At 45.8% G+C, this 72,089-nt stretch overlaps 1 protein-coding gene and 1 non-coding gene across 2 annotated transcripts; one reads left to right on the forward strand and one right to left on the reverse strand.

The window, feature by feature from the left end:
* Positions 1 to 21,225: 21,225 nt before the first annotated feature.
* On the reverse strand, positions 21,226 to 21,298 carry trnai-uau (transfer RNA isoleucine (anticodon UAU)). Its single transcript has one exon. It is a non-coding gene; the product is annotated as a tRNA-Ile (tRNA).
* An 8,801-nt stretch (positions 21,299 to 30,099) lies between these two features.
* LOC139251757 (beta-1,4 N-acetylgalactosaminyltransferase 2-like) lies at positions 30,100 to 49,205 on the forward strand. Its single transcript, XM_070873296.1, has 5 exons — positions 30,100 to 30,174; positions 30,268 to 30,455; positions 32,561 to 32,701; positions 36,710 to 36,935; positions 48,994 to 49,205. The coding sequence occupies exons 1-5, from the start codon at positions 30,147 to 30,149 to the stop codon at positions 49,203 to 49,205; spliced, it is 795 nt and encodes a 264-aa protein (XP_070729397.1). The 5' UTR covers positions 30,100 to 30,146.
* Positions 49,206 to 72,089: the final 22,884 nt, after the last annotated feature.

Consider the following 72,089-nt stretch of genomic DNA (forward strand, 5'->3'; position numbering starts at 1 on the left):
TACAGTGCCGAAAGGTCAGCTTAGGATTATTTAGTAGGTAGATCTCATACCTACTTTGCCTGGCCATGGTAAGGTGTTGAGTCTGCAGCTGACCCAGGAGGGCAGCTACGGAGTGAGAGGTGTATACAACAATATCCTGCTGGAGGGTAAGGTTGGCGGCGGATTGAATGCTACTGTAGATGGCGGTTAATATTTGAGTACATTCAGGGTGCCCCAAGACAACGGGGTCTATTTTGGAAGAGTAGTAGGCAACAGGCCTATGCTTATCCCCGTGTTTCTGAGTTAAGACAGCTGTAGCACAGTCTTTCAGGATCGTACAATACAGTTGAAAGGGCCGGTCATAGAGGGGCCGGCCCAAAGCTGGAGCTTGCAGCAGGGCTGTCTTTAGTTCCTTAAAGGCTTGGGCGTCTGCGGTATTTATTTTAAAGCTGCCTTCCTTGTTTGTGTACGGTGTGAGGTGCTTAGTCATCAGGGCAACATTAGGGATCCAGGATCTACAGTAATTGATCATCCCCAACCACTGTCGCATTTGTTTAGCCGTGCTAGGGACTGGAAACTGGCAAATCGGTTCGACTCGGCTAGCCTCCAAGGCTTGGTGGGTGCCTGATAAAATGATCCCAAGGAACTTGACTTGAGACTGGCCAATTTTGACCTTTGATGGGGAAACTATGTATCCCAGAGAGGACAAGTAATTCAGTAACTGATTAGCATCCTCCTGATTACTTGGTTCATCTGCGCTGGCTACCAGTAAATCGTCCACATACTGAATCAAAGTGGATCCCTTAGTCAGCGTGAGGGACTGTAACTGTCTCTGCAGGCACCTTGAGAATAAGGTCGGGGAGTGGATGAACCCTTGGGGAAGTCTAGTCCATGTATATTGCTGTCCCTGGTAAGTGAACGCGAATAGGTACTGACTCGCCTGGGCTAGCAGCAAAGCGAAGAAGGCGTGTTGGAGGTCTATTATTGCGAAGATCTTGGCGTTTGCTGGGATTAATGACAGTATCTGCGCTGGGTTGGGAACCAGAGCGTGCAGGGGCTGGACGATAGCATTGATAGTTCGAAGGTCTTGGACTAAACGGTATTCGTTTGGCTTGCCTGGCTTAGGGACTGCCAATATAGGGGTATTACACGGGGACTGGCATTGGACCAAAATCCCCTGTTCCACTCGTCCCTTGATCAATCGGCGGATACTTGGTATTGCCTGTAGTTTCAGTGGGTACTGTCGGATAGAGGGCCAATCCATGTTGCCCTGCACCGGGATCTCAATCGGATCAATGGGAGTATAACCCACTTGGGAGGGGTCCTCTGCCCATACATGAGGATCCACATAGTTGGGTATGTTCGAGCCAGTATGATGCTGCAGAGTCGTTAGGACCTTCTCGGGGTCCCTGTGGAATTGGACTGTTTGGCCATGTTTTACAATCTGCAAATCTGGGCTGGTAGGGTCAGCCTCGTCTATAGCTTGGCGCACCATAATTCCTAAATCTTTAGTGTGGTGGGGAGGTAATACTTCACGAGTAACATGTGGTGCCACCGTCGGGGGCTGTCTCCACAGATTCTTATCCATTTCCAGAAAATCTGCCTTCCCTTCCGGTCCAGTCACTCTAGCCCTTAAGAGAATTTCCTTCTCTTCCCCTTCGTGATCCTGATAAAGGTTCTGGAGATCTTGATACTTGCCGCTGGGATCGTATGCTAGGGTCACGTGATAAGGTGCCTGTGGCAGGTCCAGAGGCCACCATTGAGGGGTCCTAATGGTATAATACTGTCGCTTCAGGGTTCCCTGTTTTACATAAATCCCATCATCTCCGCAATCCAAATGCAAATGGAATTTGCAGAGGAGGTCACTAGCCATCAAGTTACAGTCCAGATTGGTTGTGATAACAAATCGATGTTCCACCGATTCTTCCTGGTAACCTACTTTAACTGGTTCTGACACCGGGAATGCAGAGACTTGTCCCAGGAACCCCGACAGTCCCTGTGTCTCAGTGGAGGCGGGGAGTTTAAGCTTCGACTGTACAGAAGACATAGAGGCTCCCGTATCGATCAAGAAGGGTTGCCACTCATTCCGAATTTTTAACGATATCATCGGTTCGTCATCCGGGGAGGTTCCCTGTACAATCAAGCTACGTGGTCAATATGAATAATCGTGGGACGGTTGGCCAAAGGGGTTGTTCTGGGAGAAGTTAGTATAAGATCCCCGTCCTCTCCCCCCTTGCCCCCCTCCTCTTCCTCCTCTTCCTCCTCTTCCTCCTCTTCCTCTTTCGTGCCGATCGAAGGGGCACTCTCCCTTCCAATGTCCTTCTTGCCCACAATTGAAGCATTGCCCTCTCCTTCCCCAGCCCCGACCGCTTCCTCTTCCTGATCGGGGAAGACCATGTGATGGTCCATACTTTGCAGGGCTGGGGCCGTTGGGGTGTTGGGTATACCCATATCCCCAGTTATCTACCCAACCCCTTACACAGTACTGTGGTTCCATTTGATATTCTCTCGGGTCGGGTGTCGGTCTTTCCCCTTGAGGAGGCTCTCCCTTTCTAGTCACGTATTCAGTCTTGACCCAGGTTGGGGGCGCACCTCCCCCCTCTTCTTTCTTTTCCTGCCAATAATATTTCACCGCCCTTTCCATCTGGGCTTTACTGTTATCTGCCCAATTCATATTATTGGTCCGGATAACGTGAGCAATCGAATGGGGCAGGCACTGAAGTAGGATAGCGCAGAATTGAGGTGAATCCTCTCCCGCCCTGAAGGCATTATCTCCTGATTGACCTCCGTATATTTCAATGAATCTTTCCATGAATTCGTCGGCAGTTTCGTCTCGTTTGGGTTTAGTTTCTAATACTGCGGCCATACTGATGGGCTCTTGAAGGGTCATGCCGAGAGCTGTAAAAACAGCATTTAGGTGGCCCTGGGCATTTTTAGGGTGTGCAGCCACCAACGCGTCATGGGTTGCCCGTCTTAGGTGAGTTAGAAATCGGGCATGCTCAGTTGGGCTCAGGGTCTGCTGTACCAGGGCCCACAGGTCCCTTGACTCTGCATTATAAACTGCGACGGTAGTTCGAAGATGATCTATAAACTTGACAGGTTCTCTCTTTCGATCTGGCATGGTGGCCGGAATGGCCATAATTTCGTTTGGTTTCCAAGGCACATAGACATCTATGGTGGGGTGGTCTGCAGCTTGTTGTGCATCAGGGTTTGGCATTGGTCGGACTGGGAATTGTTGCCGGGGCTTTGGGATGGGGTCGTCAACCTCGGAAGACGTTTCTGGGTCGGAGGGTGGCTCGGAGCCGTCTGACTGCGCAGCACCTCCACATCCCGATCAGCGGGAGGGTTTGTTTTGCCTTTCACGACTGGTATTCTGACTAGCGGATTCACAGGACTGCCTGTGCTTTCGAGATGTAGATCTGCCCTTCCGGGTGTGAGATCTGGTCCTCTCAGCTACATGGCTCGTGAACTGGGGATCTGAGTCGCTATCAGAGGATGAAGGGTCTGTCTGGGCTTGTCGGTTCGTTGGTGTGGGGTTATCTTTATCTTTACCTCCTACCGCCGGAGTGTAAGGTGGAGGTGGACGGGAAGGGGCCAGGGGCTGCGGGAGGCGCCGTTGGGCGCCGAGTCAGTGACCATTCATCAATTTCCTCGTCAGCCTCGGTCAATGCAAGGCCAACCATTTGACTACGTAGTCGGTCAATACCTTTCTCAGAGGTCCCAGTGGAACTCCTAGTACGTTTCTCATGCGTGCACTTTTTCTTTAAGACGTCTACGGGTTTAATATGTCCTCCTTCTGTCAATGAAATTCCTAATTTAGTGGCGTTTTCCTGCCAACTCGACAGAATTGATGCATCTTTTAGCTTTTGACAGTAATGCCTCCATGCGGCTATTAGATCCCTATCCCCTTTCCCCCGTCCCCTCTTCCAAATTAATCCCTGCGCCCATTTTGCTACCTCCAAGCTTTTGGTGCCCCCTAGTGGCCATTGATCATCTCCTAGTGATTTGTTCAAAGTTGCAGATAACAGTATAATTGTCCAGTTTTTTCAGGGAATTCCTCACATAACTTTTGTAGTGGACTACCGGTATTCGTGGTTCTATCTAAATGATTACCCATCCTTGCATTGCCCCGCGTAGGATGTCCTAATTAATCCCGATCCCTCGCGTCGCCCCGCGTTGGATTCGGGTCCTAATTAATCCCGATTGTCCCCGCGTCACCCCGCGGTGGTTTAAGTTATCTTACCCAGAGCCTTGGCAGACCAAGTGATATACAAGATCGACGCCGTACCTGGAATAAGTACAATTTTAAATTTACACAGTGTCGCGTCGCCCGCGGCTTAATTTACCTAACTCCCTAACCTCTGCGTCTCCGCGCAGTTCGCGCGATTATCTATCCCTCCACGTCGCCGCGCGATTTTCCTGTTTGCTTCGCCATGCGATTGTCTATCCCTCCGCGTCGCCACGCGGTAAGCCTTACTTAATTTGTTCTAGGTTCCAGATTTACCTATTCTAAGCCCTACTTATCCTTCTGTGTCGCCATGCAAATTCCCTCTCCTTCCCTATTCTAAGTTTAAAAGGTATTCACCAGATTGTCCTGGATCTCGTTCAGACGCTACCTGAGAACCAGCGAGTGGCCAAACTTTCCTCAGACTTTTGAAACCGAAGGAAACTGGAGCGGTATTTAAATTATCCTCACTCCAGTGGCCACTTTCCTCCCGTCTCGTCCAAGGCTAGTCTGGCTCTTAATTCACAAGTTTTCGGTAGTCGTCTGTTGAGATCCCACTTCTGACACCAAATGTAAACAAGTGTGCGCTGCATTTCGTCAGGAAGATAAAGACTCACTGTGCCGAGCCCGTCACAGAGTACTGGACCAGCAACCTAGAACTGGTGATGATAAAGTAATGACCTTGCTGAAGAAGTTAAGATGGCGGCGAGCCTCGTGGCAGCAGAGTTGTGCAGAGAGAGAGGCAGGACCAGCACAGCACCGAAAATGGCGGCCCCCCCTGCGGAAACATCGTGGAAAAACAAGATGGCGTCTTAAAAGGGAAATGTACCCGGGAGCCTTAAAAGGGCCTTATACCGTTGGCGGTCCCCACCAAGAGACTTTTGTAAGAGTAAGAGTGAGTCAAAATGATTAATGTGATTTGTATGATGACGTGATTTATGACAAGAGTTAATATTTTGATGCTGAAATGACTACTGTGTTTAAAATGATTGATATGATCGACAAAAAGAGTTAGTATCACAATGCTCAAGTAAAAGGGTTAATGGATCTGTGACTAACATGACTAATGGATTAATGCGATTTCCGATTTCATGTGATTCATGTAATGGTTCAGCGGCTGCAGATGAGCCGCAAAGGCGACTACTTTCTGAGAACAGAGGCAACGCACTAGTTGCGATACCCTGTCTCAGCTCAGCCCACTACCTCGGGCAAAAAGGGGCAGTATGCCGCCACCATACGTCACCCAGTGGAACGGGGATTAAATAACTGTTCAGTGCACCTGCAACCTTTTGATGTAACTCTTCAAAGCATCCATAGGTACTGCACAAATGTACTGTCTAGGTATACCTGCTTTCTGCTGGGGATTATGCTTGTGTACTTCATCACCCATGTAAGGTCTGCAAATACCACATACTTGCACCGGTTCGCAAGCATCATCTCTACATGGGGGGAAAAGAGGGAAATGGATGGTCATGGACTGACAGACACAAATCAACCAGGATGAACAAGGCCAAGTTTACATGCAATGTGCTTGTGGAACTGCTGGGGTGGGGAGTGAGATGTTATGTATTGTCCTGGTACATTTTATGTATAGTTACAATGATGTGCCACAGAGGGTGCTGTGGTGGGAGACCCGAAAGTACCTGCAAGACAGAGTATAAAAGGCTGCCCACCACACCTGAGAGGCACTCTGGAGTTACACAATAAACGACTAAGGTCACAGCAGTTACTACAACACCAGACTGTGTAGAGTCAGTGATTTGAGTGCTGCATACACCACAGTAACCTTGTTACATGCTTCTCTAATTTCCTCTTTGATGCCGTCCCCTACATTACCATTACTGTTTGGATTCCAATAGACAACTCCCACCAATGTTTTAGAAAGATAGAAACATAGAAATTTACAGCGCAGAAGGAGGCCATTTCGGCCCATCGTGTCCACGCCGGCCGACAAAGAGCTGCATAGCCCTTGGTCAGCAGCCCTAAAGGTTGCATATAAACCTATGAATGATGACGGAAAGGCAAAGAGCACCCAGCCCAACCAGTCCACCGCACACAACTGCGACACCCCTTACACTGAAACATTCTACACTTCATCCCAACCGGAGCCATGTGATCTCCTGGGATAGGCAAAAACCAGATAAAAACCCAGGCCAATTTATGCAGAATAAATCTGGGAAAATTCCTCTCTGACCGATCCAGGCGATCGCCCTGGCCGTATTCTATTCCACGCAGTACTTACCATTATATCTGTGCCGTCCAACAAAAGGTCATCCCGTCTAATCCCAATTACCAGCTCTAGGTCCGTAACCCTGCAGGTTACGGCACTTTAAGTGCCCATCCAACCATCTCTTAAAAGTGGTGAGGGTTTTTGCATCCACCACTCTTCCAGGCAGCAAGTTCCAGATCCACACAACCCTCTGCAGAAAGAAGCCCCCCGCCCACCTCAAATCCCCTCTTAACCTTCCACCAACCAACTTAAAACTATGCCCCCTCGTAATAGACCCCTCCACCAATGGAAATAGGCCCTTACTATCCACTGTGTCCAGGCCCCTCAATATTTTGTACACCTCAATGAGGTCTCCTCTCAACCTTCTCTGTTCCAATGAGAAGAAACACAGCCTATCCAATCTGTCCTCATAATTAAGATTCTCCATTCCACGCAGCATCCTTGTAAATCTCCTGCATGCAGTACTCCAGCTGTGGCCGAAACAAAGTATTATAGAATTGAAGCATAAGCTCCCTGCTCTTATATTCTCTGACTCGGCCAGTAAAGGCAAACATTTTGTATCAATCTTTACGGCAGATGACACGCACAATATTCCAACAGTGGAAAGTCAAGGAGCTAGAGCGGGGAGGAACTTAACACAATCACAATCACTAAGGAGGTGGTACTCAGTAAGATAATGGGACTAAAGGCAGACAAATCCCCTGGACCTGTTAAAAACATAGTCTTGTGTCTTCATCTGAGTCAAATATTGCTCACTTTTGCCTCAGAAGTTGCAGTGGTGTCTGCCTCAAGTACTTCCTGGAGACAAGCATTCCCCTTCCCCAAAAATTCCTCCTGTACAAACATCATTTATTATCTCCTCTTACTCTCTTAATGTTTGTATAAACAGTGGAATAGTGTTTCCAGATTATAGAACATAAGAAAATAAGAAATAGGAGCAGGAGTAAGCCATACGGCCCTCGAGCCTGCTCCGCCATTTAATAAGATCATGGCTGATCCGATCATGGAATCAGCTCCACTTCCCCGCCCGCTCCCCATAAGCCCTTATCCCATTATCGTTTAAGAAACGATTTCTGTCTTAAATTTATTCAACGCCCCAGCTTCCACAGCTCTCTGAGGCAGTGAATTCCACAGATTTACAAACCTCTGAGAGAAGAAATTTTTCCTCATCTGCGTTTTAAATGGTGGCCCCTTATTCTAAGATCATGCCCTCTAGTTCTAGTCTCCCCCATCAGTGGAAACATCCTCTCTGCATCCATCTTGTCAAGTCCCCTCAAAATCTTATACGTTTCAATAAGATCACCTCTCATTCTTCTCAACTCCAATGAGTAAAGGCCCAACCTACTCAACCTTTCCTCATAAGTCAACATAGAAACATAGAAACATAGAAAATAGATGCAGGTGTAGGTCATTCGGCCCTTCGAGCTTGCACCACTATTCAATATGATCATGGCTGATCATTCACCTCTGTACCCCTTTCCTGCTTTCTCTCCATACCCCTTGATCCCTTTAGCCATGAGGGCCATATCTAACTCCCACTTGAATATATCGAATGAACTGGCGTCAACAACTATCTGCAGTAGGGAATTCCACAGGTTCACAACTCTCTGAGTGAGGACATTTTTCTTCATCTCTGTCCTAAATGGCTTACCCCTTATCCTTAGACTATGTCCCCTGGTTCTGGACTTTCCCAACATTGGGAACATTCTTCTTGCATTTAACCTGTCTCGTCCTGTCAACCCGCTCCTCTCCGGAATCAACCTAGTGAACCTTCTCCGAATTGCCTCCAAAGCAAGTATACCCTTTCGTAAATATGGAAACCAAAACTGCACGCAGTATTCCAGGTGTGGCCTCACCAATACCCTATATAATTGTTGCAAGGCTTTCCTGCTTTTATACTCCATCCCCTTTGTAATAATGGCCAAGATTGCATTGGTCTTCCTGATCACTTGCTGTATCTGCATACTATTCTTTTGTGTTTCATGCACAAGTACCCCCAGGTACCGCTGCATTGCAACATTTTGCAACCTTTCTCCATTTAAATAATAGCTTGCTCTTTGATTTTTCAGCCAAAGTGCATGACCTCACACTTTCCGACATTATACTCCATCTGCCAAATGTTTGCCCACTCACTTAGCCTGGGGCAACTGCGGGACCAGACTGCTTCCAGGCATCCACAATGAAGCACGCTTTATTTTGGAAACGTAAAGCTGAGAGTGGACAAGTTCCAACCTGTCAGAGCAATCTGAAGCTTTAAGTCATTGACACCCTGGTTAAAGATGTCTTGTAACATGTGCTTGCATCAGTCTCTGTGGCACAATGGGTTAGTGTGTTCGGCTGTTAACTGTTAGAGCCCACCCTGGGAAAAAGCCTTTAACTGTTAATTTTCCCTCTGAGGATTCAGTGCCCCACAGTTCCAGGTTGTCAATGTGCATTTTGGCTGCGCGAATATATTCCGCAAACATTGCCAGCTACACTGTTATCCAGTGAGTTCCCACTCCAATACATTTGGGAGCATTCAGTTTGAGTAAAACGATTAAAAAAATAGACTGATCATGTTCCTGCAGCAAACACATTGGAAATAAATGTCGTCATTGGGTTTGAAGATACTGTTGGAAATTGATTCTATGGATACATATATAGAACTGGAACATGCCATCGCACCATGTGACACGATATTTAATTTCTGGCTATTGTACAGATGGTATTAGGGGAAACAATTCAGAATACGCTGGATAATTTTAATGGTATTTTACCTGCATCTAATAATGAATATTTGTTGAAGAGAAATGCACCATCACTGTTTTGTCATTTGATCTCTCCTGCCTTCCACCCTGCCCTCCCCCATTTCCCTGCCTCTGCACTTGCTTAAAACTTGTTGCAACTCGAACATTTCCCAGTTCTGGAAGGGAACTTGGGACTTCCAGCGGGAGTTTAAAGACTGTTAAAAGTCTATGTCTATGCGAAATGAGTCTCATTTCAGTCTCAAACGTAAAACAAAGAAACCTGCCCTGCAAACTCCCCAGGAGCCATGTATGAAAAACGCAGTCATCCCTGGAAATAACAAAACCGCCTAAGTGTCGCGGTCAAGCTTTGTTTACACACCTTGAGTGTTTAGCAATGGCTCTCCTGGCTGTGTAGTAGCCTGAGGAACTGCGTTCTTTTTCTTTTTCTCCTGAGCTTACAGCTTGTAACTAGCAGAAATGCTACAATCAGGAGTTGGCCGATTACTAAGGCATGCGATCCCACCCGGATCCATGCAGGTATGTCTGCCCGTATTTCCAAATCCCACCATGCTGGGGGTTTAATCTGGGCAATCTCCCCTGCTAGAATTTCAGTTTTCTGCTCCATGGTGTATATTGGGGGGGGTCAAAGAGGTAGGGTCTAATATGGGTTGCTCAGGATAGTCCAAGTGTTTGGTCCAAGTGTTTCTAAGTGAATGAGTCCATTTGAAAGTTTGACCCGAAATAACCTGCTCCACTCTTTGGCCACAACAGTGCCGGGAAACCACTTGGGACCTTGTCCATAATTTAATACAAATACGGCATCATTGATTTCAATCTCACGTGACACATTTGCACTCTCATGGTATGCACTTTGTTGAAGCCGCCAGCTCTCTATCTGTTCATGTAGATCAGGGTGAACTAATGAGAGCCTTGTCTTTAGTGCCTTTCAATGAGCAATTCAGCAGGTGGGATCCCAGTGAGCGAGTGGGGTCTCGTGCAGTAGCTAAGCAGGACTCGGGATAGGCGAGTCTGTAGGGAGCCTTCAGTTACCCTTTTCAAGCTCTGCTTGATTGTTTGCATTGCTCTCTCTGCCTGACCATTGGATGTTGGTTTGAACGGGACAAATGTGACATGTTTGATCCCATTGCGGGTCATGAACTCTTTGAACTCAGCACTGGTGAAACACAGCCCGTTGTCACTCACAAGGACATCGGGTAGACCGTACGTGGCAAACATGACCCGCCGGATTTCAGTGGTGGCAGCGGACGTGCTAGCTGACATTATCTCACATTCAACCATTTGGAGTACGTATCTACAACCACTGGGAATATTTTACCCAAGAACGTGCCTGCATAGTCGACATGGACCCGAGACCACAGTTTCGAGGGCCAAGACCATAAACTTAGTGGTGCCTCCCCGGGTGCATTGCTTAACTGTGAACATATGTACATCTGTGCATGCAGAATTCTAAGTCCGCATCGATACCGGGCCACCATCCATGGGATCTGACAATCGCTTTCATCATTACAATGTCTGTGTGACTACTGTGGAGATCACTAATGAAAGTGCCCTGCCCTGTTTTGGTACCACTATCCGATTACCCCACAGAAGGTAGTCTGCCTGTATGGACATTTCATCTTTGCAGCGCTGGTACGGCTTTATTTCTTCCGAATGGGACACTGGACTAGCTCCCGTGAAGCACACAATTTTTTACTAATGACAGTAAGGGGTCCTGGCACGTCCAGATTCTAATCTGTCGGGCGGTAACAGGTGATTGCTTACTCTCGAGTGCTTCGATTACCATGACCAAATCTGCGGGCGGTGCCATTTCTATCCCCATGGTGGGCAATGGCAGCCTACTGAGAGCACCGACACAGTTTTCTGTGCCTGGCCTGTGGCGGATGGAGTAGATGTATGCGGACAACGTGAGCGCCCATCTCTGGATGTGGGCCGATGCATTCGTATTTATCCCCTTACTTTCAGAAAAAAGGGATATCAGTGGCTTGTGGTCAGTTTCCAATTCAAATTTGAGCCCAAACAGATATTGATGCATTTTCTTCACCCAATAAACACATGCTAACACTTCTTTTTCAATCATGCTGTAGGCCCTCTCAGCCTTAGACAGATTTCTGGATGCATAAGCAACCGGTTGCATTTTCCCAGATTCATTAGCTTGTTGCAATACACACCCGACGATGCATCACATGCTAGCACCAAACGCTTACATGGATCATAGATCACAAGCAATTTATAATGTTTTTAGATCATGCCCCGGCCGATCATTCTTCGGTGCAAAGTGGATGAACTGACCCTTCCCCACATTGAACCCCAGTAATCACAGTTGAGGGGAAATTTAATAGAGGTTTTCAGAATTATGGGGAAACTGTTTCCACGGGCAGGAGTGTCGGTAACCAGAGGACACAGACATAAGATAATTGGTAAAAGGAAAAATCCGGGGCGGGGGATGTGGGGAGAGGAGATATATTTTTACTCAGCGAGATGTTACGATCTGGAATGCACTGTTTGAAACGTTTTGTCCTCAGGTAAGAAGGCAGTGTTCAGGAATAAGGTGAAATGGTGAATCTTCTGCACTGACTCTCTTTAACAAACATTTCACCATTCCAAACGGCAGAAGTCAGACGGAGAAAAATATCCACTACAGAGTCTTTAAACTCCCGCTGGAAGACCCAAGTTCCCTTCCAGAACTGGGAAATGTTCGAGTTGCAACAAGTTTTAAGCAAGTGCAGAGGCAGGGAAATGGGGGAGGGCAGGGTGGAAGGCAGGAGAGATCAAATGACAAAACGGAGATGGTGCATTTCTCTTCAACAAATATTCATTATTAGATGCAGGTAAAATATCATTAAAATTATCCAGCGTATTCTGTTCCAAATTGATGGTCAGAAAAATCGTTTACTTTTGGTACGATAGGCCCTCAGTTATACTCTGAGAGGCTGCTTAATCTTCGCTCCAAATCTAAAGTTTCTTTTGTTTGAGTTTTGCTGCCCATTGATTTTAAGTGGTTTTCTTTGTATAAGTTTTGGTGGACTAGCTAACAGAGACTTGATTAAATGTTTTAATCTGGCGTTGATGGACTTTGGGATGGCGATACTCCTTCTTTATGAACTGATGAACTCTTGTCCATTGTTTTAGCTTCGGGGAGTCTGGGCTGAGCCAGATATTTCTACACATGTTGAAAAGATGTTGGAATATGTATGTGATATTTGGGTCCTGTGGGTGGGGTGGATAATGTTTCTTCCATGGTCGATTGTTTAAATGCTAATGTTTTCTGGGAGCCTGACTACGGTTAAACAGCTCCCCCAGACAAACTGATTAGCTAAAATATCCAAACTCTAAATCCCACCCCTCTGTCACTGCAGCTTTTCCCCACAGGCCCAAACATGCCTTTTAAAATCCCAAACTTGGTTAAGACTCGTAGATTTCTTCCTTATGCTTTTTAGAATCCCAAACTTTATGTTTACTCGTCCCAAATCGAATTTCCTTTTCAGTGAGTCCAAACACTGGGGGGTTTCCACGAATTTTGGAATCTACATTGGCAGTCCCTCGGAATCGAGGAAGACTTGCTTCCACTCCTAAAGTGAGTTCTTTGGTGGCTGAACAGTCCAATACGAGAGCCACAGACCCTGCCACAGGTGGGACACTTAATAGTTGAGCGAAGGGATGAGTGGGACTAGTTTGCCGCACGCTCTTTCCACTGCCTGCGCTTGATTTCTGCATGCTCTCGGCGACGAGACTTGAAGTGCTCAGGCCCTCTCGGATGTATTTCCTCCACTTAGGGTGGTCTTGGGCCAGGGACTCCCAGGTGTCAGTGGGGATGTCGCACTTTATCAGGGAGGCTTTGAGTGTGTCCTTGTAGCGTTTCCGTTGCCCACCTTTGGCTCGTTTGCCATGAAGGTGCTCCGAGTAGAGCACTTGCTTTGGGAATCTCGTGTCTGGCATGCGGACTATGTGGCCTGCCCAGCACAGCTGATCGAGTGTGGTCAGTGCTTCAATGCTGGGGACGTTAGCCTGAATGAGGACACTGATGTTGGTGCGCCAGTCCTCCCAGGGAATTTGTAGGATCTGGCGGAGACATCGTTGGTGATATTTCTCCAGCAACTTGAGATGTCTACTGTAAATGGTCCATGTCTCTGAGCCATACAGGAGGGCAGGTATTACTGCAGCCCTGTAGACCATGAGTTTGGTGGCAGTTTTGAGGGCCTGGTCTTCAAACACTCTTTTCCTCAGACGGCAGCAGGCTGCACTGGTGCACTGGAGGCCCTGTTGTATCTCGTCGTCGATGCCTGCTCATGCTGATAGGAGGCTCCCGAGATATGGGAAGTGGTCCACGGTGTCCAGGGCCATGCCGTGGATCTTGATGTATGGGGGGCGGTGCTGTGCGATAAGGACAGGCTGGTGGAGGACCTTTGTCTTACGGATGTTTAGCGTAAGGCCCATGCTTTCATACGCCTCAGTAAATTCGTCGCATATGTCCTGGAGTGCAGCCTCTGTATATGTGCAGACGCAGGCCTTGGTGAGGCCTCACCTGGAATATTGTGTACAGTTTTGGTCTCCTAATCTGAGGAAGGACATTCTTGCTATTGAGGGAGTGCAGTGAAGGTTCACCAGACTGATTCCCGGGATGGCAGGACTGACATATAAAGAAAGACTGGATCAACTAGGCTCATATTCACTGGAATTTAGAAGAATGGGAGGGAATCGCATAGAAACATATACAGGTCTGACGGGATTGGACAGGTTAGAGGCAGGAACAAATTTCCTGATATTGAGGAAGTCCAGAACTAGGGGTCACAGTCTAAGGATAAGGGGTAGGCAATTTAGGACCGAGATGAGGATAAACTTCTTCACTCAGAGAATTCTGAACCTGTGGAATTGTCTACCACAGAAACTTGTTGAGGCCAGTTCGTTAGATATATTCAAAAGGGAGTTAGATGTGGCCCTTACGGCTAAAAGGGATCAAGGGGTGTGGAGAGAAAGCAGGAATGGGGTACTGAAGTTGCATGATCAGCCATGATCATATTGAATGGTGGTGCAGCTCGAAGGGCCGAATGGCCTACTCCTGCACCTATTTTCTATGTTTCTATGTTTCGATGCAAAGCACAGAAAAAAATGGTTGAAGTATCGACTGTCCCTCAGTTAGTATTTTTTTCATTGTGCAAAAGAAGGTGATGGGTTAATTAATGATGCTTTCCCGTGAAAGCAATACAAATGTTTCACAAAAAAACATACGGTGACTGCAGGTGAGTGTTGCTTCTGATACCTGGTGGGAGTGGGCGGGGATTTTAAAGCCCCTTGTATTGAGGAACCTTCATATAGACAAACATTTCAAATGGTCTGTAAAGATCGTGTGGCACAACAGTAGCCGGTTTGACCCCAAATCAGAAGTTTGAGTGTTCAAATCACATCAAGGTCCCTGTTCCTCAGGATAATTTGGGAATTAATATTTGCTTTGCTGTGTCACAATAACCAGACCCTTGCTCTCAGGTCTGTCTCACTGTTTCCCCGGTGTCAGGCAGAGATTCGCCTGCTGCCCTTATTTATTTCATGTGACAGGACACAAAAGTTCAAAATCAATCGAAAGGTGACCACAAGGAGCCCTGAATACTCAGGATGGCCGAGCGGTCGAACGTGCTGTGTTCAGGTCGCAGTTTGCTCTGGAGGTGTGGGTTCTCGTCCCAATTCTGACATTTCCTTTTTTTAATCATTGAGCAAAACTTATTTGCTTGAAACCACGACGAGCTCCAAAAAACAGGGATTCAGCAGTTCACCTGCTCGCTTAACATTTCCGTCTGACCTGGTGCTGAAAGTGGAGATGTTTCCGCAGTGTAGCGGTTAACACGTTCGCCTCACACGTGAAAGCTCACCGGGTGGGAATATTTTCTGGAGATTTCTCCTCATGCATGCTCAGGGGCGAGATTGTTCTCCTGTGAAATGTCATAAGATCATAAACATGTAAGGATTAGGAGCAGGAGTAGGCCATTCGGCCCCTCGAGCCTGGTCTACCATTCAAGAAGATCCTGGCAGTTCCTCGACAGCAAGTTTAAACATCTGGGGCGGAGCCAACAGGCGACTGGCTGCAATCAGTGACAAAAAGGTGCATTTTGCAGAAACCCAGCTAAATCAGTCAGTAGATCATGAGATTCTTAATCTCAGGGTCAGAGGTGCGAGCCCCACGTTGGGTGATTATTTTTCATAGAATTATATAATCAGAAGTTTACAGCATGGAAGGAGGCCATTTCGGCCCATCATGACTGTGACAGCCAATTACAGGCTCTCCAGCCTAATCCCACTTTCCAGCTCTCGGTCCATAACCCTGCAGGTTACAGCACTTCAGGTGCACATCCAAGCATTTTTTAAATGTGGTGAGGGTTTCTGCCTCTGCCACCCTTTCAGGCAGTGAGTTCCAGACCCCCACCACCCTCTGCGTGAAGGATTTTCCCCTCAAATCCCCCCTACACCTACCAATGACTGTAAATTTATGCCCCATGGTTGTTGACCCCTCTGCTGAGGGAAATGGGCCCTTTCTATCCACGATATCAAGGCCCCTCATAATTGTATACACCTCAATGATGTCTCCCCTCAGCCCACTTTGTTCCAAGACAAACAAACCCAGCCTATCCAATCTGTCCTCATAGCTAAGATTCTCCCGATAACATCCTTGAAATTTCCTCTGTAAGTCTCCAGTACAATCACAGTATTCTTCCCGTAAAGCGGTGATGAGAACTGCACGCAGTACTCCAGCTGTGGCCTAACCAGTGTTTTATTTTCAAGCATAACCCACCTGCTCTCGTATTCTATGCCTCGGCTAATAAAGGCCAGCATTCTGTATACCTTCTTAACCAGCTAATCCACCTTGCCTGCGACCTTAAGGGTTCTGTGGACATGCACTCCCAGGTCGCTTTGTTCCTCTACAATTCTCAATGTCCTACCATTTAATGTTTAATCTCTTTCTATTGTGTCTGTAAGCACTCAACTAATGACTCCATGAGGCAAGGTATTGTACTTGAACTGTGGTGACCTTAGTCCATTTATTGCAGTTCCTGAGTGAGGGTACAGTATGGTGAGCTCCGTTTTATACCTGGTTACCTGTCGTGTTCCGGTGATCCCAAGATCTCCACCAGTTGCACCCTCTGGTGGTACAGGCATAGTGTATACAGTGTGAAGATACATCCAGTAGTCTTATGTAACTGTATATTGAGTGCACAGGGAGTATACTTATATTATACAGACACAACATCACTCTCCCCTCAGTCTTGTGCCACTGGCCTTTGCATTGTGTGCTCTGGCCCGAGACTTGAGTGCCCAAAGCCCTTGCACCTTGTCAATGCTTTGGCTTGGCTCTCTCCCTGTAGACCCCCAAGTCCTTATTGCCACGATATTGGGAAATGGTCAGCATTGGATGGTTGGAGGTTGCAGTGGGGGTTGAGTGGGTTCTGGGTGTGATCCTTGTGTGTCCATGGCTACATACATCCATTCCCCCCCCTCCATACATAGACCATGTGTGTGGCTCAACACCTGCATGTGCAGACCTGTACAGACAGAAAGAACAAAAAAACATCGGATTAGTTACATCACTGTTTGGGTTCTGCAGTAGTGGAACAAGTACATTTTACAGGTAAGGTACATACCTGGTGTCACAGTCTTGCCCCTGGGTTGTGTAGGTGCAGGTGGGTGAGGACACTAGTTCCAGAGTAACCAGACTATGTCCAGGTTGTCTGATGGTGGCGCTGTGTCCCCTGCCAGCTGGGTGGGCTCAGATCGCTCACCTGGCTGAGTCTCAGAGCCTTTGCCATTGCCTAGTGATGGGCAGAGCCACAGGAGTGTGTGGCCTCCCTGTCCTCCTTTGAGGGCTGCGGTGTCTCCCTGCTGCTCTTCGGTGATAGTGGGAGCCTGGTCATCCCAGGTCCCGTTGGGAGGGCAGGTGGGTGCTATCCGCTCGCTCCCAGTACTGGCCCTGGTGGCCAGAGAGGGGGAGCCGATCGGGGGCAGGGTACCGGTAGTGGTGCCTTTGCCGTCCGCTGATCACTGGCCCTGCAGCTGGTATGCTCCCTCTGTGTGTGGCCACACTCCCTGGGGTATCACATTGGTCCCGGAGGGGCAGGCTACATGGTCGCGGGACCTGGGTGCTGACGGGAGGTTGCCCTTGGTTTTGTCGGCATGCTTGTAAATCCCAGCATCGCACGTCATCACTTCGTTTACTCTCACAATACATTGGTTCTGACCGCAATCTCCCGACTTATCATGATTAGTTACATTTACAAACTTGAAATTGTCAGTTACATCATTTACATATGTATCACCATCATCGCTGGAAAAGAGTAGAACTGTCCCTTTAATTGTGATGGGTTGCCGGTCTCCTTTTAGAGGGTCTTTCAATCTTTACCCCAATCCGGTTCGCCGCTCGGCATCACGTGTTGCTCCCTTGTGGTCTGGCTGCCGCCATCTTGACTTCAGGCACTTCACCTCGTGGTTCGGACGCCATCTTCTTTCTCTCCATGAGGTAGGCTGCGGTGATCCTTTTCTCCCCAGGTTCTGCCACGGAAGCCGGGAAGTTACCTTCTGCGTGAATTTTCTTCCTCTGGAGTCCTGCCACTGGAGCCTGGAAGGTGAGGTCTGGTTGTTTGGGCTGGATCATCTCGCCGTTGGGTTGAGCGGTCTGTGTCGTCGCCTCACAGTCGAGTTGGACGGTTGGTTTTTCAGGTGTTGTGCTTCGGGGTCATGGAGGACGTCGATCGCTGGATGTTGGAGCTTTTCCCAGCTCCAAGTGATCTTTTTCATCCACCTTCTTCCTAATAGCTTTGGACTATCCCCAGCAACGATCCACAAAGGTAACCTGTGCATCTCGCCGCCATGGGACACCTGGACATCCACGCTGCCAACGACTGGGATGTATCGTTTGTGTAGGTCAGCAGTTTCACTTCGATTGGGATCATTTTAGGTCGTTCGATTGGATTGTCCCAGAGTTTCTCAAAGGCCGCCTGATTCATCCCTGTGTCCACCTCCATCGTGACTGGAACATAGTTGATTTCAACTTCCATTTTCAACGGGGATCTCTCATTGGTGCAGGTAAACACTCCGTACATCTCATCGTCGCTGGACTCCGGATGATCGGCCAACTCTTCATCGACTCGGTGAGTATGATTTCTCTTGCATATTCGCTGGAGGTGGCCCTTCATGTTACAGCCTTTGCAAGTATAGTCTTTATAGCGGCACTGGTGGGCCCTGTGGTTTCCTCCACAGCGCCAGTATGGGGTTGGCCGGTTGGCCCCATGTGGCGGACTCAGGATTGTGGGACTCGGGGTTCTGTTCTCTCTTCCCTGAGAGAGACTGCTAGCAGCAGCCCTGCCTCTAAGTTCCCACATGGAAGACTGGTCATGAAAGTAAAATCCCATGGGATCCAGGGCAAAGTGGCAAGTTGGATCCAAAATTGGCTCAGAGGCAGGAAGCAAAGGGTAATGTTTGATGGGAGTGTTTGGGACTGGAAGGATGTTTCCAGTTGGGTTCCACAGGGCTCAGTGCGAGGTCCCTTGCTTTTAGTGGTAACATCAATGATCTAAACTTAAATATAGGAGGTATGATTAAAACGTTTTCAGGTGATACTAAAATAGACTGTGTGGTGATAATGAAGAAGAAAGCTGCGGACTGCAGGAAGATATCAATCAACTGGTTAGGTGGGCAGAACAGTGGCAAATGGAACTTAATCCAGAGAAGTGTGAAGTAATGCATTTGGGGAGGGCTAAGAAGGAAAGAAACACACATTAAATGGTCGGACATTGAGAAGTGTGGAAGAACAAAGGGATCTTGGAGTGCATGTCCACAGATCCCTGAAGGTAGCAGGCCAGTTGGATAAGGTGGTTAAGAAGGCACACGGAATGCTTGCCTTTATTGGCTGAGGCATGGGATAGAAGAGCAGGTTGGTTATGCTTGAAATGTATAAAACACTGGTTAGGCCACAGCTGGAGGACTGCGTGTAGTTCTGGTCACCGTATAACAGGAATTACGTGATTGTACTAGAGGGTACAGAGGAGATTTACGAGGATGTTGCCAGGAGTGGAGAATCTTAGCTATGAGGACAGATTGGATAGGCTGGGTTTGTTTTCATTGGAACAGAGGAGGCTGAGGGGAGACAACATTGAGATGTATAAAATTATGAGGGGCCTAGATATAGTGGATAGCAGAGGGGTCAACAATCAGGGGGCATATATTTAAAGTAATTCGGAGAAGGTTTAAAGAGGATTTGAAGGTAAAATTCTTCATGCAGAGGTTTGTGGGGGTCAAGAACTCGCTGCCTGAAAGAATGGCGGAGGCAGATACCACATGTAAAAAGTATTTGGATGTGCACCTGAAGTGCCGTAACCTGCAGGGTTATGGACCCAGAGCTGGAAAGTGGGATGAAGCTGGATGGTGGACCAGTCTCAAGGGGCCGAATGGCTGACTCCAGCCCGTAATTCTTACATGTTTATCATCTTATGACTTTTCACAGGAGAACAATCTCGCCCCTGAGCATGCATGAGGAGAAAGCTACAGAAAATATTCCCGCCCGGTGAGCTTTTGCGTGTGAGGTGAACGCGTTAACCGCTGCACTGCAGAAACATCTCCACTTTCAGCACCCGGTCAGACGGAAATGTTGAACGAGCAGGTGAACTGCAGAATCCTACTTTTAATGAGTTGGTCGTGGTGTCAAACAATGAGTTTCGCTTTATGATTAAAAACAAGAAATGTCAGAAGTGGGACAAGAAACTACGATCTAACCACAGCACCTTAGACCGCTCGGCCATTCTGACTATTCAGTTCTCGCTGTGGCCACCTGCAAGTTGATTTTGAACTGTTGTGTCCTGTCACATGAATTAAATGAGGGCAGCAGGCGTATCTCTGCCTGACACCGGGGAAACAGTGAGACAAACCTTGGAACAAGGGTCTGGTTATTGCCAAACAGCAAAGAAAATATTAATTCTGGAAGAGCAATATCCAAAAGAACAGTGACCCCGACATGATTTGAACACGCGACCTTCTGATCTGTAGTCAGACGCACCACCGTTGCGCCACGAGGTCTACACAGGGAGCGTGAGATGTTCCTCTATATGAAGGTTTCACAATACAAGGGGCTTTAAAATCCCTGCCCATTCCCACCAGGTGTCAGAAGCAACGCTCACCTGCCGGTCACCGTGTGGTTTTTTTCTTAAACTTTTGTGTTGCTTTCATGGAAAAGCATCATTAATTAACCCCTCACCTTCTTTTGCACAATGAAAGAAATGCTAACTGAGGGACAGTCGGATACTTCAATCATTTGTCCTGTGCTTTGGGGAGCGGGCAGGGAAGTGGACCTGAGTCCATGATCGCATCGACCATGATCGTATTAAATGGCAGAGCAAGCTCGAGGGGCGTATGGCCGACTCCTGCTCCTATTTCTTATGTTCTTATGTTCTTAGGCATGTTAACCCATTTTACACACTGTATTGCTGATGTCACCAGGAATCTGGGGCAACTTTTGTCAAATTTAACAGCACCAGTTATTCCTACCATGCACAGAAAATAGAATCAGTCGTGAAGATAAAATCCCATGGTGCTCATTTTCAGATTCAACGCAGTCGGATTTCAAATAAAGTGAAAGAATTTTACAGTGAAATGATTTGGAAGTGTAACTTGGATTTGTGTCTTTAATTAAAGTTTGTGGCTTCTGACTCCCGTTCATGCCACTGCTGAATAAGAAAGGAGGGTTTGACGTTGACCAGACTGCACTGCCCCTGATATTTGTGAGCTCATCCTTTATATTCAGTGGTTTCTCACCCTTTGATGGGCTCCAGTGTAGCGGATATCACGTTGGCCTCACACGCGAAAGGTCCCCGGCGGATCTGTTTTCTCTCACTCAAAGTTATCTATTTATTGAAGTGGAATAAAGAGCAATTAAGGAATAAGGGAGCCCTTTTGCCGGGAGAATAAATAGCAAATAAAAACAGCAATTGCTGGAAATCTCAGCAGGTCAGGCAGCATTTGCCAGGAGACTAAACTCACCTCGGATTGTTCCACTATAGCAACTTTAAACATAATGTTCCCACCCAGGATTGAACCAGGGACCTTTCACGTATAAAGCGAACATGATAACCACTACACTACAGAAACCTCTGGCACAGCTGACACAACAGAGGGGAGCTGACCAGTGAGCTCCTTCTATGCTGATCAGGAATGTGTTGGCTTACCTGAAACAACTTCTGTCCCACACTGAAAGTTCTCAATCCTTCTCCTCCGCTGCCCTTTATAGAAATGTCACGGATCACCCAGCCACCGTGTTCACTTCCACATCCTCACAGTGGGGCCACAGAGGATCCTACCGTCTCCCCGCTCTCAGTGAACTCAAAATTAAACCCGGAACGCGTGTCCAGCAATGGGCAGAGAAACAAGAGAATCTGTAAGTTCGGTCCATAACAGAAAGTAATGGGGTTATTCATGGTGATTACAGCAATTACTAATCGTCTCACAGAACTCAATTATTTTTATTTGACAAATTGATCGAGTATCGTTACCAGGTTAGTGCGCTGGATCTTAACCCCTCGACCACCAGGGAACAGTTACGATACATGTAGATATATTTATATATATTTATATGTGAACCTGAATATCAACGGCGAGCTGCCTAGGCCTCATGGTGCAACGGTGGTGCATCTAACTTTGAGCGAGAGAAATTCTTTTCTACAATGAAACCCATTTCATCTTTTGTTCCTTTTTAAACACGAGAAACTGAGACGAGGAATAAACAAAGAAATAAAAGCACAGGGATATCGACAAGAGGAAGAGAGAAGGGGAAATACTGCCCCCACCCAGAACTAATGCAGAAACCCCTCTGCTGCGCTCGGGGTGGCCACCCACAGCCTGGATACACTAACGTCCCAACAGCTCATTGACTGTCGGAGTGGGACCGTGCGGCGCTTCAGAAGACAGGTCAAAAATGCAAAGTCACTAATTCGGTCTCGTGTGCTCCTGCTACAAAGAATAGATACAGACAACAACATGCTTTTATAATGGTTACACTTTATCGCCATTCTTGTCAAGCAGTTGTTTCGTTGGTCCAGGGATATGATTCTCACTTCAGGGTTGTTAATGGCAATTTGCAAGAGATTCCACGTTTAAATACCGAATGAGCCCTTTCAATTTGCATAGAACTTATGCAAAGAAGTGTTATGTATGTAAACCTGTAAATACCTTGTTTAACCACCAGAGGGCTCATCCCCTGGAGTCCCAAGGGATCCCACAATCCCTTGGGAGCACTTGTACTTAAGGAGGCCTCACAGGCTGGAGAAGCACTCTGGAGACCTGCAATAAAATACTAAGGTCACAAATTACTTTGAGCTCACAGTATCTGGTCAGACTCTTTATTCATGCACTACAACTGGCGATGAGATACAGATGACGAACCCCACCGCAACGATGCAGAGACCAATGGGCATCCTGGAGAAATTTTTGGAGGGAGATGATTGGGAAACCTTAGTGGAGCGACTCGACCAATACTTCGTGGCCAGCGAGCTGGAAGGAGAAGCGAATGCTGCCAAAGGAAGGGCGATTCACCTCACTGTTGGCGGGGCACCATCTTATGGCCTCATACAAAAGCTGCTTGCTCCAGCGAAACGCACAGAGAAATCGTATGTTGATTTGTGCACACTGGTCCGGGAGCATCTTAACCTGAAGGAAAGCGTTCTGATGGCGAGGTTCCGGTTCGACATGTGCAAAAGGTCTGAAGGCCAGGAAGTGGCGAGCTATGTCGTCGAGCAAAGACACCTTGCAGGCATTTGGAATTTGAAGGACATTTGGAGCACATGCTCAGGGACTTCTTTGTACTTGGCATTGGCCATGAAATAATACTTCGTCAACTACTTTTGACAGTCGAGACCCCAACCTTGAGTAAAGCCATAGCGATAGCCCAAGCGTTCATCGCCACCAGTGACAATACCAAACAAATCTCTCAGCACACGAGTGCTGTACAAGTACTGTGAACAAAGTAATGTTGTTTTCAAATCGTTACGTACAGGGCAGGCCTCACATGCCTGCAGCTGTACATCTGCAGATGTCTCAGAGTCCACTATCAAGGGTGATGAATGCTACGCCATTAACATCTTGTTGGCGCTGCAGGGGTGATCATCTTTTCCATTCATGCCGCTTCAAAGGATACGTTTGCAAGGGCTGTGGAACAATGGGACACCTGCAACGAATGTGCAGGCAAGCTGCAAACCCTGCTAATCCTGCAAACCACCATGTTGCAGAGGAGGGCAGATCCACGGCAGATCACAACGAACCAGAGCATCAGACCGAGGAGGTAGAGGTATATGGGGTGCATACATTGACCACAAAGTGCCCCCGATAATGCTGAAGGTTGAATGAAATGGACTCCCAGTGTCAATGGAGCAAGACATGGGCGCGAGCCAGTCCATTATGAGCAGAAAGACTTTCGATAAATTGTGGTGCAGCAAGACCTCAAGGCCAGTCCTGACTCCCATTCGCACTAAACTGAGAACTTACACAAATGAACTGATTCCCGTAATCGGCAGTGCTACTGTAAAGGTCTCCTACGATGGAGCGATACACAAGTTACCACTCTGGGTGGTACCGGGCGATGGCCCCACGCTGCTCGGCAGGAGCTGGCTGGGGAATATACGCTGGAACTGGAACGACATCCGGGTGCTCTCGCCCGTCGACAACATTTCGTCTGCCCAGGTCTTAAACAAATTCCCCTCGTTGTTCGAACCAGGCATCGTGAAGTTCCAAGCAGCAAAAGTGCAGATCCACCTAATTCCCGGGGCGCGACCTATCCATCACAAAGCGAGAGCAGTACGGTACATGATGAGAGAGAGGGTGGAGATCGAGCTGGACAGGCTGCAACGAGAGGGCATCATTTTGCCGATCGAATTCAACGAGCGGACCAGTCCGATTGTTCCAGTCCTCAAGGGAGAGGGCACCGTCAGATTCTGTGGCGATTACAAAGTAACTATCAAATGTTTCTCCCTTCAGGATCAATACCCACTACCAAAGGCAGACAACCTTTTTGCGATGCTGGTGGAGGAAAGACGTTCACGAAGCTGGACTTGACCTCGGCCTACATGACGCAGCAGCTGGAGGAATCATCGAAGGGCCTCACCTGCATCAACACGCACAAAGGTCTCTTCATTCACAACAGATGCCCATTTGGGATTCGATCAGCCAGCGAATTCCAGAGAAACATGGAAAGCTTACTAAATTCAGTCCCGCGCACCGTGGTCTTCCAGGACAACATCTTGGTTACAGGTCGGAACACAGATGAGCATCTGCAGAACCTGGAGGAGGTTCTTAGTCGGCTTAATAGTGTGGGGCAAAGGTTAAAATGCTCGAAGTGCATTGTCCTGGCGCCTGAAGTGTAGTTCCTGGGGAGAAGAATTGCGGCGGACAGCATCAGGCCCACCGATTCGTAGATGGAGGCAATCGACAACGCACCGAGGCCACAGAACGTGACGGAGCTGCGGTCATTTCCAGGACTCCTGAACTACTTTCGCAACTTCTTACCGGGTCTCAGAACACTGTTAGAAACACTGCACGCTTTACTGCATAAAGAAAACGAATGGGTATGGGGTAAAAGCCAAGAAAATGCCGTTGTAAAAGCTAGAAAACTGTTATACTCAACCAAATTGCTTGTGCTGTATGATGCATGTAAGCCTTTCGTGCTAACATGTGATGCGTCGTCATACGATGTTGAGTGTGTATTGCATCAAGCTCATGAATCTGGGAAATTGCAACTGGTTATTTATACATCCAGGAGTCTGTCTAAGGCTGAGAGGGCCTACAGCATGATCGAAAAAGAAGTGTTAGCATGTGTTTATGGAGTAAAAATAATGCATCAATATCTGTTTGGGCTCAAATTTGAATTGGAAACTGGCCATAAGCTACTTATTTCCCTCTTTTCTGAAAGTAAGGGGATAAATACAGATGCATCGGCCCGCATCCAGAGATGGGCGCCCACATTGTCCGCATACAACTACGCCATCCGCCACAGACCAGGCACAGAAAACTGTGCCGATGCTCTCAGTAGGCTGCCATTGCCCACCACAGGGGTGGAGATGGCACAGCCCCCAGATTTAGTTATGGTAATGGAAGCATTCGAGAGTGAGCAATCACCTGTTACCGCCCGACAGATTAGAACCTAGATGAGCCCGGATCCCTCATTGTCCTTAGTAAAAAACGGTGTGCTCCATGGGAGTTGGTCTAGTGTTCCGTTAGAGATGCAGGAAGAAATAAAGCCGTATCAGCGGCGCAGAGATAAAATGTCCATACAGGCAGACTGTATCAAGTAGTGGTGCCAAAAAAGGGCAGGGACACTTTCATTAGTGATCTCCACAGTACCCACCCAGGCATTGTAATGACGAAAGTGATAGCCAGATCACACATGTGGTGGCCCAGTATCGATGCGGACTTAGAGTCCTGCGTTCACAGATGTAATACATGTTCGCAGTTAAGCAATGTACCCAGGGAGGCGCTGCTAACTTTTTCGTCTTGGCCCACCAAACCGTGGTCTAGGGCACACGTCGACTATGCAGGCCCGTTTTTGGGTAAAATGTTCCTTGTGGTTGTAGATGCGTACTCCAAGTGGATTGAATGTGAGATGATGTCCGCTGCCACCATTGAAAGCTTGAGGATCATGTTTGCCATGCACGGCCTGCCTAACATTCTTGTCAGTGACAATGGGCTGTGCTTCACCAGTGCTGAGTTCAAAGAGTTCATGACACGCAATGGGATCAAACATGTCACATCTGCCCCGTTTAAACCAACATCCAATGGTCAGACAGAGAGAGCAGTGCAGCAATCAAGCAGAGCTTGAAGAGGGTAACTGAGGGCTCACTGCAGAGTCACCTATCCCGAGTCCTGCTTAGTTACCGCACAAGACCCCACTCGCTCACTGGGGTTCCCTCCGCGGAACTGCTCAAAAAAAGGGCACTTAAGACAAGGCTCTCGTTAGTTCACCCTGATCGATACAAACAGGTAGAGAGCAGGCGGCTTCAAGAGAATACATGTCATGATCAAGTAAATGTGTCACACGAAATCGAGATTAATGATCCTGTATTTATGTTGAACTATGGACAAGGTCCCAAGTGGCTTCCCGGCACTGTCGTGGCCAAAGAGGGGAGTAGGGTGTTCCTGGTCAAACTTTCATATGGACTCACCTGCAAGAAACACTTGGACCAAACCAAACTCAGATTCACGGACTATCCAGAACAACCCACAATAGACTCTACCTTTTTCGCTCCTCCAACACACACACAAGTGGCAATCAACCCAGCGGTTGACCACGAAACAGAACCCATCACCCGCAGCAGCCCAGCAGGACTCACCACGCCCAGCAGGCCAGCGAGGGCCCAACAAATGACTCACCAAAACCAGCATTTGCACCGAGACGATCAGACAGGGAAAGGAAGGCCACAGATTGACTCAAATTGTAAATAGTTACACTACTGACTTTGGGGAGGCTGGGGGGGGTGCGGGGTGCGGGGGGAGTGTTGTTACATATGTAAACCTGTAAATACCTTGTTTAACCATCAGAGGGCTCATCCACTGGAGTCCCAAGGGATCCCACAATCCATCAGGAGGCCTCACAGGTTGGAGAGGCACACTGGAGACTTGTAATAAAGGACGACGGTCACACCTTACTTTCAGTTTGCAGTATCTGGTCAGATTCTTTATTCAAGACATAACACTCTGTATTTAGGAGCTGGTTTAAAATGTTTATTGCTCATGTGACAAGGAATCTGGGGCGACTTTTGTTCAATTTATTTCACGGCAAAAATAGTCTCAAAAATCACGTTCCGCCCGGGATCCTTTCACGTGTGAAGCGAACGTGATAACAACGATGCTACGGAAACACTGCGGTTCAAATGATGTTAGGAACATAACCAGATGTTTAAACTTGCTGTCGAGGAACTGCCAGGATCTTCTTGAATAGTGGACCAGGCTCGAGGGGCGTATGACCGACTCCTGCACCTATTTCTTATGTTCTTATGTTCTTATGCATATTAACCCATTTTACACACTGTATTTTAGGAGTCTGGTTCAAAACCTTCATTGCCGATAACACCAGGAATCTGGGGCAACTTTTGTCAAATTTAACAGCACCGGTTAATCCTACCGTGCACAGAAAATAGAATCAGTAGTGAGGATAAAATCCCACGGTGCTCATTTTCAGATTCAATGCAGTAGGATTTCAAATAAAGTGAAAGAATTTTACAGTGAAAAGATTTGGAAGTGTTACTTGCACTTATGTCTTTAATTAAAGTTTGTGGCGTCTGACTCCCGTTCATGCCACTGCTGAATAAGAAAGTAGGGTCTGACGTTGACCAGACTGCACCGCCCGTGATATTTGTGGGTTCATCCTTTATATTCAGTGGTTTCTTGCCCTTTGATGGGCTGCAGTGTCGCGGGTATCACGTTGGCCTCACACGCGAAAGATCCCCGGTGGATCCGTTTTCTCTCACTGAAAGTTATCTATTTATTGAAGTGAAATAAAGAGCAATGAAGGAATAAGGGAGCCCTTTTGCCAGGAGAATAAATAGAAAATAAAAACAGCAAATGCTGGAAATCTCAGCTGTTCAGGCAGCATTTGCCAGGAGAATAAACTCGCCTCTGATTGTTCCTCTATAGCAAGTTTAAACATAAAGTTCGTGGCCAGGATTGAACCAGGGACCTGTCACATGTAAAGAAAACGTGATAACCGCTGTACTACAGAAACCTCTGGCACAGCAGACCCAACAAAGGGGAGCTGACCAGTGAGTTCCCTCTGTGCTGATCGGGAATGTGTTAGCTCACCTTAAACAACTTCTGTCCCACACTGAAAGTTCTCAATCCTTCTCCTCCGCTGCCCTTTACAGAAATGTCACGGATCACCCAGCCACCGTGTTCATTTCCACATTCTCACAGTGGGGCCACCTTATTCTGAATACTCCTTGCATTGAGGCACAGAGCCTTCAGGCTCGTCGTTCTCACACACTTTGACCCTTTAGAATTTTGCTGTAATGTGGCCCTTTTTGCTTTTTGCCTTAGGTTTCTCTGCCCTCCACTTTTACTTTTCTTCTTTCTATCTTTTGCTTCTGCCCCCATTCTACTTCCCTCTGTCTCCCTGCATAGGTTCCCATCCCCCTGCCATATTAGTTTAACTCCTCCCCAACAGCACTAGCAAACACTCCCCCTAGGAGATTGGTTCCGGTCCTGCCCAGGTGCAAACCGTCCGGTTTGTACAGGTCCCACCTCACCCAGAACCGGTTCCAATGTCCCAGGAATTTGAATCCCTCCCATTTGCACCACTCCTGAAGCCACGTATTCATCTGAGCTATCCTGCGATTCCTATTCCAACTAGTATGTGTCACTGGTAGCAATCCTGAGATTGCTACATTTGAGGTCCTACTTTTTAATTTAGCTCCTAGCTCCATAAATTCATCTTGTAGGACCTCATCACATTTTTTACCTACATCGTTGGTACCTATATGCACAACGACAACTGGCTGTTCACCCTCCCTTTTCAGAATGCCCTGCACCCGCTCCGAGACATATCAATGACTTGGACTTGATTGTAGGGGGTATGATTAAGAGGTTTGCAGATGATACTAAAATCGGTTGTGATGTTGATAATGAAGCAGAAAGCTGTAGACTTCAGGAAGATATCAATGAACTGGTCAGGTGGGCAGTACAGTGGCAAATTGATTTCAATCTGAAGAAGTGTGAGATAATGCATTTGGGGTGGGCTAACAAGGCAAGGGAATACACATTAATGGTAGGACACTGAGAAGTGTAGAGGAACAAATGGACCTTGGAGTGCATGTCCATGGATCCCTGAAGGTAGCAGGCCAGGTAGATAAAATGGTTAAGAAGGCAAGAGCAGGCAGATTATGCTTGAACTGTATAAAACACTAGTGAGGCCACAGCTAAAGGACTTCGTGCAGTTCTGGTCACCACATTACAGGAAAGATGTGATTGTAAATCCCCTCTGTAGCTTCTCTAGTGCAAAGATGTTGCCTGGACTGGAAAATTTTAGCTATGAGGAAAGAGTGGATTGGCTGGGGTTGTTTTCTTTGGAACAGAGAAAGCTGAGGGGAGACCTTATTCAACTGTATAAAATTATGAGGGGCCTAGATAGAGTGATTAGGATGGACCTATTTCCCTTAGCAGAGGGGTCAACAACCAGGGGACATAGATTTAAAGTAATTGGTAGAAGGTTTTGAAGGGATTTGAGGGGGAGTTTCTTCACCCAGAGGGTGGTGAGGGTCTGGAACTCACTGTCTGAAAGGATGGTAGAGGCAGAAACACTCAACACATTTAAAAATTACTTGGATGTGCACTTGAAGTGCTGTAACCTACAGGACTACGGACCAAGAGCTGGAAAGTGGGATTAGGCTGAATAGCTCTTTGTGGGCCGGCGCGGACACAAAGAGCCCAAATGGCCTCCTTCCATGTTGTAAATTTCTATGATTCTGACCTACATTGGTTCCTGGTCTGTCAATGCCTCAATTTAAAAATTCTCATCATTGTTTTTAAATCCCTCCACGGCCTTGCCCCCTCCCTATCTCTGTAATGTCCTCCAGCCCTACAACTCTCCGAGATCTCTGCGCTCCTCCAACTCTGGCCTCGTGCAAAACCAGCAAAGTTGTTCTCATTACAGCCTCTTCTGTGAGCTCCTCTACCAATGATATAATGGACAATTCACCAGGACCAGCAAGACTGTTGTAATATTGAGCTTAACAGTAAGATTCTTCCATGATTTTAAGATCCAGAATTAAATATTGCATCTATTGTATAAATGGCTTCTGCTATTTTTGTTACAATCAATCAAGGAAATGTTATACATTTTCTACACAAAAAATATGATATTTGGTGCATATTTTACATAAATTTTTCTTTTTATAAAAAAGTGTCTTTTCAGTTTGAAGAGCATACCGCTTTATTTCCGATCATTGTCAGGCAGCCCCCAATGCTACGTTTACATGATCCTGGACCAGGTAAATTTGAGTTACAAATCAAAGATTTGATCAGTACATTTCACAAAAATGTGTTTCTTCAACTAACTTAGATTTTTATTTTCATTATTCCAGATAGTAACATCAATTCCTTGGTTACCATAACAACAAAGACATTCTTAAGATATCATAAGCTACGAATCTTGATAGATAGCATTCGGAGATTTTACCCAAACATGACAATAATCATTGCAGACAACAGTGACATTACCGAAAAAGTTGAAGGACCCCACATCGAGCAATACATAATGCCATTCGCAAAAGTACAGTAAAGAATTCAGTATTCAATTTATGTACTATACAGACTCTAAACCAGAATTATATTTCAAAGCACAATTAGTTGAATTGGATTCATATGGTACCATTAGTTTTGGCTCAGTGGGTAGCACACTTGTCTCCAAGTCAGAAGGTTGCAGGTTCAAGTTCCATTCCAGGGTCTTGAGCACAATAAAATCTAGGCTGACAATCCAGTACAGTGCTGAGGGAGTGCTGCACTGTTGGAGGTGCTGTCTTTCAGATGAGATGTTAAACCAAGATGCTGTCTGCTTTCTCAGGTAGACATAAAAGATTCCATGGCACTATTTCAAAGAAGAGCATGGGAGTTATCTCTGGTGTCCTGACCAATATTTATCCCTCAATCAATATAAAAAAAAAGTTCACCTGGTCATTATTATATTGCTGTTTGTAGGAGCTTGCTTGGGCACAAATTGGCTGCTGCGTTTCCCACATTACAACAGTGACTACACTCCAAAAGTACTTCATTAGCTGTAAAGTGCTTTGAAACATCCGGTGGTTGTGAAAGGCATTATATAAATCCAAATCTTTCTTTTTTTTCTTTCTCGCTCTCTTTCTATTACAGCTCTCTAGCCTTTGTAACCCACTTACTCAATTTCAATGTTGACCATTCCAATGTAGACTGAGAATATTGCATAAACACCGAGTTAAGTCTATTCTCAAAAGCATACAGACTTATAAAATATCATAGAATTCTGCAGTACAGAAGGAAGCTATTTGGTCAACAACCCTGTGCCAGCTCTTGGGTGTCAGCCTTCTCTCAGTGGGTAGCACACTCGCCTCCAAGTCAGAAGGATTGTGGGGTTGAAGCCCACTCCAGAGACTTGAACACAAAACAAATCTAGGCTAAGACTTCAGTACAGTACTGAGGTCGTATTGCACTGTTGGCGGTGCTGTGTTTTGGATGAGATGTTAAATCAAGACCCCATCTGTCCTCTCAGATGAGCAGAAAATATTTCACAGCAATATTTGAAGAAGAGCAGCAGAGTTCTCCCAGCGTCTGTATATTATGATATCTGAAGCAGATCATTTGGTCATTTATCTCATTGCAGCCTGTGGGACTTGGCTGGGTGCAAATTGGCTGCAGTGTTTCACTATATTGCAATAGTGACTATACTTCAAAATTACTTCAATGGCTGAGATCGTAACAGTACTGTCAAAAATGTTCTGTTATAATTACTGCCAAACAAACTCTCTGGCACTGAAAATTTAATTTTACAAGTGTGGAATCTAATTCTTTCAGAAGTGAATTGGTGTTGGAGATTTAAAATAATAAAAATTAAAGTAATTTATTAAATTTTTTCTGTCTGTCTCTTGGATATATTTCCCTTAATCCCATCTGTCTTTTCCTATCTTTAGTTCGCATTCTGTACATGATTTAAACTTAATTTATACTTCCTGGTTCATAATTCCTGGTTTAGACTCTGCGTAGCTCAGTGCAGATTCTTCAATCTGATTGGTCGAAGAGCATCACTGCTTCTTGTCTTCTGACAGATGCCACAAATCCCCTGTAGAGGGCACCATGCCTCATCAGGTGGCAGATTTGAGCAAGTCTTCACTCAAAATCCCACAAAAACTTTGTGAGATGTACGGCGAGCGCCATTACTTTACTGCTGACCGCAAAATCCAGGTTTATGTAATTTTAGAAAAATATGTCTGCCTGGTTTCGATAGAGTCCATATTCTTGCTGGCATTAAGGTTAAATGTGCCTTTTCTCTATTATTTATTGTCTCCTTACTGTAGAAGCACCTTTAGGTGAGTTGCAGTCTTGCTACTATTCTTGTTCTCTGTTAACTCATAAGTCAAGTTTCCCTTCCAGTCCACATTTTGGACAGCATCCTTTAGAAGTAAAGATTGAGAGATGTACAAGCCTTTTAGTTGAATCAAAGCAACGGGAGGGAACGAGGGAGGAGGAAAACCCTAGAAAACAGAGTAATCTTTCTGCTATTGCTCTCATGTGACTTTAAATAAACATGATCATTGGTGTAGCATTATTGAGACCAAACCCATTTCAAAGAAACCAAATTGTCCACACTTACTGATCTTGAACAACTTGGAATTTTTTTCTTCTCAGGGATGGTTTGCTGGAAGAAACTTGGCAGCTTCTCAGGTCACAACTAAATACATGCTTTGGGTGGATGAAGATTTTTTATTCACAAAAGAAACAAAATTGGAAAAGTTGGTAGATGTATTGGAAAACACAAACTTGGATGTGGTAAGTATGGAACTGGAAGGAATTGGAGATGTTTGTTTCCGATATTTCAATCTGATAAATATTTCCGTTTGATACATTCCCAAAATGAATCTTCATTTGTATACAAGATATAGCTATTGATTTTGTGTTCATTTTTTGGAGCAGCAAAAAATGATTTGCACCTATTAACTTATTCCTAGAATAAATGCGTGAAAATGTTTTTATAGTGTAGGTCTGTATTGCTTGATGCTCAATCAATCCAAAATTGGATTATGATTAATTCAATGGTACTGACATATAGTAGAATATGGTATTTGCTGAAGCTTTCACTCACCTTGACCTGTGTGAGACACTCGATCCAAGTCCACAGTCATCATCATAGGCAGTCCCTCGAATTGAGAATGACTTGCTTCCATGCCAAAAAGGGATGAGTTCACAGGTGTTTCAATAAAGGACCTAATATTCCAGGTCCTGAACTACATCTTGAGGGGTGGAAGATGCCTGTGTGTGGATTTTATTTTAACGTGTGGTGGCCGTTTCACACCAGCCACCACACGGGCTTGACAGAGCTAGGTCTTGGTCCAGTGGCAGGGATTAACCAAGTCCACGGTACGACACTGTTAGCTGTGAAGTACTCGGCTATCTCTTGCTAGAGCTTCCTGCCACCCTGCTGGACCATGACACCCCACTTTCTCTCCACTGGCACTACCAATGCCTTGCGAGCCGCACCCGAGAACCTTCTGTCTCATTCTCTGTTTTGCTGCTGAGCCATGTCTTTAAACTCGAGTGGTAATGAGGTGCTGCTGCATCAAATCACCTTCTCAAGTAGTGGAGAGAGACGAGGCCAAACATTACTGGCTATTAGACTGCACCCGATATTGGCACTAAGCCAACCAGAAGCACAATTAGCACTGAGATCAGCACTCCAATCATGTCAATGAGCAGGCAGCACGAGAGGGCATGCTCCCTGCACCAAACAGCACTGGCCCATAACACCATCCATTTTCAGGCCATATCCAATTTCGAGGCTATACTGTTTGTCATTATCTGCAATAAAGGAAGGAAGATAGGAAGAAAGGATGGAAAGCAAGAATATTCTTATCTGTATTTTATCTGTAGAAGTGGTACAAATAAAATCATTCGTAACAAAATAGATGAGTTGATGGCACAAAAGATACAAATGGATATGATCTGATAGCCATTACAGAGACGTGGTTGCAAGGTGACCAGGACTGGGAACAAAATATTCAGGGGTATTTGACAATTTGGAAGGACAGGCAGAAAGGAAAAGAGGAGGGGTAGCACTGTTAATAAAGGATGGGATCAGTGTGTTCGTGAGAAACGATATTGGCTCAGAGGATCAAGATGTAGAATCAGTTTGGGTGGAGATAAGGAATAATAAAGGGAAAAAGTCACTGGTGGGAATAGTCTATAGGCCCCCTAACAGTAGCTACACTGCTGGATGAAATATAAATCAAGAAATAATGGCGGCTTGTAATAAAGGAACGGCAATAATCATGGATGATTTTAACCTTCATATTGATTGGACAAAGCAAATTGGCCAGGGTAGCCTTGAGGAGGAGTTCATAGAACGTTTCCGGGATAGTTTCTTTGAACAGTACGTTGCGGAATCAACCAGGGAGCAAGCTATCTTAGATCTAGTACTTTGTAACGAGGCAGGATTAATGAATGATCTTGGAGTAAAAGATCCTCCAGGAATGAGTGACCATAACATGGTTGAATTTCAAATTCAGTTGGAGGGTGAGAAAGTTGGTTCTCAAACCAGGGTCCGAAGCTTAAATAAAGGCGACTACAAAGGTATGAGGGCAGAGTTGGCTAAAGTGGACTGGAAAAATAGACTAAAGAATGGGACGGTTGATGAGCAGTGGCAGACATTTAAGGAGATATTTCATAACTAGTAACAAAAATATATCCCAATGAGAAGGAAAGACTGCAAGAGAAGGGATAACCATCCATGGCTCACTAAGGAAATAAGGGAGGGTGTCAAATTGAAAACAAAGGTATACAATGTGGCCAATACTAGTGGGAGGCCAGAGGATTGGGAAATTTTTTTAAGCCAGCAGAGAACGACTAAAAAAATAATTAAGAGAGGGAAGATAGATTATGAAATTAAACTAGCACGAATATCAAAAACAGATAGTAAGAGTTTCTACAGGTACATAAAAAGGAAAAGAGTGGCGAAAGTAAATGTTGGTCCCCTGGAGGCTGAGACTGCGGAATTAATAATGGAGAACAGGGAAATGGCAGAGACGTTGAACAAATATTTTGTATCGGTCTTCACGGTAGAAGACACTAAAAACATCCCAATAGTGGATAATCAAGGGGCTATAGGTAGGGAGGAACTTAATATAATCACTATCACTAATGAAGTAGTACTAGGTAAGATAATGGGACTAAAGGCGGATAAATCCCCCGGACCTGATGGCTTACATCATAGAATCTTACAAGAAGTGGCTGCAGAGGTAGTGAATGCATTGGTTATAATCTACCAAAATTCCCTGGATTCTGGGGCGGTCCCAGCAGATTGGAAAACCGCAAATGTAACGTCCCTATTTAAAAAAGGAGGCAGACAAAAAGCAGGAAACTATAAACCAATTAGCTTAACATCTGTCATTGGGAAAATGCTGGAGTCCATTATTAAGGAAGCAGTAGCGGGACATTTGGAAAAGCATAATTCAATCAAGCAGAGTCAGCATGGTTTTATGAAAGGGAAATCATGTTTGACAAATATGCTAGAGTTCTTTGAGGATGTAATGAGTAGGGTGGATAAGTGGGAACCAGTGGATGTGATGTATTTGAATTTCCAGAAGGCATTCAATAAGGTGCCACATAAGAGGTTACTGCACAAGATAAAAGTTCACGGTATTGGGGGTAATATGGATAGAGGATTGGCTAACTAACAGAAAACAGAGTCGGGATAAATGGGTCATTTTCCAGTTGGCAAACATTGACTAGTGGGGTGCCGCAGGGATCGGTGCTGGGTCCTCAACGAAGGGACCGAGTGCCAAGTTTGCTGATGATACAAAGATGGGTGGGAGAGCAAATTGTGCGGAGGACACAAAAAATCTGCAAAGGGATATAGACAGACTAAGTGAGTGGGCAAAAGTTTGGCAGATGGGAGTATAATGTCGAAAAATAGGAGGTTATCCACTTTGGCAGAAATAATAGAAAAGCAAATTATAATTTAAATGGAGAAAAATTGCAAAGTGCTGCAGTACAGAGAGACCTGGGGGTCCTTGTGCATGAAACACAAAAAGTTAGTATGCAGGTACAGCAAGTAATCAGGAAGGCAAATGGAATGTTGGCCTTTATTGCAAGGTGTATAGAGTTTAAAAGCAGAGAAGTCCAGCTACAACTGTAAAGGGTATTGGTGAGGCCACACCTGGAGTACTGCGTGTAGTGTTGGTCTCCATATTTAAGGAAGGATATACTAGCATTGGAGGCTTTTGAGAGAAGGTTCACTAGGTTGATTCTGGAGATGAGGGGGTTGACTTTTGTGGGTAGGTTGAGTAGGTTAGGCCTATACACATTGGAGTTCAGAAGACAGAGAGGTGATCTTATTGAAACTTATAAGATAGTGAGGGGGTTCGACAAGGTGGATGCAGAGAGGATATTTTCACACATAGGGGAAACTAAAACTAGGGGACGTATTTTTAGAATAAGGGGCTGCCCATTTAAAACTGAGATGAGGAAAAATTTCTTCTCTCAGAGGGTTGTAAATCTTTGGAATTCTCTGCCCCAGTGAGCTGTGGAAGCTGGGTCATTGAATATATTTAAGGCAGAAATTTTTGAGCGAAAAATGAGTAAAGGGTTATGGGGAGCGAGCAGGGAAGTGGAGCTGAATCCATGATCAGATCAGCCATGATCTTATTGAATGGCAGAGCAGGCTTGAGAGGCCAAATGGCCTACTCCTGCTCTACTCCTGCTCCTATTTCTTATGTTCTTATAATAGCAAAATCAGAGGTAGTGTAATATTTCTCAAATAATAAGAAATATAATTTTCCATAGGTTGGTGCCTCTGTGGATGGTAATCGATTTCAGTTTAAGATGTGGTATGAAGAAGGAAATGTTGATGATGGAGACTGCTTGTTTTCCAAGTCTGGTTCGTTTCATCCACTGGATGGGTTTCCAAACTGCGTGGTAACCAGCGGTGCGGTGAACTTTTTTCTGGCCAGGACAGAAAAGATACTTAGTGTTGGATTTGATCCTCGATTGGCAAGAGTGGCTCACTCAGGTAAATGAACCATTCAATCGTGCTGTCTCTCTGTTGATGGTGATAATCAGATTTGTTTGTCTTCTTGCCTTGATAACTATCTCAGGAAAGCAAGCTGTACCATGAACATGATTCCAGGTAGTCTACTCGTTCTAATATTAGACTTGTTTTAACAAATATTTTGAAAACTGTTAATCTGAATATTGTAACTTAATGCTACTTTCTGTTATCTTAATTAATAATTCAGTTAGTTCAGGAATCTTTACAACTATTAATGTTTATCATATTTTACCATAGCATTAATGTCTGCATCTAACCTATTGATTAGCATTGTGGATGGTTTCACATTCAGCTGAAACATTCAGATCATAAAGTTTATAAAGCACTGGTTAGGCCTCAGTTAGAGTATTGCGTCTAATTCTGAGCACCACATTTTAGGAGGGATGTCAATGCCATGGACAGAATGCAGAGGTGATTTACGAGAATGGTACCAGGGATGAGGATCCTTAGAGAAGCTGGGGTTGTTCTCCTTAGGGCAGAAAAAGGTTAACGGGAGATTTAATATAAGTGCTCACTATCATGAAGGATTTCATAGCGTGAAAAGGAAAGGAAGGACTTGCATTTTTAGTGCACCTTTCCTGACCACCGGATGTCTCAATCCAATGAAGTACTTTTGGAGTGTAGTCACTGTTGTAATGTGGGAAATGCGACAGCCAACTTGCGCACAGTAAACTCCCACGAACAGCAATGTGATAATGACAAGATAATCTGTTTTTGTTATATTGATTGAGCGATAAATATTGGCCAGGACAACAGGGATAACTCTCCTGCTCTTCTTCGAAATAGTGCCATGGGATCTGTAAGGGGTTCTCAGGGAGTGTTGTTGTGCCTTGGGGGTCTCTCTCTGAGCTTCTGCCCTCACAGCTTATGCCTGGCCTGTGAGGTACCCTGAGTGCTGCAAGAACACCCCTGGAGAGACTGTGTCCACAGCTTATGAAGGGGGTTTTGAGACTCGTGCGTCCCCACAGCTTATGCCTAGCCTGTGAGGTACCTGTGAGTGTCAAACACTCCTAACCCCTTCTTCCCTAGCCTGTGACACACAGTTGAGCATTTTCGATGCGCTCCTAGCTTCCCTTACACTGTTCTGACATAAGACTCATGATCAGGAGATGCAATACAATAGAACTGAGACAAGGTGATTCCAAGAGGAACTTTAGGCTTCCAATTTATTTGACAAGGTGTATCTCAACAAACCAATACACCAACAAAACAATCCCCCTAAATCCCACTAAACGGACACAACGAAAATCTTTACACAAGTTTAGCAGTACAATGCCCAACCTCCCATCTTTCCTGGCCTAACAGAGTTGGGAGTTCCGGGGACCAGAGGTTATACTCACTACTGTGCCTTCTGCAAGTCTGGTGATTCGTTTCTTCTATCCTCGGTGTCTTCGGACACTGGTTTTCCTTCAGTGTCGAGAGACTTGCTGGTTGTTGGATCACGAGGGCATGGAACCACCCACACTACGTCATAAACCCCTTTTTATAGCCAGATTATCCAGTCTGCCTCGCCTGCTGAGATCGATTCTTCCCATTGGTGGGCTTTGTGATTTTGAAAAATGCAGCAGTTTTAGATTATTGCGGGGTTTTTTCCACTGATGTTAACCTACTCAAGGTTTGAATGGGTGTTGATTGTGTTGGCCTCCTGTAGCCATTGTGTAGTCCCTTGGGTTGTTTTGGGTTCCCTGGTTTCTAAAGGTCTGCATAGTTTTCCTTCAATTCAGTTTTTCTAACCTACTCAAGGTTTGAGTAGGTGTTAATTGGGTTGGCCTCCTGTAGCCATTGTGTAGGTCCTTGGTTTATTGGTTCCCTAGTTTTCTGAAAATCTGCATAATTTCCTTCCATAGTGTAAACATGGGGAAGACAATAGTCCGATAATGGCTGTGAATCAGTCTCACAGTTTTCGAGCAAGTGCTCTCCCATTGGCTTGAAAGCCCCATGCTTCGGGCTGACTCTGTCTCATCATTGGCCCTCCGGTGTCCTCCCCCGTCCAATCACAAGATCAAACTGTATCGGTTTCAATTCACAGCACAGACTGATCCCACAGCCCTTTTCCTTCTGGGTAAAATGAGGGGGTTTTCATCCTCCCCTACAGATCTTTTATATCCATCTGAGAGGGAAGACAGGGCCTCAAATTAATGTCTCATCCAAAAGAGTGCTCCAACTGTGCAGCACTCCCTTAGTAGTGCACTGGAGTGTCAGCCTAGATTTATGTTCTCAAGTTCCTGGAGTGGGATTTGAACCTATAACCTTCTGACTCAGAGGCACATGTGCTACCCACTGAGCCACAGCTGACACTTGTGGTGGTTCTTACGCATGTAGGCAAAAAGCATCAGATATATTTCAGTGCAGATAAAAGTTCGGCAAAGTATATTGGAACAGGAAATATAGTGGGACTGTGTGGGTATGGAGGGCCATAAATGCTCATGAAATTATGCATTGCAATAATGGCCTGGAAATCTCGGCCTCCCCGGGTCCGTATTGAGTGTCTACGGACCCGGGAAGGCAGCGCAAAAGCCGGTTTTCAGCGCACAATGCACATGCGCTGAAAACCGGCTTTTCCAATCTGTCGAGCTGGAGCTTGACAGATCCAACGCATATCGGGAGCGAGGACATTTGCAAGGGCAAGATTGGGGTACTTACCCAGATCTTGCACAGCAAATGTCCTGAAAACTCTTGCGCCTGATAAAAGCAGGCACATAGACTACTTTTACAGGCGTAAGAGATTTAAAACAAACAAAAATATAATTAAATTACATTTTAAAAAACATTTTATTGTTAAAAACCCTGCCCCCTAAGGTAAATTTATTTTTAACCTTAATTACAAAAGTTTTTTTTAAAAATCTGAAAAATATATTGCAGGAGAGGCATTTATTAACTTTAATTGCAAATAATTTGAATTATGTGAGGTGTGTTTTTTATTATGGTGTTTAGTGTATTTGTTTTTTTTTCTCATTAATAGCAATGAGAACTTGTAGATACGGAGTTCTCATTGCTATTACTGAGAAAGCTGTGGAATACTGTACCTGATTGGTTGCACCGTCTGCGTTGGAATCTCGAGGACAGGAGCACGCTTCGCAGCGCAGGAAGAGAAGGCCTCCCTAACGGAATCCCACACTCCTTCGGGATCACCAGGAACTTCCGTGGAAATTTTTCAGGTCGGAGGCATCTGCCCGCAGGAAGCATTCTTCCTGCATCTAACCTGTCCAGTCCCATCAGAATTTTATATGTTTCTATGAGATCCCCTGTCATCCTTCTCAACTCCAGTGAATACAGGCCCAGTCGATCCAGTCTCTCCTCATATGTCAGTCCAGCCATCCCGGGAATCCGTCTCGTGAACCTTCGCTGCACTCCCTCAATAGCAAGAACATCTTTCCTCAGATTAGGAGACCAAAACTGAACACAATATTCCAGGTGAGGCCTCACCAAGGCCATGTACAACTGCAGTCAGACCTCCCTGCTCCTATACTTAAAACCCCTAGCTATGAAGGCCAACGTACCATTTGCCTTATTCACCGCCTGCTGTACCTGCATGCCAACTTTCAAACGATTGATGTAACATGACACCTAGGTCTCTTGCACCTCCCCTTTTCCTAATCTGCCGCCATTCAGATAATATTCTGTCTTCGTGTTTTTGCCCCCAAAGTGGATAACCTCACATTTATCCATATTATACTGCATCTGCCATGCATTTGCCCACTCACCTAACCTGTCCAAGTCACCCTGCAGCCTCTTAGCATCCTCCTCACTGCTCATACTGCCACCCAGCTTAGTGTCATCTGCAAACTTGGAGATATTACACTCAATTCCTTCATCCAAATCATTGATGTATATTGTAAAGAGCTGTGGTCCCAGCACTGAGCCCTGCGGCACTCCACTAGTCACTGCCTGCCATTCTGAAAAGCACCCGTTTATCCCGACTCTCTGCTTCCTGTCTGCCAACCAGTTCTCTATTCACGTCAGTACATTACACCCAATACCATGTGCTTTAATTTTGCACACCAATCTCTTGTGTGGGACCTTGTCAAAAGCCTTTTGAAAGTCCAAATACACCACATCCACTGGTTCTCCCTTGTCCACTCTACTAGTTACATCCTCAACAAATTCCAGAAGATTTGTCAAGCATGAGTTCCCTTTCATAAATCCATGTTGACTTGGATCGATCCTGTCACTGCTTTCCAAATGCGCTGTTATTTCATCTTTAATAATTGATTCCAACATTTTCCCCACTACTGATGTCAGGCTAACCGGTCTATAATTACCCGTTTTCTCACTTCCTCCTTTTTTAAAAAGTGGTGTTACATTAGCTACCCTCCAGTCCATAGGAACTGATCCAGTCGCTAGACTGTTGGAAAATGATCACCAATGCATCCACTATTTCTAGGGCCATTTCTTCAAGTACTCTTGAATGCAGACTATCAGACCCCGGGGATTTATCAGTCTTCAATCCCATCAATTTCTCCAACACAATTTCCCACCTAATAGGGATATCCTTCAGTTCCTCCTTCTCACTCGACGCTCGGTCCCCTAGTACTTCCAGAAGGTTATTTCTGTCTTCCTTCGTGAAGACAGAACCAAAGTATTTGTTCAACTGTTCTGCCATTTCTTTGTTCCCCATTATAAATTCACCTGAATCTGACTGCAAGGGACCTATGTTTGTCTTCAATAATCTTTTTCTCTTCACATATCTATAGAAGCTTTTGCAGTCAGTTTTTTATGTTCCCGGCAAGCTTCCTCTCATACTCGATTTTCCCCATCCTAATTAAACCCTTTGTCCTCCTCTGCTCATTTCTAAATTTCTCCCAGTCCTCAGGTTTGCTGCTTTTTCTGGCCAATTTATATGCCTCTTCCTTGGATTTAACACTATCCTTAATTTCCCTTGTTGAGCCACCTTTCCCGTTTTATTTTTACTCCAGACAGGGATGTACAATTGTTGAAGTTCATCCATGTGATCTTTAAATGTTTGCCATTGCCTATCCACCGTCAACCCTTTAAGTATCATTTGCTAGTCTATTCTAGCCAATTCACATCTCATACCATCGAAGTTACCTTTTCTTTTCAGGACCCTAGTCTCTGAATTAACTGTGTCACTCTCCATCTTAATAAAGAATTCTACCCTATTATGGTCACTCTTCCCCAAGAGGCCTTGCACAACAAGATTGCTAATTAGTCCTTTCTCATTACACATCACCCAGTCTAGGATGGCCAGCCCTCTAGTTGGTTCCTCGACATATTAGTCCAGAAAACCATCCCTAATACACTCCAGGAAATCCTCCTCAATCGTATTGCGAGCAGTTTGGTTAGTCCAATCTATATGTAGATTAAAGTCGCCCATGATAACTGCTGTACCTTTATTGCACGCATCCCTAATTTCTTGTTTGATGCTGTCCCCAACCTCACTACTACTGTTTGGTGGTCTGTACACAACTCCCATTAGCGTTTTTTGCCCTTTGGTATTCCACAGCTCCACCCAAACAAACTCCACATCATCCAAGCTAATGTCCTTCCTTACTATTGCGTTAATTTCCTCTTTAACCAGCAATGCCAGCCCACGTCCTTTTCCTTTCTGTCTATCCTTCCTGAATGTTGAATACCCCCGGATGTTGAATTCCCAGCCTTGGTTACTCTGGAGCCATGTTTCCATGATGCCAATTATATCATATTCATTAATTGCTGCCTGTGCAGTTAATTCATCCACCTTATTACGAATACTCCTCGCATTGAGGCACAGAGCTTTCAGGCTTGTCTTTTGAACAGACTTTGCCCTTTTAGAATTTTGCTGCAATGTGGCCCTTTTTAATTTTTGCCTTGGGTTTCTCTGCCCTCCACTTTTACTTTTCTTCTTTCTATCTTTTGCTTCTGCCCCTATTTTACTTCCCTCTGTCTCCCTGCAGAGATTCCTATTCCCCTGCCATATTATTTTAACCCTTCCCCAACAGCACTAGGAAACACTCCCCCAAGGACATTGGTTCCAGTCCTGCCCAGGGGCAGACCGTCCGGTTCGTACTGGTCTCACCTCCCTCAGAACCGGTTCCAATGTCCCAGGAATTTGAATCCCTCTCTTCTACACCACTCTTCAAGCCACGTATTCATCTGAGCTATCCTGCGATTCCTACTCTGACTAGTACATGGCACTGGTAGCAATCCTGAGATTACTACCTTTGAGGTCATACTTTTTAATTTAACTCCTAGCTCCCTAAACTCGTCTTGTAGAATCTATATCGTTGACACCTATATGCACCACGACAACTGGCTGTTCACCCTCCCCCTTCAAAATGTCCTGCACCCGCTCCGAGACATCCTTGACCGTTGCACCAGGGAGGCAACATACCATCCTCAGTCTCGATTGCAGCCACAGAAACGTCTATCTATTCCCCTTACAATAGAATTCCCTACCCCTATAGCTCTCCCGCTCTTTTTCCTGCCCTCCTGTGCAGCACAGCCACCCACGGTGCCATGAACTTGGCTACTGCTGCACTCCCCTGATGAGTCATTCCGCTCAACAGTACCCAAAGTGGTGTATCTGTTTTGCAGGGGGATGACCGCAGGGGACCCCTGCTCTACCTTCCTTCCACTGCTCTTCCTGTTGGTCACCCATCCCCTATCTGGCTGTGTACCCTTCACCTGCAATGGCATGCAAGTTCGGAAAGCCACAATAAAGAGCTGAAATGCTGGTCAGTTAATTAGGATCTGTCGTGAGATTTGTTGCATTTCAGTAGGGAAAATGTTTGTTTGCAGACATAGGTGGAGCCGAACAAAACAAGGATTTTCTGTGCCAACTTGCGGTTATTTGGGAAATTAATCTCACTTGAGGAGGCATAAAACTGGTCCAGTTTTTCTGAATTGTATTTTTCCTTGAAGCTGGAATCACACTGGAGATCAATGAACTCAAGTTGTAATTTTTGCGGGGCTTCCTCATGGTCAAATAACAGTGGACATGATTCCAGCTCCAGTGTCTTTTCTATCATCTCAAAGTCAAAGAAACAATGAGAAAATTTTCCATGCAAGGCACTCAAAATTTTGCTGTCCATCTCTGTCTGCTCTGGCAACACTTTCAAGTATTTCAGTGTTGGAAATTGGATGAACTCTTTGCTTTTCATTTGTTTTGAAAACAAGACTAACTTGACCTTGAAAGCACAAACACATTCTTGCCTTGCAGTTTGACGTTAAATCCATTTACATGTGTAAGATATCCACACCAAAAGCGAGGTTGCTCACCCAGTTGGAATTCCTTAATTCAGAGAAATCATTTTCTTACCCTGCATCTCCAGAAAAGTGCAAATTTCATCTCTAAGCTACTACAATCGCTGGAATATCTTTCCTAGGCTAAGCCAGCGGACATTTGTCTGATAAATTAAGTCCTGGTGTTCAGCGTCAGTGTCTCCATGAAGGGAAATGAATTGCTAATGATTAAGACCTCTCACTCTTATGTAGTTCACTACTTACACTATTGTGCAAACAAGACGATCGATGTCCAGGATATTTTTGCAGACGGCCTCCTGATGTATAATACAATGCAGGAAAATTACCTTTTTCTCAGGGTCTTCTTCTTTTACTTTGTCCTTAATTCTTCTTAAAAGTCCCACGTTTTTCCCAGTTAAATTTAGCGGTCCATCTATGGTCACGTTTTCCAGTTTACTCCAGGGGAGCTTCAAACATGCAATGCAGCCAGACACCTTCTCGTACAAATCCCATCCCTTTGCTGTGCCTTTCATTGATTCCATTAATAAAAATTCCTCTGTGATTTCAAATTTGTTATTAATTCCACTGATAAAAATCAAGAGCTGTGCTGTGTCCTTGATGTCAGTGCGGTCATTGGGAGCTAATGAAAACAACATGAAGCACTTTGTTTTTTTGTTCAACTCAGAAGCCAAGTGTTCATCAATCACTTCGACACAGCGAGTAATAGTTCTTCATAACAAACGAATGTTCCCAAATTTTGGGGGGTATTTGGGGGACAGCATGCCAGCAACATCGACCATGCATTCTTTCAAAAACTCCCCTTCAGCAAAAGGCTGATTTTGACAAGCGATTTTAAATGCCAGAACATAACTTGTCTTTGTAGTGGCTTCCTGAACTGTAGTTTGTCACACAAAAATGTTTTGCTAAGCTTTTAAGTTAGTAGAGTTTTTTGCAGCTTTTCGTGTTCTTTCCTCAGTTGCTAAGTTGCTTCCATAATTAGGATGTTTTGTTGAAAAATGACAATTCAAATTGTACTCCTTGTACACCATGATGCTCTCCTGACAAATCAGGCATACAGCCTTCGAGTCCACGTTTGCGAAGAAATATTTTGTCGTCCATTATTTGTTAAAAACCCGACACTCACTATCCACTTTTTTTTTTGCAGCACTCATTTTTGAAAGGGAAAAGAAAACCTAACTGCCCAATTTTTTTTCAAATTGCTGTCTTTCAAAAATAACATTTACTCACATTTGTCAATTATTGCCTTCCATTTTCAGTGTTTAAAGATCGGGTGATCAGTGCAGATGTAATGCAAGGTTGTTTATGTAATATAGAATTTTTTGCAACTTACTATTTCATTGGATTAATTTCTAGAGGATTGTATATACCTAAAGACGCGATGCGTCTTTCTTCGGTAAAACTAATGAGTCGTCAAGATGAGTAGCCAAGACTCGGTGGAGGAAGAGCATCCAATGTGTACGTGTAGCAACGCCCCCACAAACCAGTGATGAGCGGCGGATTTGGCAAGTTTTTGAAAAGCGCAGTCAGAGCAGGAGAGAGCCACGGAAGGATGTTAGGCCAGCTCCGAGACAGAAACCGGAAGTAGATCTGCATCAGGCAGTCTCGGCACCTTAATATTTTTAATTGCCGGGTTCAGGGTAGCAGCCGACTCCTAGACTGCAGTAACCTTGAGCGAGCTCTCCTCTGGGGGAGCCCGCTCGCAAGATTGGACCGACTGCACAGCTCAGGCGTGGGTGGGCCGGATAGAATGAACTGGCGGGCCGTATTTTGCCCACCACTACTTTAGGGGCAACACAATTACAATTATAGGGGGCGCCAAAACAAAACAAAACAAAAAGTAGCAAAATACCAAAAAATAAATCAAAGTAATCAAACTAGGCGTTATGGTGGTGGCCATTTGCAAACGCAGAAATATTTTTAGGCTGATTAATGATCTTTCGCTGAAAGTGACAGTAAATGTGAAACTATCAACAATAATGCTCATCAAATGAAAGGATACATTGCCAGGTTATTGGAATACGAGTCAAAGCCTGTTATTCTAACCATGTACTGGTTGGACAATATTTGGAATACCTTCTGCGATGTTTTGGCATTTTCAAAAGAACATATATTCATTGGAGGTGGTTAAGACAAAAGTAATAAAGGTGACACCAGGAGTTGGTTCTTTAAGTTGTGAGAAGATGTTCACAAGTGTGAATTTGCTTTCATTCCAGGAAAAAAGTTTGAGGCCTGCCGTGATTCAGGTTTATGAAGTACAGAAAGGCATAGATGTTGCAGATGTAAGCAGACAATGAGTTGGATGTTATTCTGCTTTACCACCCGTAACTGGGTGGGGTAGTGGCAGCAAATGAAGGGAAATTGGGTGTGCAAACATCTCCACTCCACCACAATTCATTTGCCTCCCTCCCATCCCACAGGGATCTCTGCCTCACAACCCTTGCCCACCTCACTGCATTTAAATGAAGGCAAGGGGTAAGGCCAAGGAACCTCGCTGAGTTTCCGGCTTCTACTGCAGTTGACCCAGGGATCAACAGAAGAGGGCTAATGGTAGCCCTGGGGCAGTGGTGGGTAGCCCTCTATTGCCACTATTTGAGGGAGAGGCCTTAGTAATGGGAAGCTGGGTGGGAATGGAGCAACCGTAGGCCAATAATTCAACTCAGCCTTGTTTTAACCCCTCCTACTCACCATCCTGATAGGGAAAGATACTCCACCCATTCTTCATGGCCTTTATCTGCTCCTGGAGTTTCTTTTAAATTAAGAAAGACATTTTCAGGGTGTTTTTGCCCTTTAATTGTGCTTCCCCCTCATTTAAGGGCTATAGCAAGGCCGACTCTTTGCTCTCTCACAGCACCGCCCCATCAGTCTACTCTCAATCATCAGCAAAGTGATGGAAGGTGACGTCAACAGTGCTATACTCACCAATAACTTGCTCACCGCTGCCCAGTTTTGGTTCCGCCAGGACCACTCAGCTCCAGACCTTATTACAGCCTTGGTCCAAACATGGTGAGAGTGACTGACCTTGACATCAATGCAGCATTTGACCAAGTGTGGCATCAAGGAGCCCTAGTAAAACTGAAGTCAATGGAATCAAGGCAAAAACTTTCCACTGGCTGGAGTCACAGCTAACACAAAGGAAGATGGTTGTGGTGATTGGAGTTCAATCATCACAGCCCCAGGACATTGCTGCAGGAGTTCCTCAGTCCTAGGCTCAACCATCTTCAGTTGCTTCATCAATGACCTTCCCTCCATCATAAGGTCAGAAGTGGGATGTTCACTGATGACTGCACAGTGTTCAATGCCATTCGCAACTCCTCAAATAATGGAGCAGTCCATGTCCATATACAGCAAGACCTGGACGACATTCAGGCTTGGGCTGATAAGTGGCAAGTAACATTCGCGCCACATAAGTGCCAGGCAATGACTATCTCCAACAAGTGAGAGTCTAACCACCACCCGATGACATTCAACAGCATTACCATCGCCAAATCCCCCACCATTAACATCCTGGGGGTCACCATTGACCAGAAACTTAACTGGACCAGTCACATAAATACTGTGGCAACAAGAGCAGGTCAGATGCTGGGTATTCTGTGCCGTGTCTCACCTCCTGACTCCTCAAAGCCTTTCCACCACAAGTCAGAAGTGTGATGGAATACTCTCCACTTGCCTGGATGAGTGCATCTCCAACAATACTAAAGAAGCTCGACAGCATCCAGGACAAAGCATCCCGCTTGATTTTCACCCCATCTACCACCTTAAACATTCACTCCCTCCATCACCGGCACCCCCTGGCTGCAGTGTGTACTATCTACAAGATGCACTGCAGCAACTCGCCAAACTTTGTCGGCAGCACCTCCCAAACCCGCGACCTCTACCATCTAGAAGGACAAGGGTAGCAGGCAAATGGGAACACCCCACCTCCATGTTTCCCTCCAAGGCACACACCAACTTGACTTGGAAATATATCGCCATTCCTTCCTCGTCGCTGGGTCAAAATTATGGAGCTCCCTCCCTAACAGCACTGTGGGAACACCTTCACCACATGGACTGCAGCAGTTCAAGAAGGTGGCTCACCACACCGTCTCAAGGGCAATTAGGGATGGGCAATAAATGCTGGCCTTGCCAGTGACGCCCACACCTCATGAACCAATTTAAAAAAATTATGTATTCAATATGAGAAACCAAATAGTACATGGGAGACAATGGCCTGAGTTTTAAGCCCCTCCCCCCGACGAGAATGGTGCGAAGGAGTGGTTAAAATGAGACATACCGGCCTGAGGTTGCTCCATTTCCAGCCGGCTTCGCCCCGATTGCCTCCAGATCCGTCCTCCCACTGTCTGCTGGGAATCTTCCCTGTGGGACCCCGGCTGCGACTTCCTGCTGCCACCAGCCGGACGGCGTGGTGCCAGGCGGAACTCTGGGAAGGTCTATTTAAATCAGGCCCGGCTGTTAAGATCAGTTGGTTCTCCATCTCGCCGCCAGCTCTGAGGCTCGCGCGTGCCCTTCCCGCCTCCACTTTTAACATCGGGCACCAGGACTCAGAATGCAGAAGGTCTTGTGGATCACAGCCAGCCAAAGCTGATGAACCCGACCCGATCATTTTGGGAGCACGGGGTAGTTTGAAACATTGCTTCCCCACAAGACATTTAATGGATGGAGTAGATTTCATGATAGTGTAGATTGTATATGGTGTGTGGAAGAAGTGGGCTTGACGGACTGAATGGCCTTTTTCATTCTGTGTTATTTTATTACGAAGTTTATTTTTTCTATAACAATAATGATTTCACCAACAATATTGAATTTGAATCATTCCTAGAGTTTTTCGTTGATGGTCTTGGCAGGCTGCTTGTGGGATCGTGTAATGATGTCACCGTTAGTCATCAAAAGAGGGATAGATCAAAAGACGATTCACTGAAAGCAGTTGAAAACAGATATGCAACATTTAGATGGAACAGTCAAGCTGGAGCGAATTACAAACTTGCTCTACATTATTTCAAAAACCACTTAAAATGTTATACCAAGATTTAATGGCTACGGTTGAACACAATCTCAGGTTCGCCATGTACACTGAAAGCACCAAGCTCTATCTCATCACCACCTCTCTCAATCCCTCCACTGCCTCTGTATTGTTGGACTGTTTATCTGACATCCAGTCCTGGATGAACTGAAATTTCCTTCAATTAAACATTGGGAAGACCAAAATAATTGTCTTTGGCCCCTGTCACAAACTCCATCCCTGGTCACCAATTCCATCCCCTCCCTAGCCACTGTCTCAGACTCAACCAAACTCTTTGTAACCTTGGTGTCATATTTCACCATTAGCTGAGCTGCCGACCACATATCCTTTCCATCAACAAGGTCGCCTACTTCCAACTCCACCCTGCCTCAGCCCATCCGCTGCTGAAACCGTCTTCCTTGCCTTTGTTACCTCCAGACTGGACTGTTCTAATGCTCTCTCTGCCAGCTTTCCATCTTCCACACTCCACAAAACTAAGCTTATCCAAAACTCTGCTGCCTGTATCCTAACTCGCATCAAATCCAGTTTACCGATCACCCCGTTGTTCGCTAACCTACATTGGTTCCCAGTCCAACAATGCCTCATTTTTTAAATTCCCATTCTTCTTTTCACATCTCTCCATGGCCTCACCTCTCCCTACCTCTGTAATATCCTCCAGCCCTTCAACCCACCCGGAACTTTGAGATCCTCCAACTCTGGCCTCGTGCGCATTCCCCACTTCCTTTGCTGCACACTGGCAGCCGTGCCTTCAGCTATCTAGGCCATAAGCTCTGAAATGCTCTCCCTACATCCTATTATTTTTATTTCCCCCTTTAAGACACTCCTTAAAAGCCAGCTCTTTGAACACGCTTTTTGTCACCTGTCCTAATGTCTCGTTCTTTGGCTCGGTAGCAATTTTTGTTTGATCACACACCTGTGAAGCACTTTGGAATGTTTTATTCTGCTCAGGACACTCTACAAATGCAAGTTGTTGAATTGTCTGCGCATTTGGTGAGTTGAATGTACTTAATGTTTTTGTAGATTTAAAATTACATGTGTTAATCATTTTAATCTTATATGTAATTATGAGCTCCTGCTAAATTTGAACTCAATTAATTTAGTTTTTGAACATTAAATTCTAAAATTAATAAACAATATCTTCAACATATTGACCCTGATATTCACTCAGAGATGCGTTGGGAGCGGGTGGGGGGTGGGGATGGGGTCCGATATCGCGCAGGACACCCAGAAGTAAATTCAGCGTCTCTACCATGGGTTTTTAAACTGAGACAGCATATTCAGATTTTACTTACTGGTTTGGCGCCTAATGCGCGGCAGCGGGTGTGATGACCCGCATGACACGATCTCAATGCCAGTATTTAAAGGGTCAATCTGAAGATGCAATTTGGAGGAGTTGGAGTTAGGAAGAAGAGAAGATGTTCAACAATAGATTTAAGACAGGCAAAGCATGTGACACATTTCAATGATGCCTCCCTTGATGTGCTGCTGGGGGCTGAGAGGATCTGCAGAGAGATACTCTTCACCTGAAATGGAAGGAGGAAACCAGCTGGTGAAACCAATAAGACGTGGCTGGAGATGGACCAGGAGGTGAGCAGCAGCAGCGTCGTGCCATGCTCATTGATTCAGTGCACGAAGTGCTTTAATGTCCTAACTAGGTCTGGAAAGGTTATTACAGTGGCACATTCACCTACATCCTCCTGTGCGCATCACTCCACAGCCTCACTCTGCCTTGTTAAGCCTATGCCATCACACAACTCTTCACACCCACTTACCTTGCACAACCACTCATTCTTTACTCTCTATGCACTTCCTCACATCCCCATCTATCCATCCACCAGTCCCACTCACTTTCAACCCTAAGCAATTTCTTGCTTCTTCCTGATGGTTACCCTCACCAAAAGCTTTGCACCCATTGGGTGAACATATGCCATTACAGACAGTCATAGGTCCATTCTTTCCGCCGGTGCAGGAGACAGATCACAGAAAACTAGGAAAAGGGAGAAAACCAGAGATGGTCCTCCACAAATCTGACAACTGGCGAGGAGGAAGCACTGGAGATCAGCGGCATCTTAGCATCCCTGGCCATTGGGGATGGGGAGAGGGGAATTTGGTGAAAAATCAAATACAATCCACACACATATCATGTGATACTCAGTCACCGACCTAAAACATTAACTCTGTTTCTCTCTGCACAAATACTGTCTGCCCTGCTGAGTATTTCCATTTACTGTTTATACCTCAGATTTCCAGCATGCACAGTATTTTACCTTTGTATTCGTGTTTAATTCACTGCACTTCTCTTCGAGGAATGCCCACTTGAAGAAGTTCTACTCAACTCTCTGACAGGATTTACATTTGTCTCTTTTGCCTTGCTCACCTTCATTGCTTTCTGCTTCCTTTCTTGTGTTTCTTTTTTTCTGTCTCTTCAGCAGCACCAACTCACTTTCTTTCAGAGTTGTCCTGGTCTGCGGTTCCATTTCAGCCTTCGCCTCATTCGGCACCTTAACACAAAAAAAATGTTCTTCCTTTCAGGTGTCAGGGACCGCAAGCGTCAACAGCTTTTAGATACCAACGCCCCTCTAGTCCTTTGCTTTCACTTTCCTCTAATGCCATCCCCCCATCCAATCTCACTTTTGCTGTGTTTTCACTATTCCCTCTATTCTTCTCTTCTCTGACCCCAAACAATCCGATCTCAGCAAAGGCTTCAGCTTCATCCTCTAGGGAGTGGTGTGGGGGTTAGGTTCACTTCTGACCTTCTTAGCGGTTCGAATCGCTCCCACTCCCTCGATTCTCGACTTTAGATTTATTTAGGGATGTGACAAAGTGCAGCAGACAACTGGTTTTGGTGCAAGAAATTTTGATTTTATTCAAGAACGAGAATTACAATATTAATGTATTGTCAAACCTTACAATCTCTAAAATAGGGAACACTTTAATACACACACAAGAAGAAATACAGCAGAAGAACACCTCCCACCTCCCAATCCCTATCTCTAGCTAAGTTAGACTCTAGGGCAGCAGGGATAATGCTCACCAATCCTTCCTTTGATAGTTGACGGTGGTCCGCGATTTCGGGATTTGCTGGGTTTTGTAGGTTCTGCTTGCCATACCCGGAATGTCGTAGAGGACTTCTTGCTGCGTTTCCTTCAGTTGGGTTGTGTCCGCTGATGCGGTAGGGCGCGCTTTGGATCTATGGGGTAAGTACCCACTTTCCTCTTGCAGAGGTAGGCTTTTGGGCTACTTTAGGTAAAATTTTACCTGTTTGCAGGTCAGGAACAGATTGTAGAGTGGAAAACTTTCGAATCGCTGCTTTTTCCCCGAGTTGGTTCTTGTCGAAATCTGTTGGTCGCGGGCTCAATATTACCAAGTTGGTTGTTGGTAATGGTTCGTTGATAGTTTCGTGAGGCTCTTGTTGCCGCGATGTGTCTGATGATGTCCGGGGTCACTGAAGACTGACTTTTCTGCCTTGACTGTGATGATCTGTGAATAACTTATTGACTGTAAAACAGGGCTTCAATTATACTTTGAGAGGTCCTTTAATCTGCGTGCCAAATCAAGCCCGGTTCTTTGTTTAATTTTGGCGGGCTCATTAATGGTAACTCGATTAAAAATGCGTCAATTGTTGAAATTATCCTTTGATTTCGAGTCGCAATTGTTAAAGTTAGTTTCTGGTTTCGAGTTGCCTGTCTGGGTCCGAGATTTCTATGCAGGCCGGAAAGGTGATTAGCATTATGCAAGTGTTGAATGGATCCTCTGCTTGGACTGAAACGGTACTTCCTTGAGTCGATTGTTGAAATGTTAATGTCTTCTAGGGGGTAGGTCTGAGGGTAAATAGTTCTCCAGACAATTTGATTAGCTCCAATATCCAAACTGGTTTTACAATGGTTGATCTCACCCCTGGTCTTGCAGCCTTTTTCCTCACAGACCCAACACATGCCTTTTAAAATCCCACACTTGGTTAAAACTCGTAGACTTCTTCCATATGCATTTTAGATCCCAAACCTTCTGTTTAATAGACCCAAATTGAATTTCCTTTAAAGTGAGTCCAAACACTGGTGGGTTTCCACGAATTTTGGAATCTTACAATCCCCTTAATGCATTTCGAGTTCAGCACGCTGCTGAGTTCTTCTTCTGTCGCCATCGCCACCGCACCTACTTCTTTGGCCAGGAAACTTCCCCCCGCGTGCCCCATCCCCACCCCCAGCCAGACAGAAAACCCTTTCTCCCAATGTCAGAATTCTCATTCCATCTGGACCCCTACTTCTGGCCTCTTACCCTCTCTAGATCTTTTCGTTGGGAAGTGCGCAAGTGACATCGACCATCTCAATTTCACTGCTCTCCTCACTTACTGTAACCGACCTCTCTCTGAACTTGCAGCATTATGTTCCCTCAGGTCCAACTCTGACATAGTCATTAAACCTGCTGACAAGGGTGGCACTGCTGTTGTTTGGTGAACAGACCTCTGCTGTGCAGAAGCTGAACGCCAACTCTCCCAACACCTCCTCCTACCTCCACGACCCCACCACCGAACATCCAGCCATCATTTCTCAGACCACCACTGAACTCATCTCCTCTGGACCTCTTCGCCCCATGGTCTCCAACCTCATAGTCTCCTAAGCCTGCACAGCCCACTTCTACCTCCTTCCCAAGCTGCACAACCAGCATTATCCTGGTAGAACTCTCATTTCAAACTGTTCTTGCCCCATGGAGCTTATTTCTTATCTCAACTCAATTTTTTCTCCCCTTGTCCAGTCTGATATGACCTACATCCATAACTCTTTCAAATCCCTCCGCTGCATTAACAGTGTCCAGTTTCCTGGAGCTAACCGACTCCGTTTCACCAAGGATGTCCAGTCCACATCCATCCTCCACCAGGATGGCCTGCAAGCCCTCTGCTCCTTCCTTCAACGGTGGCCCAATGAGTCCCCATCCACCACCAACACCCTCCTCCACCTGGCTGAACTTGTTCTCACATTGCGCAACTTCTTCTTTGATTCCAGTCATTTCCTCCAAATAAAAGATGTCGCTATTGAAGACCATAATGATCCTGCGATTCCTGCCTTTTTGTGAGATACATGGAACATTCTTTGTTCCCGTACTACTCAAGCCCCACCCTCACCTCATTGTCCAATAAATTGATGACTGTATTGGTGACGCGTTCTGCTCAACATTGCTTCAAACTTCGCTTGCCGATGCTGATCGCTTGCACAATCGCACATCTGGTTGTCATATGCCTTATATTGCATCCGATTTCGACTTCATTGGTTGGGTGTGTCACAACCAAATTGGAAAGAGTTATCCATTGTCTCCCAGCAGCCATCCCTTAAATCTGCCTCGAGAACTCAAAACATCAGCTTGGGCTGACACCAGATGAAAGCGTTCTAGCAATTCGCCAAAAATCTGGCACACGCCTCAATAAATCTTTTCTTGTGGTTGCACACCAACTGCATGTTGATTGAGTGGACTCTCTTGCGGTTCATTAATATTCCTGGTTGGTCTGGGGGTGCCCAGATTGGCACGTGTGGGCAGTCGATGATCTCGTGCACCTGTGGGAAGCCAGCCAGAGAAACAAACTCACGAGCCCGCTCATTCCGACTTGCGTCATGACAGGCGAAGTTCATATAATTGCTGGCCCTTGCAAACAACCCATCAGTCTCTTGCCTTATGCATTTGTGCACTGCCGATTTGAAGATCCTGGATATGTCTCCAGCAGAGTCCTGGAAGGATCTGTTGACAAAAAAGTTGAGGGCGGTGGTCTCTTTGACAGCCACTGGTAACACGTGGCCACAAGCTGTAGCAGGGAGAAGGTCTTATTCCAGGAGGCTGCAGTTGTCTGTCACCACCTAACCTGAGCCTCCGGAAGCACTGCTATTCCGACACGTCAAGGAAGCTCAGCCTCTGCCTGTACACCCTGTTTCATGGGTGGTGACTCTGCGAGCTGCATCCCTCTGCTGCTCCCCTCTGTGCTGCCCAGCTGTAGGTCTGTCAACAGCAGGCTGTTGCTACTGCTGATGGCCATCTTGCTCCTCTTCCAAAGTCCAATCGAAGGCAGCCAAGGCGCAACCCATCCTGATCTGATTCTCCAAAATACAGAAAATAAACTCTCAGCAAAAGGACTGCGAACATAGAAACATAGAAAATAGGTGCAGGAGTACGCCATTTGGCCCTTCGAGCCTGCACCACCATTCAATAAGATCATGGCTGATCATTCACCTCAGTACTCCTTTCCTGCTTTGTCTCCATACCCCTTGACCCTGTAGCCATAATGGCCATATCTAATTCCCTCTTGAATACATCCAATCAACTGGCATCAACAAATCTCTGCGGTAGGGAATTCCACAGGTTAATAATATATACTTACTATACAGTACAAATGCACACGGGGCCCATACAAGAGAGAAGGCCATTCTGTGACCAGTAACCGTTATTAGCCAGCACTGAAGTGGAGAAGATGGGTGGAGCTTCCCCTTTTATAACTGAAAGTCCAGGTTAGGAGTGTCTCCCACAAGTTCACCACCTAGTGGCCAGTGTTCTCATGGTGTACAACTTAAGTCAGTTTATACATGGATTGCAATGACAGTTGAATACATGACATCACCTCCCTCCGCCCCCAAAGTCTTATTGGGATCACAGGTTAAGTCTCTCTGGTGGTTTACGCTCCCTTGTAGAGCGCCTGAGTTGGGGCTCCGGTTGTTGGGCGCTGGCCTGATTGCAGTGCCTCAGGCCTGTCCGAACTGCCCACAGTGACTGGGCTCTCCTCCACTTGGTTCCGGTGTTTGGTCAGCTGTGGTGGAGTGAACTCTACATCGTGTTCTTCCTCTGCTTCTTCTATGGGGTTGCTGAACCTCCTTTTTGTTTGATCCACGTGTTTGCGGCAGATTTGTCCATTGGTAAGTTTAACTACCAGAATCTTATTCCCCTCTTTGGCAATCACAGTGCCTGCGAGCCATTTGGGCCATGCAGCGTAGTTGAGGACAAAAACAGGGTCATTGACATCAATACATCGCGCCCGCGCATTCCTGTCATGGTAGTCACATTGTGACTGGCGCCTGCTCGCAACAATTTCTTTCATGGTGGGGTGTATAAGGGATAACCTGGTTTTGAGCATCCTTTTCATTAGCAGCTCTGCGGTTGGAACCCTTGTGAGCGAGTGTGGTCGGGATCTATTGGCCAACAGGAGGCGTGATAAGCGGCTTTGTAGGGAACCCCCTTGGATTCTGAGCATCCCCTGTTTGATTATCTGCACTGGTCATTCCACCTAGGCTTGAACGGTGCCGTTCTGACATGGTTGATACCATTTCCTGCCATGAAGTCCTGGAATTCAATGCTTGTAAAGCACGGGCCATTGTCACTGACCAAGACGTCCGGTAGACCATGGGCGGCGAACATTGCCCGTAGACTTTCTACCGTGGCAGAGTATGTGCTTGTATTGAGAATGTCACACTCGCTCCATTTGGAGTAGGCGTCCACTACAACCAAAAGCATTTTTCCCATGAAAGGACATGGATGCGTGACCATGACTTGGTGGGCCAGGATCAGGGGCTAAGGGGGGCTTCCGTGGGCGCATTGCGCAGCTGGGCATACGTGTTGCACCTGCGAACACAAAGTTCAAGGTCTGCATCTATCCCTGGCCACCAAACGTGTGACCTGGCAATTGCCTTCATCATGACAATGCCCGGGTGCTCATTGTGGAGTTCTCGGATGAACGCCTCTCTGCCCATCTGGGGCATGACTACTCGGTTTCCCCATAGTAGGCAATCGGCCTGAATCGAGAGTTCATCCCTGCGCCTGTGAAATGGTTTAAATTCCTCAGGGCATGCCCCGTACGTGGCTGCCCAGTCCCCATTCACGACACATTTCTTGACTGAAGACAGTAGCGGGTCTCTATTTGTCCAGACTTTAATCTGACGGACTGTCACGGGTGAGCCTTCGCTTTCGAAAGCTTCAACAGCCATGACCATCTCAGCAGCATGCTCGGTTGCCCCCTCGGTGGTGGCTAGTGGGAGCCTGCTGAGTGCATCGGCGCAGTTTTCAGTGCCCGGTCTGTGCCGAATTGTATAGTCATAGGCGGCTAACTTGAGTGCCCACCTCTGTATGTGGGCCGACGCATTTGCATTTGTGGCCTTGTTGTCAGCCAAAAGGGACGTTCGGGGTTTGTGATCTGTCTCCAGCTCAAATTTCCTGCCAAAGAGGTACTGGTGCATTTTTTTTACTGCATATACACATGCAAGCACTTCCTTTTCTACCATCCCGTAGCCCCTTTCTGCCTAGGACAGACTTCTGGAGGCATAAGCTACCGGCTGTAACTGACCCTTGGAATTGACATGCTGCAACACACACCCGACACCATAGGACGACGCATCGCACTTTAACACAAGTTTCTTACATGGGTCATATAGTGTTAACAGATTGTTGGAACATAACAAATTGCGTGCTCTATCAAAAGCTCTTTCCTGGCTGTCCCCCCAGACCCATTCGAGACCTTTGCGTAGGAGCACGTGCAGCGGCTCTAACAGCGTGCTCAATTTGGGAAGAAAGTTAACAAAACAGTTCAGGAGCCCCAGGAACGAACGCAGCTCCGTCGTGTTACGGGGTCTGGGTGCTCTCTGGATCGCTTCCATTTTGGACGTAGTAGGTCTGATCCGTCTGCTGCTACCCTCATCCCTGGGAATTCTACCTCTGGAGCTAGGAAGACGCACTTCGCCTTTTTCAGTCGCAGACCTACCCGGTCCAGTCTGCGTAGCAACTCCTCCAGGTTGTGGAAGTGTTCTTCAGTATTGTGACCCGTGATGAGGATGTCGTCTTGAAAAACCATCGTCCTTGGAAGCTTGAGACTTTCCATGTTTCGTTGAAACATCGCGGCGGCCGAGCGAATCCCGAACGGATATCTGTTGCACTAAACAACCCCTTGTGTGTCGTGATGGTGGTCAGCTTCTTCAACTCACTCGCCATCTCCTGGGTCATGTAAGCTGAGGTCAGGTCCAATTTTGAAAAAAGTTTGCCACCGGATAGCGTCGCAAAGACGTCCTCCGCTCTCGGTAGTGGGTACTGGTCTTGGAGTGACACCCGATTGATGGTGGCCTTGTAATCACCACATATCCTGACTGACCCATCCGCCTTGAGCACCGGCACAATCGGGCTCGCCCAGTCACTGAATTCGACTGGTGAGATGATGCCTTCCCTCAGCAGGCGGTCCAATTCGCCTTCTATCTTTGCCCGCATCACGTACGGCACCGCTCTGGCCTTGTGGTGTACTGGCCTGGTGTCCGGGTTTATGTGAATCACTACCTTGGTCCCCATGAAAGTGCCAATGCCGGGTTGAAATAGTGATTCAAATTTGTCCAGGACCTGTGAGCATGACATTTGCTCCACAGAAGAAATTGCATTGACATCGCCCCATTTCCAGTTCATGACAGCAAGCCAACTGCTCCCCAGCAGTGCGGGACCGTCCCCCGGGACAATCCAGAGTGGCAACCTGTTCTTCGAATCTTTGTGGGTCACGACTACCGTGGCACTGCCTAGCACCAGAATTATCTCCTTTGTATATGTCCGTAGCTGTGCATCAATCGGCAATAATTTTGGCCTCCTGGCCTTGGACGCCCACGAACTGTTTGATACTCATCAGGGACTGGCTGGACCCCGTGTCTAGCTCCATTGATACTGGCATGCCATTGAGGAGCACTTTCATCATTATCGGTGGCGTCCTGGTGTAAGAACTGCATATATGCTCCACATGAACTCGCTGAACTTCAGCTTCCAGCGATTTCCCCCAGTATTCATTTGGCCTCGTAGGGCTTACATTGGGCCCGTTCTCCTCGTACATCAACCTGGCTGCAGGCTTCCTGCACATAAACGCCAAGTGACCGCTGACATTGCAGTTTCTGCAGGTATATTGCTGATACCTGCAAGCTCTGGCTGTGTGTTTGCCTCCACACCTCCAACATGAGCCGTTGTTGGAAACAAAAGGACCATTACCAGTCGATCGTCTCTGACTGTCTCTGTAACTGTCCTTAAACGCACCATTGGCAGATGTTGATGGCCCCATTACTGGACGCATTGTCCCTTGCGATGGCACGAATCGCCATTCAGCTAGCCATTGTCTCTGTTGAATTCCCCCTTTGGGTTTGACTACATGCTCGGGCATGTCCGATTGCCCCTGTCCGCCTGGAGAACTGTGTGCTGTGTTAACAATCTTGACTCCCTGTCCATTTGCTGCATTTAAACAAAGATTTTTGTCAAACATCATTCTGGTCTCTTCCTCCCCTGAGTTAAATGTCTGGGCCATCAAAGCCGTCGTTTCCAGGGTCAAGTCTTTGGTCTCAATCAGTTTCCTGAAACCCCAGCGTGCCCGATGCCATCAATAAAAAAGTCTCGCAGCATCTCCGCTCTGCATGCATCTGGGAACTTACATCGGCTCGCCAGTCGCCGGAGGTCTGTCACGAAGTCAGGAACGCTTTGCCCTTCTCACCGCCGGTGCATGTAAAACCGGTGTCTTGCCATGTGCCTGCTGCTCACCGGTTTAAAGTGTTCCCCGATCAACTTACTGAGCTCTTCAAAAGTCTTGTCTGCCGGCTTCTCTGGCGCTAGAAGGTCCTTCATCAGGGAGTACGTTCTGGATCCACAAACCTGCAGGAGATGAGCCCTGCGTTTGTCGGCCGAACCCTGTGCCAGCCATTCCTTAGTGACGAAACTTTGCTGAATCTCTCAAAAAAATCGTTCCAATCATCACCAACACAGTACCTCTCTTCTGTGCTGCTAGTGGCCATGCTCACGTGGTTTAAATCCCAGTTTCTCGTCACCAATAATATGTCCTTACTATACAGTACAAATGCACACGAGGCCCATACTAGAGAGAAGGTCATTCTGTGACCAGTAATATTTATTAGACAGCACTGAAGTGCTGAAGATGGGTGGAGCTTCCCCTTTTATACCTGAAAGTCCAGGTTAGGAGTGTCTCCCACGTTCACCTAGTGGTCAGTGTTTTCACGGTGTACAACTTAGGTCAGTTTATACATGGATTGCAATGGCAGTTGTATACATGACAGTTAACATCTCTGCGTGAAGATGTTTCTCCTCATCTCAGTCCTAAATGGCTTACCCCTTATCCTTAGACCATGTCCCCTGGTTCGGGACTTTCCCAACATTGGGAACATTCTTCCTGCATCTGACCTGTCCAGTCCCGTCAGAATTTTATATGTTTCTATGAGATCCCCTCTCATCCTTCTAAACTCCAGTGAATACAGGCTCAGTCGATCCAGTCTCTCCTCATATGTCAGTCCTGCCATCCCGGGAATCAGTCAGGTGAACCTTCGCTGCACTCCCTCAATAGAAAGAACGTCCTTCCTCAGATTAGGAGACCAAAACTGAACACAATATTCCAGGTGAGGCCTCACTAAGGTCCTGTACAACTGCAGTAAGACATCCCTGCTCCTATACTCAAATCCCCTAACTATGAAGGCCAACATACCATTTGCATTCTTCACCACCTGCTGTACCTGCATGCCAACTTTCAATGACTGATGTACCATGACACCCAGGTCTCATTGCACCTCCCCTTTTCCTAATCTGCCGCCATTCAGATAATATTCTGCCTTCGTGTTTTTCCCCCGAAGTGGATAACCTCACATTTATCCACATTATACTGCATCTGCCATGCATTTGCCCACTCACCTAACCTGTCCAAGTCACCCTGCAGCCTTTTCGTGTCTTCCTCACAGCTCACACCACCTCCCAGCTTAGTGTCATCTGCAAACTTGGAGATATTACACTCAATTCCCTCATCCAAATCATTAATGTATATTGTAAATAGCTGGGGTCCCAGCACTGAGCCCTGTAGCACTCCACTAGTCACTGCCTGCCATTCTGAAAAGGACTCGTTTATCCCAACTCTCTGCTTCCTGTCTGCCAACCAGTTCTCTATCCACGTCAATACATTACCCCAATACCATGTGCTTTAATTTTGCTCTCTCCCTCCTTTCTTAAAAAGTGATGTTACATTAGTTACCCTCCAGTCCATTGGAACCGATCCAGAGTCGATAGACTGTTCGAAAATGAACACCAATACATTCACTATTTCTAGGGCTACCCCCTTAAGTACTCTGGGATGCAGACTATCAGACCCTGGGGATTTATCGGCCTTCAATCCCATCAATTTCCCTAACACAATTTCCCACCTAATAAGGATTTCCTTCAGTTCCTCCTGCTCACTAGACCCTCGGTCCCCTAGTATTTCCGGAAGATTATTCGTATCTTCCTTTGTGAAGACAGAACCAAAGTATTTGTTTAATTGGTCCGCCATTTCTTTGTTCCCCATTATAAATTCAGCTGAATCTGACTGCAAGGGACCTACGTTTGTTTTCACTAATCTTTTTCTCTTCACACATCTATAGAAGCTTTTGCAGTCAGTTTTTATGTTGCCAGCAAGCTTCCTCTCATACTCTATTTTCCCCCTCCTAATTAAATACTTTGTCCTCCTCTGCTGTATTGCAAAATTCTCCAGTCCTCAGGTTTGCTGCTTTTTCTGGACAATTTATATGTCTCTTCCTTGGTTTTAACACTATCCTTAATTTCCCTTGTTAGCCATGGTTGAGCCAGCTTCCCGTTTTATTTTTACTCCAGACAGGGATGTACAAGTGTTGAAGTTCATCCATGTGATCTTTAAATGTTTGCCATTGCCTATCCACCGTCAACCCTTTAAGTATCACTCGCCAGTCTATTCTCGCCAATTCACGTCTCATACCATCGAAGTTACCTTTCCTTAAGTTCAGGACTCTAGTCTCTGAATTAACTGTGTCACTCTCCATCTTAATAAAGAATTCTACCATATTATGGTCACTCTTCCCCAAGGGGCCTCGCACAACAAGATTGTTAATTAGTTCTTCCTCATTACACATCACCCAGTTTAAGATAGCCAGCCCTCTAGTTGGTTCCTCGACATATTGGTCTAGGAAACCATCCCTAATACACTCCAGGAAATCCTCTTCCACCGCATTGCTACCAGTTTGGTTAGCCCAATCAATATGTATGGAACAAACCCTTTCCCACTGGTCAGTCGTAAAGCATCTAAGCAAGGAGGTTTTCCTGTGCTGAATGATATATACTTTAATTCAAGGAGTATAACGAATAAGGCGGATGAGTTGAGACCACAGGTAGACACTTGGGAGTATGACTTTATAGCCATTACAGAAACATGGCTGAAAGAGGGGCAGGTTTGACAGATCAATATTCCTGGCTACAGGATTTTTAGACAAGATAGAGAGGGGGTAAACAATGTGGCGGGTCGGGGGGGCGTTGCGGTACTGATTATAGATACTATTACAGCGGTGAGGAGGGATGATATGTTGGAGGGATCATCAAATGAGGCCATATGGGTCGAATTGAAAAAAAAAGAGGCGCTCACACTTCTGGGCATGTATTATAGACCCCCAAATAGTGGGAGGAAGATAGAGGAGCAAATATGTAGGCAAATTGCTGTGAAGTCTAAAAACCAGAGGGTAGTAATAGTAGGGGATTTTAACTATCCAAATATTGATTGGGACAAATTTAGTGTGAAGGTTATAGAGGGTGCGGAATTCTTGAAATGCATTCAAGCAAACTTTTTTCATCAGTATGTAGCAAGCCCAACACGAGAGGAGGCGGTCTTGGATTTAGTTTGGGGGAATAAGGCTGGGCAGGTTGAAGGGGTATTAGTGGGAGAGCACTTGGGTACCAGTAACCATAATTCAGTCAGATTTAAATTGGTTATGGATAAGAACAAGAATACCTGGAATAAAAGTTCCGAATTGGGGAAAAGATAATTTTGCCAAATTAAGGAGTGATTTGGCCAAAGTGGACTGGAAACAGCTACTTGTGGGTAAATCAGTGTCGGAACAGTGGGAGGCATTCAAGGAGGAGATCTGGAAGGCTCAGGCCAAACATGTGCCCTTAAAGAAAAAGGCTGGGAAAAATAATTCTAGAGCCCCCTGGATGTCTAGGGACTTACAGGCGAGGATTAAGAAAAAAAAAGGATACTTCTGTCATACACCAATATCTAAATACTTTAGAATCTTTAGAGGAATATAGAAAGTTAAGAGGCAAAATTTTAAAGGATATTAGGAATGCTCAGAGAGAGCACGAGAAATTCTTGGCCAGTAAAATTAAGAAAAACCCGAAGATGTTCGAAAATACATAAAGAGTAAGAGGGTAATAAAGAAAGGATAGGGCCTATTAGAGACCATGAGGGTACCTTTGTGTGGAGGTGGAAGATGGTGGTAGGGTTTTTAACGAATACTTTGCATCTGTTTTCACAAAGGAAAGGGGTAATGCAGATACTGCTATCGAGGAGGAGTGTGATATTCTGGATGGAATAAATATAGTGAGAGAGGAAGTATTAAGGAGTTTAGCAGCTTTGAAAGTAGATAAGTCCCCAGGCCGGATGAATTGCATCCCAGGTTGTTGAGCAAAGTAAAGGAGGAAATAGCAGAGGCCTTGACCATCATTTTCTAGTCCTCTTTGGATCTGCGCATGCTGACGGAGGATTGGAGGACTGCTGAAGTAGTACCCTGTTTAAGAAGGGAAAAAGGGATAGGCCAAGTAATTGCAGGCCTGTCAGCCTAACCTCAGTGGTAGGAAAATTATTAGAAAAAATCCTGAAAGACAGGATAAATCTGCATTTGGAAAGGCAAGGATTAATTAGGGACAGTCAGCATGGATTTGTTAAGGGACGATCATGTTTGACTAACCTGATTGAATTTTTTGAGGAGGAACTAAGAAGGTTGCTGAGGGTAGTGCATAAGATGTAGTATATATGGACTTTAGCAAGGCTTTTGATAAGGTCCCACATGGTAGACTGGTCATGAAGGTTAACTCCCATGGGATACAGGGCAAAATGGCAATTTGGATCCAAAATTGGCTTGGAGGTAGGAAGCAAAGAATAATAATTGATGGATGTTTTTGTGACTGGAAGGGTGTTTCCACTGGGGTTCCGCAGGGCCCAGTACTGGATCCCATGCTTTTTGTGGTATATATCAACGATTTAGATTTGAATATAGGGAGCATGATTAAGAAGTTTGCAGACGACACTAAAATTGGCTTTGTGGTTGATAATGAAGAGGAAAGTCATGGGCTGCAGGAAGATATCAATCTACTGGTCAGGTGGGCAGAGCAGTGGCAAATGGAATTTAATTCAGAGAAGTGTGAGGTGATACACTTTGGGAGGGCTCATAAGGAAAGGGTATACACATTAAGCGGTAGGCCACTTAATAGAGTAGATGAACAAAGGGACCTTGGAGTGCTTGTCCACAGATCCCTGAAAGTAGCAGGCCAGGTGGATAAGGTGTTTAAGAAGGCATACGGAATGCTTGTCTTTATTGGCTGAGGCAGAGAATATAAGAATAGGGAGGTTATTCTTAAATTGTATAATACGTTGGTTAGGCCACAGCTGGAATACCACTTGCAGTTCTGGTCACCGTATTATAGGAAGGACATGATTGCACTAGAGAGGGTGTAGGGTAGATTTACTAGGATGCTGCCTGGAATGGAGAATCTTAGTTATGAGGACAGATTGGATAGGCTGGGTTTGTTCTCATTGGAATAGAGGAGGTTGAGAGGAGACCTCATCGAGGTGTACAAAATATTGAGGGTCCTGGACATAGTGGATAGTAAAGGTCTACTTCCATTGGTGGAGGCGTCTATTACGAGGGTGCATAGTTTTAAGATGGTTGGTGGAAGGTTTAGAGGGGATTTGAGGGGGGCTTCTTTACGCAGAGGGTTGTGGGGATCTGGAACTCGCTGCCTGGAACAGTGGTGGATGCAGAAACCCTCACCACTTTTAAGAGATAGTTGGATGGCACTTAAAGTGCAGTAACTTGCAGGGTTATGGACCAAGAGCTGGTAATTGGGATTAGACTGGATGACCTTTTGTTGGGCTGCGCAGATATAATGGTAAGTACAGCAGGGAATAGAATATGGCCAGAGTCGGAGAGGAATTTTCCCAGATTTTTTCTCCCTAAATTGGCCTGGGTTTTTATCTGGTTTTTGCCTCTCCCAGGAGATCACATGGTTCCGGTTGGGGTGGAGTGTAGATGTTTTCAGTATAAGGGGTGTCGCAGTTGTGTGAGGCGGACTGGTTGGGATGGGTGCTCTTTGCCCTTCCGTCGTTGTTCATAGGTTTATATGTAACCTTTAGGGCTGCTGACTAAGGGCCGTGCGGCTCTTTGTCAGCCGGCACAGACACAATGGGCCGAAATGTCCTCCTACTGCGCTGTAAATTTCTATGTTTCTAATGATTATTTATTGCAGTAGTTAACTGACTTTTATGAATCCCATGAATTGCCCTTGTGTTCATGCCTTGGTTTCAATGGCAAGTTTCAGGTCGTCCTGGAACCCTGAGGATGTGCCATTACATTTGAAACTAGGTTGAAATATTGCTGCAATTGACCAATTAGCATATTTGTTCGCTAACCCGCCTCTTCCAGCCCAACAAGTCCCCGTTAAACCCAAAGGTCGGCGTGTTGGAGCCAGCTTTGTGACGCGATCACATTTTTGCCAATCTTGATCGAAACACCCGCACCTCAACCCATATGCTCTTCAACGTTAAAATTCCCCCCATGGTCTCACCTTGTAGATAGTGTTTCTTATTGTTGTAACGTATTACCTTCCTTTCTCCAAATAAACAATGTCCTATTCAAGTTCAATAATACAATTGGGGATTCTTCATCTAGGTTGAAACCATAATTTAGCGATGGGCTCTGCAGCATCTCGTAGCCTCTCCACTTCTCCTGACACTGTCCATGACGTGTCTGCTGCAATTCAGAACCTTCTTTTGTCCTCACAAGTATCTTCTCATAATTCACAAATTCCTCGTGTATATCATCCTCCAACAAGCATATTGATTCCACTTTAAATATGCCAGCAGTTTATCTTCAGCAGGTCGGAATGCTATTATCACTATCACAGGAATCAGTCGCAAAACAATGTCACTTTGCTTGCAAGGCTTCCTGGCATAACAACTCCAATCTGAATCTTGGCACCTTACACCAAACCATATTCCCATCTGATTTCCAGATTTTCAGTCCTTTGTCTAATCTACAATTTGGTATCCAATTGTCTTCTAATACCATTTAACCCCGTTTTGAATCTGATTAAAGTAGAAACCCTCCATACATAATTGTCTTTGAGATCAATTGTTCTCAATGATCTTTGTTGTTCTGAAAGATTGCCATTATCCTGAACCTGTCTTAATCTTTCTACCGTTCCTTTTATTAAAACCAGTGATGCTCCTTGTTCTGATATAACATCCCAGTCTGCCTCTTCATTCCTTTAAGTAATCCCTCTAATTGCTTGTGCATTGTTTTATCATGTTCCCATTGTCTCTCTGTGAGTTCACATAAATATCCACCCGTAATTGTGTTTATTAAAAGTGTTCAATTTGTCGAAGTACTTTATGATAAAACTCTACATACATTCAGTTACATAATTCAGATAATGAATGATAAAGGAGGAAAGATTTAACAGCGTTTCCAATCGTAAACCGTTATAAAACGTTTCATGTGTTCGCGCCACTATGATCATTCACGGGTCCTTTATAAACACGGTTAGCATCTTTTCCTGCACCTCCCATTTTAAAGTATTAATTGCAGTCCTTTCAGTTTTAGATCAAGTCTACATTGACTACACTCAGGCATGTGCGCAGGGAAATACCCATTGTAGCCTCAGGTCAGTGCAGAAATATGGAAAATTCAAAAGTTCTTATATCTCATTGCTTCTTATGCGTGTCTGTTTTGGATCAATAAAAATAGACCCAGGTTCGGGATCTGGATGAATGTTAAATAAGAGACAAGACAAATGAAGTAAAGAATAAAACACCGTTCACTGAGAGAAAAGAAACATTAATAATACAGTTTACGAAGAAAAGAGAAGTATGATAAGATGCAGCAACACTCACGGCCTTCTGCCCGTCGGGAACTCCACAAGCGACGGCTGGTCTGGAGCATTGGGGGTCCCGGCACCGCTCGCGAATCACAATCCAAGGTGAAGTTCAAAGAGCTACGGGACAGTGCTGTACCTTTATACTATCAAATGAACATACTATTGAACAAAACATAGGTGCATGTGGCTTATGGCCAACTCCTAATCTGTAAGGCCCCAGGTGCATGTCCACAAAGCATGAGACCTCGAGCCGTGAACCGTCTCATAACAAGCTGGTGTGCGTCTCAAGGTCACTTTCTCTCTCTTTCTATCCATGAAGCATGGAGCAGAGACACACTGTGAATGATTAAATATCATAATTAACCCTACGTGAGTAATCCCATACAATACAGTGTCGTCATACGGAATCCCCTCTGTGTCAATGTTTTGGCATCTAAGGTGTCAGTCATACTGTTTCCTACTGTTGTCAGTCTTTCATTAAAGAATGACACATCCACATCTACGTGCAGGTCTTGACCAGAGATGATGCAAGAATCAACGGCCGCAAAACTCAGTGCCGTGGCACCCCTTGTTTGAGTGCTACGAGTACCGTTTAGGTACCAAAATTGCATCCGCAGTGGGCGCACACACTCCTGCAGCTTGCATTGTCAGATGCCACCTTGGGTAAGGTGTGGCCCGCGCACAGGGAGCGACTGCCAGAAATATGCAGAGTAGGCAGATCATGACATCAATCAGTGTGTAATGCTGATTTGACGCCAACATTTTGGAACTCAACACTCCAGCTTATGCCCTCTTTTAAACTCGCAAAGCTGACTGCCTCTCTAAAACTCGTGCAGCCGAACACGGGTGCAGCAGCAGGAAGCGTTATTTAAAGGGATAATCAACTTACTACAGGTTAGTTACTGACTGATTTCGACTGGCTGTAGCCCCATTTGTAGAAGTGTTTGGTGCTTTCTGGAGTTGTTTAAAGTTCGTAAAGCTGAAGGACTTTGTCCTGTGATCAAGGATTCTGCTTTCTCCCAGACACGGGTGCAGTAGTAGGCATCCCACTTACCCTACAGCATGAAAGGGAGAATGAACAGAGGTGACACAGAGCAGGACAAGCTGCTGGAAGAGTGAGAAGGAGGAGGGGTGAAGGGCTCTCAGCAAGAGGCCATATCCACCCAGCGTGTTCAGGGAACAATACGTTTTTTCTCATTTTATTTTTCTGTGCTGTGGTTATTTCCATGGTATTCTGGTCCCTCTGAGCATGATTCCCATTTGGTGCTGCAAATGTTCTCCTGGCCAGCCTCCCATCTGTCACCATCAATAAAATTGAGCTCATTCAAAACTCTTCTGCGCGTATCCTAACACGCAGCAAGTCGCCTTTACCCATCACCTCTGTGCTCGTTGACATCCATTGGCTCATGGTCCACCGGGGCTAGAAATTCCGTGGCTAACTTTTAAAAAGTAGCGGCAGGCGCTCTTGACTCTCTCCTGCCGGGAAATTCAGGTTGAGTGCTTCAAGAGGGAAGTGGAGTACCAACTCAAGCGCTAACCACTTCTCTTAGGTCGCTAAAGTCTGAGAACGGGGCGGTAGTGACAGAGTGTTGAAGAATTTGCAGCGCATTACTAATGGCATCAGAGGCGGCTTCTCTTGCTTAAAGGGAAGCGCCACAGATGGTGCATAACCTCCTTGTCGGTAGTTTGGCTTTGCAACGTGACCTGCGCGACTGCTATTACAGCCACAAACACTCTCACAAAGTGGAGGGCTTGGACATCTTGCAGCAACGAAACATGAAAACTTTGAGCAGATACCAGACTGGTGCAAATAATGAAGGTTGGCCTACCTGAATACCATTCCCTTTAATTAGCACTCCCCAAGCAGGCAAATGAGGTGATAACACTTCCTCTTCCTGTTGTTGTTGATGCCCGATGGTACAGCAGAGGGCAGGAGGAAATTTCACATCCGGGGCGGTAACAGGGCGCTGCGCACTTTGTAAAGTCAGGATCTGCGAGGTGCTAAAGGCCCAAGTGGTAAGCGATCGCGCCAGCGTTAAAGCAGCACTGAAGTTCGCGGATATCTAACCCCTTAGAACACCGTTACTGCCCTCCGCTGCCACCTAGGCGCTAATGGAAGGTGCTAAGTGACGGAATTTCGCCCCCCTCAATTTTAAAATTATCATCCTAATGTTGAAATTCCTCCATGACCTCACACCTTCCTATCTGAACTCGGCAGTGTGAGCACTGTGAGTGCTCCTAACCCAGGAGGGTGAGCCCTGTCTGTTCTCTGAAAGCAGTCGTGTTAGTAGACTGCTTAATTATCTGAGGATTTGCGAATGAACCTGAACACTTTGCAATCATCAACTAACATCTCCGCTTCTGACGTTATGATGAGAGAAGATCATTGATGAAGAAGCTGAAATTGGTGAGCCTAGGACACTGCCCTGAGGAACTCCAGTAGCAATGTCCTGGGGTTGAGATGATTGGCCTCCAACAATCACAACCATATCCCTTAGTGTTAGGTATGAACCCAACAAGTGGAGAGTTTTTCCCTTGGTTCCCATTCATAGAATCATGCATTTACAGCACGGAAGGAGGCCATTTTGGCCCATTGTGTCTGTGCCGGCCGACCAAGAGCTATCCAGCCTAATCCCACTTTCCAGCTCTTGGTCCGTAGCCATATAGGTTATGGCACTTTAAGTGCACATCCAAGTATCTATTAAATGTGGTGAGGGTACCTGCCTCTACCACCCTTTTAGGCAGTGAGTTCCAGACCCCCACCACGCTCTGGGTGAAGAAATCTCTCCTCATATCTCTTCTAAACCTCCCCCCAGTTACTTTAAATCTATGCCGCCTGGTTTTTGACCCTTCTGTTAAGGGAAACAGGTCCTTCCTATTTACTCTATCCAGGCCCCTCATAATTTTATACACTTCAATCAGGTCTCCCCTCAGCCTCCTTGGTTCCAAAGAAAACAGACCCAGCATCTCCAATCTTCCCTCACAGTCAAAATTCTCCAGTCCAGCCAACATTCTTGTAAATCTCCTCTGCACCCCTTCCAGTGCAATCACATTTTTCCTGTAATGTGGTGGCCAGAACTGCACACAGTACTCCCGCTATGGCCTGACCGGTGTTTTATACAATTCAAGCATAACCGCCTTGCTCTTGTATTCTATCCCTCAACTAATAAATGCAAGTATTCCATATGTCTTCTTAACCACCTTATCTACCTGGCCTGCTACCTTTAGGGATCTGTGGACCTGCACTCCAAGATCCCTTTGTTCCTCTACACTTTTCAGTGTCGCACCATTTAATGTGTATTCCCTTGCCTTTTTAGACCTCCCCAAATGCATTACCTCACACTTATCCAGATTGAATTCCATTTTTCACTGTTCTGCCCACCTGACCAGTACATTGATATCTTCCTCCAGTCCGCATCTTTCTTCTTCATTATCAACCACATAGTCTATTTTAGTGTAATCTGCAAACTTCTTAATCATACTCCCAACATTTAGTTGCAAGTCATTGATATATACCACAAAAAGCAAGGGACCCAACACTGAGCCCTGTGGAACCCCACTGGAAAAGGCCTTCCAATCACAAAAACACCCATCATCAATTACTCTTTGTTTCCGGCCACTGAGTCAATTTTGGATCCAACTTGCCACTTTGCCCTGGATCCATTGAGCTATTACTTTCGTGACCAGTATGCCACAAGGGACCTCAATTTTATTAGGGCTCCTTGATGCCACACTCAGTCAAGTGCTGACTTGATGTCAAGGGCAGTCATTTTCTGGAATTCAGCTCTTTTGTTCAAATTTGGACCAAGACTATAATGAGCCAAGTGTTCCTGATGGAACCCAAATTGAGCATCGGAAAACAAACTCCAACGTGAACCTCAGCGAGGAACAGTGTGTCAGACGTCTGTGTTTCATTGGGACGTACTCACTGAAATCTGCCACCTGCTGCAGCCACAATTGCAACCTCAGAGCGGGGCAAAGACTGCATGGCCAGTGTCTGTGAAGGTGACCGTGACCATGAACTTCTCCCAGTATACCATCCATTGTTGCATAAGGGAGGTAACTGAGGCTCTGTATTCCAAGAGAGCTGAATACATCTCATACTCTCTGGTCAGGGAGCAGCAGACGGAATGAGCATGCGGCGTCATGATATTGCAAGCTTCCCCATGGTGCGGGGTGGCATTGACTGCATGCACATGGCTTTGCGGGCACCGTGTCTAAACTCTGAGACCTACTGCAACCGAAAAGGATTCCATTCCCTCAAAATCCAGCTGGTGTACATTCAGCAAATCATGCAGGTGAATGCCCGGTATGCTGGCAGCAGTCATGATGCCTTCATTCTGTGGCAGTCCATTGTGCCAGCTGCATTTGAGCCACCACGACAAGCCAGAGGGTGGCTACTTGGTAACAAGGGCTGTCTGTTAACAGCGTGGCTCATGACTCCGATGTGGAACCCACGCACACGAGGGAAGCATGCATACAATGCTGCCATACAAAATATGATTGAGCAGACCATTAGCATGCTGAAGCAATCCTTCTGCTGCCTGGACCACTCTGGAGAAGCCCTGCAGTACTCAGCAGAGCGGGTATCAAGATTTGTGGTGGTCTGCTGCATGCTGCACAACTTCGCCATCATGAGGGCACAGCCCTTGCCACCAGCTATACAATGACCTGTTGAGCAGCAGGAGAAGGAGAAGGAGCAGGTGGAGGAACAGGATGCGGAGGAGATGGGGAAGGAAGAGGAGAAGGAACTTGAAGGAAGGAGACTACCTAGACAGGCCCTTTCTGGCCAGACTGTCTGTGACCACCTCCTCCAAATGCAATACCAGTAACACAATCCCAATTCCGCATTCACCAACAGTCCTACACTTCACCTTCCCTCTGTCACTGACTATCACAGCGTCTGCTTCGCCACAATTCAAAAATAAAAGCCAACACAAAATAAACATTCCAAAACAAATGTACAAGTCAAACCATGCCAGATTGCA

Source organism: Pristiophorus japonicus, unplaced genomic scaffold (genome assembly GCF_044704955.1).
Source record: "Pristiophorus japonicus isolate sPriJap1 unplaced genomic scaffold, sPriJap1.hap1 HAP1_SCAFFOLD_442, whole genome shotgun sequence".
NCBI classification, from domain to species: domain Eukaryota; kingdom Metazoa; phylum Chordata; class Chondrichthyes; family Pristiophoridae; genus Pristiophorus; species Pristiophorus japonicus.

Coding starts and splice junctions, on each gene's coding strand:
- LOC139251757 (XM_070873296.1), top strand. CDS start 30,147: ATGCTACGTTTACATGATCCTGGACCAG. Junction 30,456..32,560: donor ACATAATGCCATTCGCAAAA/GTACAGTAAAGA, acceptor TTTTCTTCTCAG/GGATGGTTTGCTGGAAGAAA. Junction 36,936..48,993: donor GGCAAGAGTGGCTCACTCAG/GTAAATGAACCA, acceptor AATCATTCCTAG/AGTTTTTCGTTGATGGTCTT.